The sequence below is a fragment of the Benincasa hispida genome, chromosome 1 (genome assembly GCF_027475165.1).
Source record: "Benincasa hispida cultivar pf3 chromosome 1, pf3_genome.v1.1, whole genome shotgun sequence".
Classification (NCBI taxonomy): Eukaryota; Viridiplantae; Streptophyta; class Magnoliopsida; order Cucurbitales; family Cucurbitaceae; genus Benincasa; species Benincasa hispida.
The window spans coordinates 30,544,409-30,616,497 of NC_143478.1; the positions used below are offsets into that span (position 1 = coordinate 30,544,409).

The 72,089-nt window shown below is 34.9% G+C and overlaps 2 protein-coding genes and 1 pseudogene across 9 annotated transcripts; 1 reads left to right on the plus strand and 2 right to left on the minus strand.

The window, feature by feature from the left end:
• Nucleotides 1-16,009: 16,009 nt before the first annotated feature.
• On the plus strand, nucleotides 16,010-17,164 carry LOC120090261 (CEN-like protein 1). Of its 2 annotated transcripts, none has more exons than XM_039047830.2 (4): nucleotides 16,010-16,285; nucleotides 16,366-16,427; nucleotides 16,535-16,575; nucleotides 16,806-17,164. In XM_039047830.2, exons 1-4 carry the CDS (start codon nucleotides 16,082-16,084, stop codon nucleotides 17,024-17,026), a joined length of 528 nt encoding a protein of 175 aa, XP_038903758.1. In that variant the 5' UTR covers nucleotides 16,010-16,081; the 3' UTR covers nucleotides 17,027-17,164. The 2 variants fall into 2 exon arrangements, with proteins under 2 accessions (XP_038903758.1, XP_090162410.1); XM_090306284.1 differs by having other exon boundaries at nucleotides 16,012-16,285; nucleotides 16,811-17,164.
• Nucleotides 17,165-24,564: 7,400 nt separating this feature from the next.
• HDG7 (homeodomain GLABROUS 7) lies at nucleotides 24,565-30,494 on the minus strand. Of its 6 annotated transcripts, none has more exons than XM_039030090.2 (9): nucleotides 30,378-30,494; nucleotides 29,102-29,319; nucleotides 28,857-28,974; nucleotides 28,067-28,750; nucleotides 27,740-27,841; nucleotides 27,460-27,663; nucleotides 25,880-26,054; nucleotides 25,436-25,803; nucleotides 24,565-25,343 (listed from the first exon to the last, which is right to left on the minus strand). In XM_039030090.2, the coding sequence occupies exons 2-9, from the start codon at nucleotides 29,311-29,313 to the stop codon at nucleotides 24,951-24,953; spliced, it is 2,256 nt and encodes a 751-aa protein (XP_038886018.1). In that variant the 5' UTR covers nucleotides 29,314-29,319; nucleotides 30,378-30,494; the 3' UTR covers nucleotides 24,565-24,950. The 6 variants fall into 6 exon arrangements, with proteins under 6 accessions (XP_038886018.1, XP_038885935.1, XP_038885894.1 ...); XM_039030007.2 differs by lacking the exon at nucleotides 30,378-30,494 and adding an exon at nucleotides 29,459-30,353; XM_039029966.2 differs by lacking the exon at nucleotides 30,378-30,494 and adding an exon at nucleotides 29,486-30,310.
• Nucleotides 30,495-42,791: 12,297 nt separating this feature from the next.
• On the minus strand, nucleotides 42,792-46,224 carry LOC120068297 (pentatricopeptide repeat-containing protein At5g04780, mitochondrial pseudogene; annotated as a pseudogene). The gene is made up of 2 exons (XR_016527704.1): nucleotides 46,194-46,224; nucleotides 42,792-46,106 (listed from the first exon to the last, which is right to left on the minus strand). The product of XR_016527704.1 is annotated as a pentatricopeptide repeat-containing protein At5g04780, mitochondrial pseudogene (transcript).
• Between the last annotated feature and the right edge of the window lie 25,865 nt (nucleotides 46,225-72,089).

The following is a 72,089-nucleotide window of genomic DNA, read 5'->3' on the forward strand; positions in this document are numbered from 1 at the left end:
CCGAGACGTGTATGACCAAATGCGTATATGCCCCAGCTGTGTGGCCATGCACGGGCATCACAAGTGCGTGGCCCATTGTGTGCCCCTGTCCTAAGCATTGGTAGGACGCTGGGCAAAGCCAGTGCTCATCCCCACAACTATTCCAGAAGGCATGCTCATGTCTAGCAGGCACAACTATGCGAGACAATGGGTGAAGTAGGCCATGCGCGCTCAAGCAAACACCTGGGCGAAGCCAACACCCATGCCCATAACTATGCGAGACAACTCTAGAAGGCACGCTCATGTCTCAAACGTGTTCAAAAGAGCCTAAATGGTGCGAGATGCTGCCAGAACACTCGTCAATGTGCTAGACAAGTTTGGAAGTCTATAAATGGAGTGGAAAAAGCCTCAACACCTACGGGATAAGTCTAGACATGCCTGGAAAGATCTAGAGGGATCAGTGGTACTTAAGGAGTGAGATGTAACTACAGGCGCAAAATGGTAAATTGGCCTAGCTGTACTTACGAGCATCTGTGAAGGGTTATCGTACTCATGATTGGTCATATCCGATTGACACAGAAATATATCTGTAGTAAGAAGAGTTCAGCTGTCGGTCTTTAGTGGAATGTCTAACAGTTAACGGATGGTAGATCTTGTGGCTAAAAAGTTTAGTCAGCTATTCACGTACCGTTGGAGTTTTGAGCCATAGGTCCATAAGGTCCCCTTAGTAGTTTGGATTAAAGTTGAGAATCAGTTTTTGGGTCAGTTTGAAATATTCAAATTGACAAGAGGGAGTTCAATTATATATGAACTGGTTAATTATATATGATATGATTGATTAAATGTATGAGATACATTATTTTGGAAGAAATTAGATATAAATATGATTTATATCAAGTAGAAGAGAAAACATTATAGTTGATATATGATATCAAACTATAGGTTATGAATATAATATGATTATATTTATTAATTTAATAATTGGGCGGTTATGAGATAAATGGCCGAAGTTTTCTTCGAATTTGTGCGATAGTAGGAAGTTCAATTTAGTTTTAATAACTAAAGAATAAAATAAAAATAGTTTTCATTTTGAAAAAGACACGTTAATTTGCTCACGGCATGAAAGTCTTGTATCGCTTAGTGTTGAGAGCCTAACGATAGTGCTCGCCTACTAAACGATCGCACACTTGCATTTACTAAACGATCGCCCGCGATTTCTTAAGCAATCGCTTACCTTTACTAGACGATCGTTTAGCGCCTGAGCATAACTAGACGATCGCTTACCGCCTGTTCATAAATAATTGCTTAGTAATTACTACATGATCGTGTACCCCAACCTAAACGATCAAGCACCCGACTATATGATAGTCATCCCTTTCTCCCACTCTTGTTCGTAGTACACGATCACCTTTCCTCTTCCTCTTTACCAATTCCATCAAAGTCTACCATTTGGATTCTCACTCCGAGAATACTGAGGCTTCGAGTGGTGGTGTCGTCCCGTTGTCTTGTGTTTGTGAAGACGACCGTGGTGTTGCTGGGTGATTTCTTGTTGGACGAGAAAGAGCGTGAGGAGTTTCGTTCATGCTGAGACCGAGATTTGTAAAGAAAGTCTTCAACTCGTAAGTCTCTCAGTCTCTTGTATTTTATCTTTTAAAGTATGCCAGTAATTTAGCGTTAGCAATGCATATCTGTATATTTGAATGTACATGTGTAAATTCTGTCACAATGAATTAGAAAGATCCGCTTCCGCTCATAGGTACTTTTGTATAAGAGTTCCTTCACCTATGAGAGGCAGCCCAATTATAGTGGTGTAAGAAGCATGTTGAGCAAGAATGTGGCCAATGTAATATGCATACATGGGAACAATTCAAGTCAAAACTCCGAAATCACTTTGTTTCCCAAAATGTGGACATAGAGGCAAGAATGTAACTTAGACGCTTATAGAAAACCGGTAGTATTCCCAAGTACATCAAGAAGTTCACAACCCTTATATTGGAAATTGAGGATCTGTTCGACAAAGACGCATCTTTTACTTTAGAGACAGTCTCAAGGATTAGGTGAGGATCGAGCTAGATAGGTGCAATGTGCGAACCTTTGACGATTCATTGTTGTTATTGAGATGCTAACAGAGAACCTTTGAGTGGAAGCGAATCATCCAAATCCCATTTCGATTGAATGCATACATTTACTGTAACGACCCGACCCCCTAAGACTTAAGTTAGGATAATAAATAAGTCTGAAAAACGATTCTTAAAAGTAAGTTTTAAACATCAAAACTAAAAGTTAAGAGAAACATGAAAATGACTCTAAATTTCATGATGTGGAAGTGTAAAAACTAGTCCCAGTAGCTCAATCATGAATTTCGCTTGTCCATCGCCGGTGCATCTCTACCCTTACCTGGAACAACAACATGAGAAAGAATGAGTATAAAATACTTAGTAAGTAACCCCACTATTGGGGTTAGGCTGGGCATCTATGTCCTCTAGATACCCACCTCTGGTGAAACATATAAACTGCTCTAGTCCTCATGGGACACATATACACATGAAACAAGAAGGAGACTGAGTCCTATCCTACTGTAGTTAAGTATGACAGAGGCCGAGCATGAGGAGCATTTGCGGAATTTGGAGACGTTGAGAGCCAATAAGTTATATGCTAAGTTTTCTAAATGTGAATTTTGGTTTAAGCAGGTGTCCTTCCTAGCGCATGTAGTATCAAAGGAAGGTGTCTCTATGAATCCTGCAAAGGTTGAGGCAGTTACGAGTTGGGCTCGTCCAACCACAGTCAGTAAGGCGCGCAGTTTCTTAGGGTTAGTAGGCTACTATAGACAATTTGTAAAGGACTTCTCTCGCATAGCCGGCCCATTAACTCACTTGACTCAGAAGGGAGCAACATTTGTTTGGAATGAGGCTTGTGAAAACAGTTTCCAGGACCTGAAGAAGAGGCTGGTTTCAGCCCCAGTTCTTACAGTACCGGATGGATCAGGTGGTTTTGTCATTTACAATGATGCGTCCAAGAAGGCGTTGGGATGCGTATTGATGCAGCAGGGCAGAATAGTGCTTACGTTTCACGTCAGCTAAAGAAGCATGAATGAAATTATCCCACGCACGACTTGAAGTTAGCAACAGTGGTTTTTGCTCTCAAGATTTGGAGACATTACTTATATGAAGAGAAGATACAAATTTTCACCGACCACAAGAGTTTGAAGTACTTTTTCACTCAGAAAGAGTTAAACATGAGGAAAAGAAGGTGGTTTGAGCTGGTGAAGGATTATGATTGTGAAATTTTGTACCACCCAAAAAAAGCAAATGTAGTGGTAGATGCTCTAATCAGAAAGGTGGCTCATTCAGTAGCCCTCATTATCTGACAGACTCACTTGTGCAAGGAACTGGAGAGGGCAGAGATTGTAGTGTCCGTGGGAAAGGTCACGGCGCAGTTAGCAAATTTGCTAGTGCGATCGAGTCTAAGGCAGAAGATTATTGATGCGCAGCGAGATGACCCTTATCTGGAAGAGAGAGTTCATAGGGTGGAGTTAGGCCAAGATGGCAAATTCTAAGTTTCAGCGGAAGCTGACCTTCTTTATTAGGGGCATTTGTGCATGCCAACAGTTAGTGATGATAAAGATGTGTTATTGTCAAAGGCTCATAGTTCCTTATTTTTTATTTACCCCGGTAGCACCAAGATATATCGGGACTTGAAACGTTACTACTGGTGGAATGATATGAAAAGAGAGGTTGCAAAGTTCGTCAGTAAGTGCTTGGTGTGCCAGCAGGTGAAAGCCTCGAGGCAGAAGCCAACAGGCTTGTTACAGCCATTGAGTGTACCAGAATGGAAGTGGGAGCATGTGTCTATGGAATTCATTGTGGGGTTGCCTCAGACAGTCAAAGGTTTTACTGTGATATGGGTCGTGGTAGATAGACTTACGAAGTTAGAACATTTCATACCTGGGAAGCCCACCTTTTCAGTGAATAAGTGGGCACAGATATACATGAAGGAGGTGGTAAGATTGCATGGAGTGCTTGTGTCCATCGTGTCGGACAGAGACCCTCGTTTCATGTCTAACTTCTGAAAAAGTCTCCAGGCAGCTTTGAGGACCTGGTTAGACTTCAGTACAACTTTTCACCCTCAGACTGATGGGCAGATAGAGAGATTGAATCAGATATTGGAAGACATGTTGCGTGCCTGTGCCATGAGTTTTCAGGAAGCTGGGATGCTCACTTGCACTTAATGAAGTTTACTTATAATAATAGCTACCAGTCCACTATTGGGATGTCACCCTTTGAGGCCCTATATGGGAAGAGTTGCAGGTCCCCTGTGTGTTGGGATGAGGTAGGAGAGAGGCAATTGTTAGGACCTGAATTGGTGTAGACCATGAATGAGAAAATACAGAAGATTAGGGCTCGTATGCAAACAGCTCAGAGCAGACAGAAGAGCTATGCTAATGTAAGATGTAAGGACCTGGAATTTGAGACTGGTGTGAAAGTGTTCTTAAAAGTGGCACCCATGAAAGATATACTGAGGTTTGGCAGGAAAGGAAAGTTAAGTCCGAGATTCATTGGACCTTTCGAGGTCCTGGAACGAATTGGCTCTGTAGCTTACCGTTTGGCATTGCCCCTAACACTGTCTTCAGCTCATAATTTCTTCCATGTTTCGACGCTAAGGAAGTATGTAACAGACCCGTCCTATGTAGGTGTAAAAAAATTGTGCCGCTAGGAAATTGCTTTTGTGAAAGTCCTGTGGCAGAATCATCAGTTCAAGGAAGCCACCTGGGAGCAAGAAGATGAGATGAAGGCCCAGTACCCAGAGCTTTTTCAAGAATGAACTTTCAAGGATGAAAGTTCTTTGAGGAGAGAAGAATGTAACACCCCACACATTTTTTTAGTAATAATGTAATCAGTAACTTTATTATTTGGAATTTCAGTAATTGTTATTAGTTGGAAGGCATTTTTGAAATTTTGGACTTCAAGTATAAGTGCGGGAATTTAATTGTTGACGTGAAATTATTCAATTTGAAAATTAATGGCAGAAATTAAATTTCTTTTGAAACGGAAGGGAATTTAATAGTATAAAGTGGAATAAGGAAAGGAATTAAATATAATTATACTTATTTTCTTTTTTTAGTTATTATTATTATTTTTTATAAAACAAAATCTTTTTCTTCTTCTTCCTCTTACGCAACACCCCTCCCCTCCCGATTTCTTTTCTCTTCTTTTTCTTCACGCACGAAGACCCTTCCAACCCAGCCGGATGCTACTATCAATGGCGTCGAAGCTCAGTACGCCAGCGACCATGCTGTCAAACAAACGCGGAGCCGGTCGTGCCGTCTGCTTCTGCATGCTGCCGCCCTCTTCGAGCCTGAACCGGAGGAGGCGCCGTTCTTCAGTTCGTGCCGCCCAGCCTCGTCCACGTTTGCAGTCGCGCACCGCCCAACCCTTGATTCGCACGTCACTCGTTCGTCCAGCCCTGTAAACCCTCGTGTCGTCGTAAATCTGTCCCATGGACTGCTCGTGTTTCTGTCACGGGGCTGCAATTCAACTTCCTTCGCCAGTTTCTGCCGCCGACTTTTGGTTTTTTACCAGATCTTGGATTTAGGTAAGGTCGATTTTGTGGGATGGATTTCTTGAAGGATTTTGATACCCATTGATTATTGGATTAAATAATCATTTAATTTATGTTTTGAAGGTTCTAAGTTGTCGTTTGTTGGAATTAGAATCTGTTAGGAGGAGATTTTGGAGTCGAAATCTTGGGAGTGGTTGTTGATCAAGTTTCTTTGGGTAAGCTTTTGGGTATTTTGGATTTAGGTATGAGGTTTCGTAGTTATTGTTGAACTGAAATTTAATGGTTGTATTCGTATGTTAGGGCCGTTACTTTAAACTGCTGTCATCGTTTGGTTATCTGATTTTATCTGTGGATTTTCGATTAAGGTAAGTAATCTTACTACTGAAACTACCCACGGGCCAGGCATTAGATGTATGGTAGCATGATAAATGTATGTTATGGCAAAATATTAGCATGATAGATTGATAGTAGATATGATCAAAGTATGTTCTGGTACGAGATCTGAATTATTTAATTATGCACATAGACACTTGAATGCTAGTATGAGATGGTAAGTGCTTCCATATGGTTGTATTTGATCTGATGATGTTGAGGTATACATGTATGTTGTAAAACCATGATGTTGAGGTATATATGTATGTTGTAGAACCATGATGTTGAGGTATACATGTATGTTGTAGAACCTTGATGTTGAGGTATATGTGTATATGGTTGAATCATGATGTTGAGGATTATATGTATGCCATAGATTCGTACAGTGATGATTATGATGTTGAGACTGTTCAAATGTCCTTACTGATTAGTTAGATGCCCATTAGATTTTGTGTTTCCTTCAGGATTCACCAGTTTGTGTTTCCTTTGGGATTCACCAGTTTGTGTTTCTTTCAGGATTTACCAATTTGTGTTTCCTTCAGGATTTATCAATTTGTGTTTCCTTCGGGATTCACCAGTTTGTGTTTCCTTCCTTCGGGATTCACCAGTTTGTGTCTCTTTCGGGATTCATTAGAGGTAGTGGACATACTTAACTACAGTAGGATAGGACTCAGTCTTGTTTCATGTGTATATGTGTCCCATTGAGGACTAGAGTAGTTTATATGTTTCACCAGAGGTGGGTATCTAGAGGACATAAATGCCCAGCCTGACCCCAGTAGTGGGGTTACTTACTAAGTATTTTATACTCATTCTTTCTTATGTTGTTGTTTCAGGTAAGGGTAGAGATGCACCAGCGATGGACAAGTAGAATTCGTGATTGAGCTACTGGGACTAGTTTTTACGCTTCCGCATCATGAAATTTAGAGTCATTTTCGTATTTCTCATAACTTTTAGTTTTGATGTTTAAAACTTACTTTTAAGAATCGTTTTTCAGACTTATTTATTATCCTTTATGATTTATGGGTACCCTACTATTGTTTTAATTTTTGAATTTAATGAAAGTCTTTTGAACTTACCTTATTTAATTAACATTTATTTCGTCATAATAGAGTGTCATTTTGAGTTCCATGCATGCATGTATTTAGTAATGGCCTAACTTAAGTCCTAGGGGGTTGGGTTGTTACATTTACAGTCATACAAGAATAGATTATGCATTAAAACATAAATTATAGCATGCTTTTGAAATAAAAACAAAGTTTAGAGATTATACCTTTGAAGAACCATTCTTCAAGTTAATCCCTTGATCGTACTCATTCACAAACGCGTTGAACAAGTCACAAACACCCTTGAACAACAATAAACAACAACTTGATCCTCGAACCAAAAGAGACACTACCACTTAGTGACCCTGGTATTCTCGGTGTGAGAATTCAGGAGTGGTGGACTCTGGCTAATTTTGGTTAAATGGGAGTTTGAAGTTGGAGGAGGAAGAAGATCGAGTAGGGAAAGAGGCTGTCGTGTAGACGATCGAGTCTATTGCATAGACTATATTACTCGACCGTTTAGTCTCTCAAGGAATCGTGTAATTACTCGATTGCAAATCGTGTCTCTTTTTGGAATTATGAAACCAATTTCATTTATCCCAATTTTTGCCACAAAACTAAATAATTATCCACTAAGGGTGGTTATAGAGAAAAAATGGTTAATCATCAAATAATTAATAAAGATAAATAAATATGATAACTAACTTATCATATTATATTTATAACCTATAGTTTTAATATTGTATCATATACAATATATAAACTATAGTTCTTTTTCTCTATTTTATGGCATTTAATGTAAATTATATATATATTAAATTTAATAACTATAAATCTTATTCATAGAAAATATATTTGAATCATATTCAAATATTTGTTCCTCCAATTAAACCATAATGTATCAAATACATTATATCAATGATATCATATATAATCAAATTCCCTCTTGTTAATTTGAACATTTCAAATTAACCTAAAAACTGATTCTCAACATAATTCATTGATCTACTAAGGGGACCTCATGGACCTGTAGCTTGAAGCTCCAACGGTACGTGAATAACTGATTAAACTCTTTAATCACATTATCCACCATCCGTTAAATATCGGGCACTCCACTAAAGACCGATAACTACACTCTTCACACTATAGATATATTTCTTATCCATTGGATATAACCAATCAACAATATGATGACCCTTCAAAAATTGTTCGTAAGTACAGCTGGACCAAATTATCGTTTTGCCCATGTAGTTACATCTAACTCCTTAAGTACCACCGATCCTTCTAATGAACAATAGATCATAGTCCCACTATGACTGAACCTTTCTCGGGCCAAGAGAGGGTGTGGCGCCACATTGTTCAAGATCTGAAATCAGCCCTTAAGGAAGCTATTTATCTACTTACCCCTGTTTCAGGGAATTAGTGAATTCCATCTTGTGTAGCTGAGTTCCTAACTCCCCAATCAGACGAATCCCCAAAATAGTAGGTTTGTTGAGTCGGCGATCTGGCTACTCTCACCCATGCAAATCAAAGGACCACCCGCATAGGCAGGAGTTCACAACTCACTCAGGATTAAGGTCATGTTGCCTATGGCCATCCTAGTGAAATGAAAGTCTCAATTATGAACGACGTTATATAACGAGACTAAACATTTCGTGGTCCGATCTTATACAAACTCTTTTGTATAGAATATCCCCGCTCGCATGTTTAATACATGAATGATGATCAGGATCATATCATTTGTAGCACTTTACAACATTTGTAACACTTATAAAGCAGGCCATATTCATAATGTCACCAGGATAAGGTACCCAACCTTATCCATATACTACAAACCATTTAGGTTATCACTTAAACACGATCCACCTGTATGTCTCCACATACATGTTTAAGTTACAATGATAACTTTGGATGTTAGTTTATTGGTTTGTGGTTAATGCAACTAAAATATCATATATTTCATAGACAGAAGTGAATAAAATATCAAATATTATAAATCACTGATATGTTTGTTCATACAAGTGTTTACAAAATATAGGACCCTATGACATTTAGGGCATCAATCCCAACATACTCATCCAAGGAGAAGAGGACCAAAAAGGATGAAGGAAAAGTGTCGAAGTTTGAGGAAGGTCATGATCCTAAGGTCTAAGGAAGCTCAAAAAATGATGGGAAGAAAGAAAAATCCCTAGTTACAGGTGAAGGTAAGCCCTTCAAGTTCAAACCTCCTAAACCATGTTTCTTCAGTGGATGGCTACATTGGACTAGGAATTATCCAAATAGGACGAAACCAAATACCCTAATGGTTGAGTCCTGCAAAATGGAGCAAGAAAAAGGAAAGGCAGAAGCAAAAATGGGCTCCTTGCAGCGAATTAGCGCCATCTCCAAAGATGTCTCTTAGGAGAAATACGAAGAGAAGGAGGCCGAAGAGCTCGAAGTTAGAATAGGTTGTTGGCAAAGGTTAAATACCTTCCAATTCAGTAAGGGAAGCATAAAGGAAATGAGATGTTCGAAAAAACCACTTGTAACGAGGATATTGCAAAATCGAGTGGGGAGAGTGTCACGTCCCACAAAAATGGTCCATCAAATCACGTTGAATTGGCCCAAGACTTCTTTAGCAAATCCAGGGAGGAGTCAAGAAAGAGGTGCCTCAAAGCCATTAAAAGTGGCACACGCACTAACCCAGATGACTAGATGAGTTGCCAAGGTCGCAAGCCAACGCCCAAGCCTTAGGCATACAACTAAGGCCTTGGCGAGGCATCAAGGGCTCACGGCCAAGTGCATGTGCATGCCTTGGAGATGCACGATCATGCGTGTGACCAAGCAAACACTCGGACATGGTCCAAGCACGTGCCCCTGTCTGAGATGCACATTGCCAAGTGTGCACGCATGCCCCAACTGCATGACCATGCACACGCACGCGTCGCAGGTGCGCGACTCTTTCCCAAGCATCGGTAAGACGCTGGACGAAGTCAACGTCCACACCTACGATATGCCCGAAGTGGCTAAACTACTCTAGTAGGCATGCTCACGTCCTAAACGTGTCCGGAGAGCCTAGATTGTGCGAGATGCTGCCAAAACACTTGTCAGCATACTATACGAGCCTGAAAATCTGTAGATAGAGTGGGAAGGCCCAGTCCCTATGAGACAAGCCTAGACACGCCTGAAAGGATCCAAAAGGTGTTGAACTATCCCAGTACCCTCATTTGCGCCCTGGATAAGGCCAGACATTCCGAGACAGCCATAGGTTGGGCCAGAGAGTGCTAGACAGCATTAGACAGATCCGGAAGCCTCTAAAAAGGCCTAGACAGTGCTAGTTTGTCCAGATGACTCTAGATGGCTCCAAACCATGCTAGAATGCCCCAACTCTAGCCTAAGTGTATATACTCTATATTGTTCTATAAAGGTCTAGAATAGGATAGAAGGGTTTAGAATGTTCTACTATGCATTTGCAAATGTATGAAGGGCCTAGTATGACCCAAGAATATTCTAAGATACATTGAGAAGGCTCTAGAGAGAGCCATTACCGACCTCCTTAGAGCGTGTTTAGATGCCCAATATCGGTAGGGCTTGTCTATAAATAGCCCAAAGGGGCTCATTGTAAACCACTTAAGGTTGGAGACTTAATAAAGCTCTCAACATTAACTCAAACTCACTCAGTTGCCTACCACTCTTAAAACCTCCCAATAAGTTCTCTAATGCCTTTGATAGGCCAAAGCTCTTCTTAGGCTTACTTGATGCATATGTTTGGTTAATCCAAAATTTTATTTATATTCCTAGGCTTAAGATAGTAAGATTGCCCAAATGTCATATGTTTGGTTAATCCAAAATTTAAGCACATGACATTAAGCTACCAATAGGTTGACTTAATGGTAGCTAAAATTTTATTTATATTCAATATGAATCTAAATTGCTTAAATTTCAATAACCCATAGTATTCATTAGTATCGGTTTATAATCTAATATAGAATCAATTATTTAAATAAATCATATGCTAGTATTTTGTTAAAAAAAAAAACTATTTAAATAAATCATTCAAAATTCTATGGTGCTTCCCACTTTATTTATTTTTTTTATTATTTTTAACAACATATAGATAAAGAAATCTAACCTCTGATGTGGAGCTCAATAATATAAGTTTTATGCCAGTTAACTATTTTCATGTTGACACTTTCTACCTGCTTCTATGAAAATTAGAAAGAGACATGATAGCATTATCGTCCTAAATCCTAATAAGTGAAACATTTTATCAATCTTGCAGATTTTTTTATTGATGATATATAACAAAATGAATTGAATTTAATTATTTGTATGCAATGATGAAAATATCTCGATATATTGATGATATATCCATAAAATCACATATTCAATAGAGATATTGGGGGGAAAGATATTTTTCTCCAAATTGGACGATATATCTTCGATATTAACAATATATCTTAGATATATCTTTTTGGGCTAATATTTTTCGTAGTTCAACAAAATTGTGGATATTTTATGGATATATTACAGATATTTTGTAGATATATCATGAAATTATCATGGATATTTTGTCTACAAGTCGTCTGATTATCTATACATGTCACTTTTTTCTTTTTCCAATTTTCAATCCAAAACTTTCATCTTCAAAGAAACTAAATTTGGAAAAACCAAAAAACGACTTTCTATATATGGGGACAACTTTCTTGTGAAAGTGATGAAAACTCAGACTTAGAACCTCCTTATTTGAATTAAACATAATTTGATTCAAGGTATCCACCTATTGGTAGCAGTGGATTAATGTCGAGACTCATGAATCACATACTTCCAATTATATTATAAACTTTTAGCATACAATGACTTGGGAGCAATATTGTTATTATCAAATAAATATGATAATGTTGAGCTAGTACCTCTTAGATCATCTTTTTTTATTGAATCTTGTATTTGACCATGATATCTATGATTCTTCTTAGAATATCTATCGATATATCCGTAAATTTAACTTATATATATATTTACATCAATAACGTTTTTTTTTTTTTTTTTGTCCTTATTTATATGTCATAAGCATCACTTTCCCCCCCTCCATTTTTGGTTTTTCCTTATATAATTGACTTTGCAATGAAATATACCATTTATGGCAAAACATGGCGCACTAAAATGATAGAAAAATTTCCACTACGTTAAAGTAAAGTTCAATCGGTTATAGATAAGACATTTTCTCTAAAATTAAATTATTGAGGGGAAAAGCATATAATATAATCAGAGGGAAGCACCTTAAAAGTTGAATTCCCATATGCCAAAGATATGGTATTATAAAGCGAGAGAGAATAAAAAGTTTATATTATTCTTCACTCTTTATTTATCCCAATATCAATAACACGTGTTGGGTTTTGACAACATGATGAATTGATATTAACTTTCGTTTCATTTGTTTAACTTTTTGTAGATCATAAGAATAAATCTCGTCTCCAACATCGCACGACTCTTTTCCCATATAGCTTAATGCTCATCTTTATGTTAGTTAAAAAAAGACAATAAAATTTCTTTTAAAAAAGATGATTATATATATATATATTTATTTATTTATTTATTTATTTTTGTTTATATTATGGAGAATATTGCTAGAGAGTAGCGTCTTGTTTATGTGTAACCACTAAAATTCAATATCATGGAAAAGATAATCCATGAAAGTGTTTTAAGGAGGTGCTCCAAAATTGCATTTAGTTTCGTGATTTTTAATCAAAATAAATAAATATATAGTTTGTTTTGGTAGGCAATTTAGAGTATTTTTTATATTTTTCAAATATATTGAGTCCAATTAAAATGGTTTGGCTTGTCTGGTTGTGTACAATTTTTGGAATAAAAACATTCTTATCTTTCAATGTATTCGATATTTTTAATTTAAAATTTCAAATGTACAATTATATTACAAAGAATAAAAATATTACAAAGGATGAAAGCACTAACAAATATAGTATTCCATGTTATATTTAATGATTTTTTTAAAAAATAAACTATGTATTATATAATATATTATAAATTATATGATTATTTTCAAATATAGAAAAATGAACCAAAATATTTACAAATATAGGAAAATGTCACTATCTGTTAATGATAGACACTGATAGATTACTATCATCTATCATTGATAGATACTGATAAACTATCTATTATTGATAAAAACCATAAACACTGGTAGATATCTATCAATGATAGTCACTGATAGACTGTGACATTTTGCTATATTTGTAAATAGTTTCAACAATTTGACATTAAAAAAAATCCTAAAATATGACTTTAGAATATTAACAATACACAAATTTTAACATAAAGCAAAGTTAAAAATAAATTAATAATAATTTATATTTAACCAAATATTTAGTAAGTATTTATAATTAGTCTTATGATGTATAAATATATTATTAAACACATCAAACACCTAAATTTTTGGCCCACCTCTTTTTGCATAGCCCTTATGCGAGGATCATTTGAAATATCATTATGCTCTTATTCCAACCTTCGTCTATCCTTTCATTTGAATGTAGAATAGATTTGCAGAGAATTTGTTCTCTTCAATGGTAATTAGCTCTCAACATCGAATTCTTTGTATTAATATTTCTCAATAATCTTTTGACACTTGTGGCTTGAAAAAAAAATGAAAGGTCAAACTCGTCTTTGGAAGGATATTATTATCTATGTGACAACTTACTCTACCAAATCTAACCTCTTTTCCGATCATCTCCTCTCATGCATTACTCTAAATTAGCATGTCTTCATATAAGTTTCCTTTCTATATAGGTTCTTTATATACATTTAATAAAGTATATATATCTATATAAAAGTTAAAATCAAATCAATCCATAAGTTTTAATGTTCTCAAAGAAAAATTTTAGGGAATAATATCTTTTTGGTCCTTAAATTTTACCTTAGTTTCTATTTGATCTCTAGGTTTTAAAATGTTACAGATTTAGTTATTAAGTTCTTAATTTTGTTTAAATTTAGTTCCAAAATTTCAGAATTTACTGATATTTGAGTTTTGTTTCAATCTGGTCCTTGGGTTTTAATATTTTACATTTTTAACCTCAATTTTTCATTTAATACTTACTTTCAATCATTGATGACAATTTCTATTAATTAATTAAAAATAATTATGAAGTGAAATTTTAAAAGTGATAAAAATAGTGAAACTTAATTAGTTATAATTCTTTTAACGATTTTTAACGTAAGTTAACTCTAAAGACGAAAAGTAAATATTTGGTGAAAAAACGAGATTAAAAGTATAAATCTTGAAACATAATGACCAAATTGAAGTAAAACTCACATAGGATAAAATTGTAGCATTTTAAGACATAGGGACTAAATTAAATTAAAATCAAACTCAAAACTTGAACTAAATGTGTAACATTTTAAAACTTGAGACTAAATAAAAACTAGATCCAAAATCTAGTTATCAAAAAACTATTTTTTTTCCCAAAATTTTAATTATATGACAGAATCATTTTTTTCCAAAAAAATTATACAATTAATTACCCCGGATTCACTACTATATGATTGTAGATAATTCAAATGATTGCCTTATAATTTTTTTTTTTTTTTTGGAACAAAGCACCTATGAAGCACAAATACTTCATGTGAGGCAAAGAATCAGTATCAGACACGTATTGATACTTCAATATACTTTCCAGTACGTATTTGACACGCGATTTGACGTATCTATATTTTCAAATACTTTCTAGATATGTATCTGATACGCGATTTGACGTATCTATTTCTATGCGTACTTTTTTTTTTTTAAGAAAAAAGACAAATAACTCATCTAATCTTTCCCAATCTAAAATTAGGCAACCTATTTAAAAAACTCACTACTCGAGTCCAAAACTAAAAGAAAAATAAATAAATAATGGACCAAACCCTATACTATAATCCATCTTCACATTTGAGTCCCCACAAAATCCACCAAAATATAAATCATTTGGATATCTTCAACAATTCAATGAAGAAGTTTTTCGTTTATTTTCATATTTTTCCCTCTAATCTTCTTCTTCTTCTTTATAATATGAGTCACTTTTCTATTGCATTTTATTAACTATTGTACTTCAACATCTTAGATGTTGCTTTTTTTGTATTGTATTCTATTTTGTGCTATTGTTATTAACTTGTATGCTAAATTTATCTATATCCTATATTTTTTTAAAGAAAAAAAATGTATCTTCAACGTATCAGTATCCTCATTTTTTTAGAAATATATATATTAAAAAAATGACGTATCCTTAGACGTATCCGTATCTTAATTTTTTAGAAATTGACAAATCGCCGTATTCGATCGTATCCATATTGTGTAGTCATATTTGTGTGTGCGCTTCATAGCAAAGCACTAAAGGTAAAAAATGATTGTCCTTTAATTTAGTTTATCGAAATACTATTAAGAAATGAACTTCAATAGTCACTAATGTATATATCACATTTTCAATTTATAATTAATCTAACTTTAATTATTGTAATTGATAGCCATTGGGTTAACCTCAATTATGATTATTTTAGGCACTGTTTTCATTATCTTAGTTTTAAAATTTACGTTTGTTTCTTATGATTTTCACCAATTTTAAAGAAACATTTAAATTCTTAATCAAAATCTAAAAACAAAAATAAGTTTTTCAAAACTAACTTTATATATACCGTTAGTTTTCAAAACTTAGATTGGTTTTTTGAAAACATGAGTAGAAAGAAAATAGAAAAAAAATTATAAAAGTGACTGGTTAATTCATTGTAAGTTGATCATTTTGCTAGGAAATAATTATTAAACATGTAATGATTATTTTTCTTTGATAATATATAGAGTAGAAGGAATCGAACATCTAATTTCGAAGTTGTTAGTATAAGCATTATACAAATTTAAATGCTCATTTTGATATTTTTTAATAAATAGGATAACAAAAAAGAGAAATAGTTATTTAACTAACTTAGAATAGAATCTATCTAAAGTGTGAGATGAACTTGAAAATGACTGGTCATAACCATACATCCCACACCCCTATAAATACCATCCATGTACATCATCTTCTGTCCACCAAAGCACTCCAACAATAATAATATTATTGTGTACATACATATATTATTTGACTCTATTTTTTAAGAAAAAAATGTCAAGGGGTACAATAGAGCCATTAATTGTGGGTAGAGTTGTGGGAGATGTGGTTGATATTTTCACTCCACATGTGAAAATGAATGTTATTTACAGTTCTTCCAAACAAGTCGCCAATGGCCACGAGCTTCTCCCTTCTTTTATTTCTTCTAAACCTCGCGTTGAGGTCGGCGGTGATGACATGAGATCAGCTTTCACTTTGGTATGTATATATTAATTTCTTATTCATTATATTTATACATATATATTTTTTTTTCATATTTTTCTAATTATAATTTCTAGATTATGATCGACCCAGATGCTCCAAGTCCAAGTGATCCTTATCTTAAAGAATATCTTCACTGGTTTGTAATTTATAAATTAAAATTTGGGTATATTATTTCATATTTTTGTATATATGGTTGAAATTGAAATATGAACATGTTTGTTTTTATTTTAATTTTGTCTTTAGGATGGTTACAGACATTCCTGGTACTACTGATGCTTCTTTCGGTACGCTATTTTAATTTTTTTTTTTCTCTTTGGACTTTGCACAATTTCATTCGTTAATAATATTCAAGAATCTTTTCTTATACATGATGACATCCACAACTTGATCTATAAAAATATAGGATATAATTTTGGACCACTCCCTCAACTATACCCTCTTGCTTGCATCTTCCTAGCTCTCAACATCTCACATTTTTACGTTCCGTTTTATAACGATTTTGTTTTGGAATTAGGGAAGGAGATGATGAGTTACGAGAGTCCGAAGCCGCAGATTGGAATTCATCGTTACGTGTTCGTGTTGTTCAAGCAGCGAGGGCGACAGACGGTGAGATTATCGTCATTGTCAAGAGCCCATTTCAACACAAGAAACTTCTCTGAGGCCAATGGATTGGGCCTTCCCGTCGCTGCTGTTTACTTCAATGCCCAGAGAGAAACTGCCGCAAGAAGAAAATGAATTAAGAGCAAGAGGAGAAGGGTTTCTTTTTTTTTTTTTTTTTTTTGTCTTTTTTTTTTCCTCCATTTATCTCTCCATCATCTTTTCTGGTCCTTAAGGTTTTTTTATTACAAATAAAGCCTCCTTCACTTCTTGGCACCTTTTCTTTTTACCACCCTAACCCCTTCTTTATAAAAGCTATATTTTCTTCATCTCTATTAAAATATATTCATAAGAGAGATTATCAATTCTACCCAACTTAACCCTAACTCAACTTAGAGTGTGTTTGAATACATTTTCAAACATTTAATTTTAAAAATAAGTCATTTTGAAAAAAAAAAAAAATGGAATCTTTGACAACCATTCAAAATAGTTTTTGAAGTGTATTTTCAATCATTTTTGTCAAAAGCGTTTAAATAAAAATGAATTTTTTGAACAACTCTTTTTTCTCAAGTCAATCCAAACGGGTCCTTAGCTTTTGACAAAATGGGTATAACTCGACTGACATATAGATCTATTAATAACAAAAAGCTTTGTGGTGTGAATCTCTCCTCTCCTATTGTGCTAAAAACTCAATGCAACATTTAATTATCTCTTGTGAATTGTTAAACTAAATAGATTTAAATACTATTTTGGCCTATGTATTCATGGATTTAGTTCGTTATGGTCTCTATAGATTTAAATACTATTTTGATCCATATATTCTTGGATTTAGTTCGTTATGGTCTTTATACTTTCGAAAGGTTCATTTTAGTTCTTTTACGTTCAACTTTGGTCCATTTTTTATTCTTCTACTTTAAAAAGTGGTCTCCTTAATTAGTCCTTTCATTTTCATTTTTATTTCATGTTTAAGAGACCAAAACTGTCACTTTTTAAATGTTCAAGGAACAAAATGAATAAAAGTAAAAAAAATATAGGAGAAGTAGTACTTTAACTAACCATTACATGATGGGTTAAAAAGTTGCTTGGAGATTGAGTCATTGGCTTTTGAAATAGTATTTAGTGTCCAATCTATCGAGCTACGTTCGAATTGACAAAATCATATATGATTTAAAGTTGTTTAGTTGTATTACATGTGTTCGGGTAATTAATAAATAAAAAATTAAGGGATAAACTTAGTTGCGTTCCACTCATCTTTTGTGTAGCTCAATCGGCACCCAATGAGATTGTGTCATGTGGCACAATTTTTTTTAAAAAAAAATGATTTTTTTTTCATGTGAATAAAATAAATGAGGAGTATGTGAATAGATGTACACCTAATCATTCTCTAAAAGTTAAAAACGGTTTTGAGTTTAGCTTTATTAATGAATGTATTTTTCTTCAACTTTTCTTGGGAATGGAAGCTTGCACTGCTCGTTGTGGTGTTATTGTCAACTAATTTTTGCTGTTCATAGCTCGTATTTTAGTTATTTGATGGAACGGTCTGATTGTTTACTAATAATCTAAGGGCATATTCTTTGTCTTTGAATAATTGAAACATAATCAACTTTAAATTAGATTGTTTCATACGAAACCAAAAAAATCTTGTATGAGCATACAAGAGATAATCTCTTCTCCACAAAAAGTGATTGTTCTCAGCCTATCTTCAATTTTGTCGAGCAATAAACATGCATGGATTATTGTATTCTTTATCTTTAATTATTTAAACTTATCTCTAAAGTATCTATCGCGAATCCATCCAAACTTTCTATCTCTAAATTGATATGAGATATTATACATCACATATTTAAGAGGTGTTTAGACCTCCAACTTGCTTTTTTGAAGAAGTTGGCTATTATATCTCACTTCTTGTTTCATTATAATAGTTGAAGTTCTCAAGTATTATAACTTACACTTAGCTACCGTAAGACTATTTAAAAACCTCATTCTCTATCGTATTCACTATTTTGATATGCATCTTAGACACAAATTATTATAACTATTAAATATAATAGCTAACTTAACGTTCTAAATAATCTCTTAAATTTTAAAATCATAAATGTAATAAATTCGAGATGCATCTAGCTCTTTTTTTAAGTTGGTTTAGTTGAAAGGGAGGGGAATGCATATAAATTGTCAAGCTTTGAAAAGAAAAAGGAGGGGAGAGGGGATTATTGAATGCTTGAAAAGGAAAGGGATAGGTATACATATTAGATGGAAAAGGTGAGGTAAGGCTATTACAACGCTATACACATAATTGAAGTAGGGTTGTGGGTGTGTGTAAGAAGGTGATTGGTTGGAATCACATAGTAGGGTAACTTTAAGGATCTGATTGGTGACAGACACAAAGAATACACATAATTATAGCATCTATAGCTAAGTGGTCCTAGGAAATGGATACGTGGCAAGCAACAAGATGGGTTGTGACGCTGTGTTTCTGTCACCACCCAATCAGTGAATAGTGACGGATATAAAAAGTTTTGGTGCCGATTTCTCTCAAGTCCCACGAGTTTTTTTTCTGATAACTTTCTTGGCCCTTTATATTTTATGATTTGCTCTTTATTATCTTATGAATTATGATCTTTTGCTTATGTCAAAAAGTACTTTTAGCTTTTTCAGTGAACTTATGTTCTGGATGAGATCTTCAGTCCGACACCTTTTTAAAACCCGAATCTGATACTATCATAATAACGTGACGAAGAAATTTAAGATGAGACTCAATGACCTAATGATATTGGGTTGGGTATAAACTCACCAACCCGATTGTTTTTTCAAAATCCTAACCTGATTTTAAATATGCAAATCAATTGAATAAAATCCAAAATTTGGATGACATTATCCGTGACATCGTGACAGTGTTGAACGTCTCGGTCTGATGGTACCTTTTTTGACGCCCTAACCCGATAATAAACAAAAAGCCCAAAATTCAAATTTATTCATCAAAAAGAAAAAAAAAGCATAATCCAAATCAAATAAAGAATGTACATTGTCTCTATCTTCGTTAGTCTCTACTTAATGAATATAGGTTTGTACATCCATGTAACCCCATCTTCCAACTTTGATGCAAACGAACATTAAATATATGGACTAGTTTGTCATGAATCGTGATTTCGGACAGGAACTCTTCAAAACAGAACATTCTAATTCTATTAACATTAAATCGTTCAAATATGACCAACAGAACGATGGGAAATCAAAAGCAAGTAGTGACTAACGGAGATAGAGATAATGTACATACTTTTTTTTTTATTTGGATTATCTTTTTTTTTTTCATTTTGATTAATAAATTTGAGTTTTGGACTTTTTGTTTATTATTGGGTTAGGGCATTGGAAAAGGCATCATCAGGCTGAGATGTACACAACTGTCATGATGTCATGGGTAATGTCATCCGAATTTTGGATTTTATTCAACGGGGTTGCATATTAAAATCAGGTTAGGACTTCGGAAAAGCAATCAGGCTGGTGAGTTCATCCTCAACCTGTATCTTTAGGCCGTCAGGTCGCTCCTTAAGGTTTTTCATCGCATTATTATGATAGCATCAGATTCGAGCTTTGAAAAAGTCGTTGGGCTAGAGATCTCATTCCGAGTGCGAGTTCATTGAAAAGATTGAAAGTACCTTTGACGTAAGCAAAAGGTTATAATTCATAAGATAGTAAGGATTGAGTCATAAAACATAAAGGTGCGAGGGAGAAGGTCATCCGTATAAAAACTCTAAGTCCTACCTCAATTATTATTATTATTATCAATTTTTTTAATTATTATCATTATCATTATTATTATTATGGGTTCAATATTTTGGGCGGCGGAAAAAGAGGTTTAAGTCTTCTTGCATGTGACATGTATTCCTCAAAATAATCATATGTTTTTGTGTGATGTTTACGCCATGAAAGCATATCACTTGGAGTGTGTTTTGGAAGTACCTTTTAAAAATAAAGAATAAAAAAAATATACTTTTCATTTATGCTTTTTGAATGATTACTGATTTTTCAGTTGCCAAAATTATTGAAATTAAGAGAATAAAGTAGCGGCTAGAGAAGAGAGTAATAAGAGAGAAAGATATATGGTCTATGAAGAGAGTTAAGATTTTGTGTTCTTGGGATTAATGAGAGAGTATATGTATAGAGGGAAGTTAATGATAGAAAGTACATGTATGAAGTGAGATTAATTATCTACTAGAAAAAAGAACACTTATTGAGCCAATACTATTATTTCTTTTATGGAATGGTACTCCCTTCTTCCAAAATTATTTTCAAGTAAATTTATTTATTTTGGAGTGTTAGGTAAGAAGTTAACAAGTAATTAAATTGATGGAAAATCATACCTCAAATCTCCAAGCTGATAGTTCAAGTTCATGTTAGGTGAACTATACACACGTTAGTTTCATGTCTATTTTAATAGATGTGTTAGATCATTTAAAAAGCATTTAATGTGTGGTCCTTTTAAGATGCTTTTGAGATTAGTTTTAAAAATTCAGATTTAAGATGTTGAGCATGTATATATATCACAACTATATGCATGTACATGTGAATTTCAATATAATTCAACTGATTAAGACTTTGATAATCTTAACGGAGTGTTTGTTTTAATGGTTGAGATTGGATGAGTTAGGCATCTTAAGCTCAACCCTTGGTTGGGACAAGGATTTAGGAAGTCTGACTTCCTACGTGATTTTCTCATGGGCTTGAATAGTAAATGTTATTCAAACCCATGAGTTACTTTAAAAAAAAAAAAAAAATTGTCCAGCAAATTCATTGGCCAACTTTCGGCCACCGCCTCTGGTGATCGTCGTTGGCCAACTCTGACAACTACCTTTGACAATCGTCGTCGGCTACCAACTCCGGTGACCGCCTTCGGTCGCCACTTCCGACGATCCCTCCGACGAACTTTTTTTTTTTTAAATCATTCCAAATAGAGTTGGCAACGGGGTCGAGATGGGACGGGGGAGGGTCCTCCGTCCCCGGCCCTATGGAGGGAATTTACCCCCATTCTCACCCCCGTCCGCACCTTCAAAAGGCGGGAACAAGGGCAGGGATTCCTTGTCGGGGAAACGGCTTCAACGGACGTGTACACGAACGAATGGATTGAACAACGGACGACTTGAAGACCAGAAGGCTACACATGGTCATGGTAGGCAGCGTGAGCGTGGGAGTGAGAGTTGGTTGTGATTGAGCGTAGGAGTGGGACTTGCGAGTTGGCCGTGACCATGGCGTGGCCGCGTGGCCATGGCGTGAGCGACAGGTTGGAGAGGCACGGTGAGGCAGTGAACGACAGGTTGAGCGAGATAGTGAGGGTAAGGTTGTTCAACTCTATTTGTCACAGTGAGGCATTGAGGGTGAGGCACCACGGTGAGGCAGTGAGGGAGAGAGAGGAATGAAGAAGAAGATTGAAATTTCATGTTAGGGTTTTTAGGTTTAAAAATTAAAGATTGGGATTGAGCTTGGGCTTAGAGTTTAGGTTATGAGCTTTTGGGTAGAATTATTAATTGGGAGTTGTATTTTTAGCTTTTGGGTTTAGGTAGAAATGAAAATTTATATATATAATAAATCGGGGTCGGGGTCGGCATGAGGATATCGTCCCTGTCCCCGGATGAAGGCCCAAAATTTTTCCACAGTTTGACCCCATTCCGGTCAAACCGGGGATTCCCCGACCCTGCGGGTTTTTTTTGTCAACCCTAATTCCAAAGAAGTTCTTAGTTTAATTACAATAATATTTTTTTAAATATATTTTCTTTTTCTTCCAATTATTTTTTATTTTTGGAGTTTTTTTAATTATTATTATTATTATTAGATTATTTTTTTATATTTCTCTCACTTCCCTTCTTTGTTTAAAATTAATGTTTACTTCATTTTAGGAGGTTTTATTTATTTTTATTTTTATTTTTACTAGTTAAAAATTGATCACCTATTTATTGAGATCTCAAGTTTATATCAAATATACTGGTAATATAGTTAAAAATGTAAATATACATCACATATGTCATGGTTTATTTTTTGGTGTGTGTACAAATATACTAAAAAATAGAAATATAGATCAAATATATTATTCGGTATATAAGGCAATATATTATAGAAATTGTATTGTTCATGCACTTATCAAATATACACTGACTTATTTATGAAAATTTAATATATAGTGCCATATATATTAAATATACCTCATTTTCTCTTTTAAAAAATACCTTGTTTTCTTCTTTCAAGTTTCTCATCGGTTTTTTCTTTCATTTATGAGGGCAACAATTTTTCAGATTTTTTTGGAGATATTTTCATTACTTTAAGTTCTCAAAAGAAAACTGTTTTGAAAAGTTATAACTAAAAGAAACTTCCCTTACATGTTGAAAGATAAAAAAGTAAATTTTGCCATATTTTGTGTAAAAAATATCTCATTAGACTGCAATTGTGCAATTGTATGATTAGGTATATTTATTTAGGCTATATGTATAGAAAGCCATAATTTAATTTAATATTTTCACATTTTTTTCATTGGTCAATTTAACTAGCTTGAAGATTTAAGATTATTTTTTAAACATAAAGAATTAAAATGTTAGTAACAACTTAGTGCCAAATAAAAATTTAAACTCAAACTTTATGATATTTTTGTTTCCTCAAATGTAATTGATAAAAAAATATATATAATTTTTCAATAATTGAATTTGATTCTTAAAAACTAGTTTATGTCAATTTGATGTTCGCATGTAACGAAAAGACCCGATCATTTTCAAATTAATTACCGTGACAAAAGTTTATGAAGTTTTATATCAAAACCTAGTAAAATCAAAATACCGAATTACTATAAAACAATAAATTAGAGACTTTTTTCACACTCTCGGATGATCAAGTATTACCGGGTACTCCAAAGATTTAGAAAGAAAGTCTTCTTATTTCACAGCTCGACTTTTTTCGCTGCTTTCGAAATTTAGTCACACCTCTATTTCGAAACTAAAAAAAAAAACCAAATATTCCTTTGAACTTTTTAGTTCATTTAAAACTTAACTATATTAAAATAATTAAGATAACAAGTTTAAACTAATCTAAAATCTAAATATTGATTAAATACAAGAAAAATATTTCACAAACTCTAAATCTCCACTTCATTTTAAGCTTCCTAAGTTTGGACTCCAAATTCAGGCTTCTTAAACCAAAACTTCCAAAATCTAACTTTCTTAAACCCATGCTACCTAAACCTCTTAACCTAACCTTCAGATTTAATATTTCCAATCTTTAACATTCCAAACTTGCACACCAAGCGCCTCTTAAGAGTCATTAGTTTAACTCTTCACCATCATCCACCATGTCAAAATATAGAATTCAAATAATTGTACCACCCTTCCTTTCTGAAGGTTAATATTATATGCACTATGGCTGATGATTTTTTTTTTTTTCCCACTTAATTGACCATATTCCCCACGATAAATATATAAGAAGATGACATAATATTCATGTATTTGCAGAGGAATACGGTATGTATTTTGTTGAAACGGAGATGAAATGAGAAAATACGCAGACAAGGCCCAATTTAACAAGTTGGGCCGTGGATGGAGTCCGATCTCTGGACGAGTTTGAGAAAGTTAGATCCAGTGGACCTTTATTGGGCCTTTGTTTTATATTTTAGGGGCAGGGTGGAAATAATGGCGGCTCATAGATTTATAAAGCAAAACCAAATCATTACCATTTTTTGAGTTGGAAAAACAAAGTACACAACTACATCACAAAAAGTTTCATAACACAAAAAGAAAACAACTCAAGACAAACACACAAATCAGTTCTCCTCACTGGTCATCGAGTCAATACCCGAACCGAACCACCCACATGACAATCACAACGTTACAAACTTGTATGAACCTGATACGAAATCTAGTATTTGCGGTTCGTTCTTGACTAGTAACCTATGTATTGACGTCCTCTACTCGAGCTCTTTTCACGTTAGTTCTATGAATTTTCACATAAGCTTTGCACATGAGCTTACCCTGTACCTTTCTGACAAAAGAGAATTAAAAAAAGACAACAAAAGCTTACTGAGCAAGTATCGTTATGATACTTGAAGAGCAGTTTTGATCTTTTGGATGGTGCAAGAAATGAGATTGTTAACTGTCTCAACTGACTCGACGGTGAGTTTGGCCGTTGGAAGGTTGTTCACCAAAATCTGGAATGCAACTGTGAGGAGACATCCACCACCATGGCCACTGTTAACACTTGACTTGATCGATGCATTTCGGTCGTTGTTTGTACAAGCATAGTTGGATAGACCATTAGGGAGAATTGCAAATCCTGATGGTAAAAGTGATACATAAGCAGAATCTCCTCCGCGCATCACCAAATTAACTGACGAAGTGTCGACTGGAGCGTAAACGACCAGTGATCCTGATATATCTGTCCAAGTCTCTTGCAATATGAACATTGTGCTCTCATCAGCGTTCATGGGCTGCAAAAGAGAATTTTAGAAAAATGATAATCTTGAGGATAAGAATTCAACAATATTGATCATCTTTATGCACACAATTCAAGATTGCTCACATTAGCACGCAGGAGAGAAACACGGTTATCCGGTCCCTGGCCTTTTGAGATGCGGAGCATCTCTAGCATTGGCCGGCTGTTGGATAAAATATCCCACTCACTCCGTAAGCACTCATCTTGCAAGAATGCAAACAACCTCTGCTGGGTTACTGGCATCCAAACCGAAGTTGCAGCACTCAACACGATACCGGGTGGCTCGCCGGGTTCGTTGATGCTCTTTCTAGCCATCACTTTTACATCTTCACTAATATTGCCTACAACAAGCTTGTCCCACTTATGCAAAGTCGAACTACAAACCCCAGAACAGAAGTTATCCACCATACGTTGCGATAGCTTCAGCAGACTTCTCCTACCGCATGGCGATATTCCTGTTTTAAATCACACTTGTAAGAATCTGAAAGCAAACACACCACACAAGGATCGAGTAACGAGAGAAAATGAGACCTGCAGGATCTTCAGTGGGGATCGTAGAAGACATGAGAATTGCCAAACAGTCACATTGTCTTTGAAGGGTAGCAAGCCACCGTTGTGAACCAAAGCCGCTGCCCGAACTAATTAACTGGCGGTAAAGCTGGTGTATAACAGTCTCATCATATTCTGTATGTTCCACCCATGTAACCTACAATAAACAAACCATCAATCAACATGGTGTCACCAAAGAAAAAGAACCCCCACCAGATATCTGTTTACTTAGAGAGCAAAATTATGGTTCATTTTACCTCCAAATATCTCATTTAACAACAAATTACAATATATACATAAATGTTAAATGCTCTTTTTTGAGTTCAACATGTGGGTAGGAAAAATTCGAATCTTTGACCTCTTGGTTGAGAGTAGATGCAACCTAAACCAGTTAAGTTATATTCAGGTTGGTTGTTAAATACTTTTTTTAAACCATGTCTAGCCCACATTCTTGCTTATAGTATTCCCATCAGAGATATAAAACTTAAGAACAGTCCACTTTGTGCACTCACCAAACGCAGATCCTCAAAGTTGCTAGGAGACAAAGGAGAGACCGGTTTCTTGTGAGAGACTTTACTAATGAGCAGCAAATAATCATGAAGATTCTTATAGAATAAGTTCAGAAATCAATGTATTCCAAAACCTTGACCAGCAGATTTTATTTAATACTTTAATACATGAGAAGGCTGTCTTGTATTTTTAAAATGAAGATAAAACGTCATCATGTTTCATGAGGATAGGTTAGAAACCAGTAGACCAGATCCAGGTCATACACTCCCGTGGATCGAAAACGAAACAGCAGCAATTGCGAGAGCAGAATGCAGGCATCAAACGATAAAATATGCACAACATATAATGAGGATTTTATAACAAACAGCAGATGGAAAAATTCCAACACTTGTAACTTTAAAAAAATGCGACTGTACAGTAACAGCAGATCCTATTTTTTTTAGTTTTCTGAGTTTTGTTTGTTTTCACAATTTAAAGAAACTTTTGGAATCTCACTCCCATTTAAAAAATGAAAAAAAAAAAAGTTGGATTTTAAAATTGGCTGAGTAGATCAAAAAACAAATAAGCCTAGTATCTAAAAAGTAAAAAACTAAAAACAGCCATTGCTATCAAATGAACCTTTGAAATGGCCTAAATTAAAAGAGGCTTACAAAGTGATTAAAAAACATGCATGTTCCTTGTTTTGCTCAACCCTGATTAGTTAAGGACTAATTAAAGTATAGACAAGAAGTAGCTTGTTTCTTTGAAATCCAAAAACTAGTAAATAATAAGATTGAGAAGCATCTCCTACATTAAAATATTCATAAAAGGGTGCAGATTCCTAGGTTAAATACTTTGCTATTTCTCAAAAAGCATAAAAGGGTGCAGATTCCTAGGTTAAATACTTTGCTATTTCTCAAAAAGCATCCCACAGGAAGCCCATTTTGGTGGATGATATTGATAAATAAATCATGTTTGGCTGTGGTTGCAGGAAATCCAAGTTCCCAAGTGCATAAAATTTTAACCTATAACAGATTTGAAAAGAAAGAAATCTGAAGATTAGCAATTATTACCTTAGAGAAACCATTAGGCATATCTTGCACAACACAGCCCGAAGGGAGCCTCCTGCAACTGAAAAACGAGTTTGAATTTGAACCTTCTCCAATGGAAACATCAACTACAGCCCATAGACCATCAGCATGCTGCTTGCAGAAGCGGAGGAACTTAAATGTACGAGCTGGAACAAGTGGGGAAAGTACTCGGAGTTCAGCATGCATCTGAAATATCAATGTTGTAAGCTTATCTATACGTATCCATGTTAATGTCGGGAGAAGGGAGGGCATAGAGAGATACCAATTGTAATGCACCATTTCTGGTTCCACCCATGCCACTTGATATCACATCGACTGTCGTAGCTCTAGCAATCAAGCAAGGAAACATTTCTGCCCATCGATTCTATTTCAAAGCCAAACAAACAACCTGTTAGTGTTATCAAAGCATTTCAACTACCAGTACATTTTAGCATCAAGAGGATTTAATTAAAGAGGCGAAAAACCAAGAAAATTACCAAAAGAAAGAAAAAACGACATAGATTTATTACATACATCTAAATAGACAATAATCCATAAAAATTGTTGAAGCTACACCAACGGAATAGCAAAATGGGTCGAGAATACATACTGCGTCCATCAATGTCTCAACAAGTGCCAAGCTGTTGATGATGACCATTGTTGTATCTCTGGTCGCCTCGGTTGTCCAATTACTATGTTTCATACCAGCCGAAGAAGGAAATGTCCTTGAATATTCATGAAGATTCAATGTCTCTTTGCCACTGTCATCCCGAGTTCTGATCCAAAGGGGATCATCCATTTGAGCCATCTTAACCAATTCATTCATAGCTGCCAAAGCAAGATCCACATATATTGTTCTCTCAAGTGGTATATCATTACTTAGCATGCCTATTTCAGGCTTACTAATAGGCATCACAGGGCCAGCACTGAAAAGTTCATTTCCCAAGTTAAGGCCCATAGAATCAGAAATAGTATTCAAATTTCCAATTCCATTTCTTCCTACAGAAAGTTCCAAGCAAGAGTCAGAACTTGGGGAAGAGCCATGATTGAAGGGCAAGACCGGCCAGCCCAAGAATTTATTGGTGACAGCATATAACCGGTGCAGTTCATCTCTTAATCTGGCATTCTCAATCCTAAGCTGGTGTTCTTCAAATGATAAATGAACAGGAATTGAAGGGCCACCACAAGTATTACACGTTGGATTAGAAATAGCATCCTTCATCACACTATTCTCGGCCCGGAGCTTATCGTTTTCTTGCTTAAGAATTGCATTCTCATGTCGTTCTATTTGCGCCTGATACATTTTCAAACATCGTTATATTACCTTTTTCGCCACGGAATTTAACAAACATAAATCAACAGGCTATGCAAATGCACATGAATAGTTGTTATCTATTTACCTTCATTTGTGTTCGACGATTTTGAAACCAAAACTTCACTTGCTTTGTCTCCAAACCAAGCCTCCTACTGAGCTCACTTCTTTGTTTATCATCAGGATGAGGACACTCCTTGAAGAAACTAAACCAAACAACAAATAGAAAGGAAAAGAAATCAAAATCATCAATTCTATATGGTCCATAAGAATAATACTATGCAAGTGCTACCAAAAAGCCAAAACAATCAATGAGCAAATTAAAAATTATACATCTCAAGCTCTTGGATCTGATGGGGAGTATGCCTATGGTACTTCTTCCTTTTTGGTGGTTGTTCATCATTAGCATCTTGATCATCCCCAGATACAGCACCATCAATGTTGTCGCTGCCTGATCTGCTATCATATTCATCTTCCCTTATCCTCACAATTCCGGTCGGATCAAAGCCATCTCCAAGTAGACAAACTTCTCCAAAACCATCCATTTTCCTCTGCAACACAAAGCCATCAACAGTTCATTTGCAGACAAGAAAGGATTCTAAAACTAATGCATAACACAAAGTTTGTAGAATACTGTGATATACATTTAATTGAAACAAAATGGTTCATAGAAACAATGAAATGATATACATGGAAGTGGAACAAAATGGTTCATACTAAGGAACTGGAGAATTCAGAGGAGCTGGGCATTGAACTGGGAATTGGGTAAGCTAGAAAGCTCTGGTCAGTAATTGCACCACTAGGCATGATGAGGTTGTATAAGCCACGGCTCAAACCACCAAAATTCAACAGATTACACAATTTTTTTGTTTTGATTAGGTAAGCAAATTCTGTGGCGCCTCTGAATTTGAGGGAATCCACGTTTGCTTAAAAGGGTTAAAGGCTTAAAAAATGGGAGTTCTAAGAGATATAAGTAACCGTCTAGTTGATTTCTGGGTTTGACTATAACAAAGCAATGACATATTGAGCAAAAAAACCTGACAGAAAAGTCTACATTTCTCAATAGAAAACAGAAAGTTCAAAGCTTTTTCCTCGTCAACGCCCATGCATGAATCATGACTTTTTTCACCTTCCCTGTCTTTATCTTTTGAACACTTTCTCCGTCCAGAAAATCAGTTGCAGAACAGTACAAAAACCAAAAGGAATGAGACAAGAAAACTCCTTTTTTTCATCGTTTCCTTCCAGTTCATATCTCACTCTTATCTCTATCTCTATCTACCAAGAAAAAACGTAAATAAGAAATCAGCCAAAGAAGGCTAATACAGTATGAAACATAACCCTAATATTCAAAATACTTGACCCCATATTTGTCAGACTGAGAAAAACAGAAAGAACCTAACAAGAAGACAAAGGAAGACAAAAGGCCAAAGGAAGAGGTTAAAGTTTCAAGCTTTTGTTTTCGTCTCTGTTCTCATATTCACACTGTACACCACGATTTTTTACATAGTAAAGATCAAAGACAGAGAAAACAAAAAGCACCCATTGTCCTTCTTCTATCAAATAAGTAGAAGTAGAAGGAAAAAAGAAGGTACAATGTAAAAAGTGGCACCTTTTTTATTATTTAAACGTGAGTGAGACAGTGAAAGGCAGAGGAAAAGTGCAAAAGAGGGTTTTTCTTACAAAAGAGCCAAGAAATTAATGAAACTTAGTTTCAGATTCTCGCGATGGGATCTGTGGAGGAGGAAAAAACACATATAATATTCATAAAAAGAAAAAGAAAACCCTCCTCTAGTCTTCACTATAGATGCGATTAAGACCGACAAATTTAAAATTTAAGCACTATAGCATTAAGTTGTGTAGCTGACTTACAGAGACTCTATACTATAGAGACACTCTAAAAGAAGAGTCAAATGGAGCTCCTTAATACATATTTATAAATTTTTTTTATTATAAACAGTCGAGATAAAAGAAAAAGGAAAATATACTTTCACAGGTCAAGGGACTGTTATGATTCTTATTGCCAAAGAGAAAAAGAAGCCCCAAAATTCTATTGATTCCCTTTTTCTCATATTTTTCTTTCCATCAAACTAATTTTTCCTTGTATATGTATTAAACTATGATATATAATACATGAAAGAAGCGTAATTACTCTTTTAATTTTTTTGTTTTGAGATTTTTTTTTTCTGTCATCAATGAATATCTAAATCAATATTTTTTTACTTTGAAATTAGAGGTTTAATTTTCTAAAATTAAATAATTAAAAATTTGTTAAAAAATAATCAAATATGACTTATGATAATACATATTTTATAACGAACAATGATTAGGTTGTATTTAATCTGATACTTTTCTCTTTTAGAAAGAAACAATAACTTATTTTTTTAAAATAAATAATATTTGTTATATGATTTATTTTTTATTTTTTATTTTTTTTGGTTAAACAGCACCTAAAACTTTCTCTTTAATAGCCTATTTTATAATGAAAAAAAAATACACGTTATTGTAAAAAAAAAAAAAAAATGAAAATACCTTTTCAGACAGACGGTTGTGGCACCCGCAAGCCTCTGATTGGTGGCCTCTGTCGTATTATGGAGGAGGGATCGAGTGCGTTCAAAACTACCATAAAGCTAGTGGGTTTTTTTTTTTTTCTTTTTATTTTTAAGAAAAAAGAGATTATTTTCTCAAGTGAGAAATTGAATCTTTGTAGGCATGGGTCGAAATTGAGATGCATGATCTTCGGTATACTTACCATGATTGCTACAATAGAAATATGAACAGAATTTTAGTATAATTATTTTATCTCAATTTTTAATTTGGAATGTTTTTTTTTTCATCTTAGGATGAAGTCATTTACAATTTTTCTAATTCAAAAGTGTCATTAAAATATTGAAATAGTTGTAGCTATAGTTTTTAATGGGGTGTTGTAACGCTGATTAGACCTACCAAGTTGCCAAACTTTTCACAAGTTACCCTTTAGCTCTTGTTAAGGAAATCTAGCTGTACACACAGTAAATTTTAAACCAAATTTACAAATGGGAGTTACCCATTTATCTTTTTCCTTAAATTAATATGTAATCCAAAAAATGTGCTTTTTTTTAATGTAAAAAAATATTTAAAATATTTACACTAACGGTAGAAATTTCGGACCAACCACGGACCGCCACATCATTTGCTAAATTAATGACGGAATTTTGAAATCGTCAAATTTGTGACCAATTAAAAGTTGACATGTGTCTCAAATTAAAATTGGGGACAAATTCTGTGTTTTCGTCACAAACGTTGATTGAGTAAAATTAATTTCGATCAATTTGACGTAATAATTTGGGCATTGGCCCAATTACACCCAAATATGGGCTTAATATGGGCCTAAAACGTCAATAGGTCTAAGCCCAGTTAATTGGGCTTACCAAGCTCAAGTCCAATTAATTAAGTCCAAAGGCCAGACCCAAGTCCAATTAAATTAGGCCCAAAGGTCAGGCTCATGGGGCAATCAAGGCCAGGCCCAAGCCATCAAGGAGCTCTATCTCCTCATTTACAAAGGTCCCAAACACTCCAAGACTTCTACTTCAAGAATGTTCGGTTGTTTCTCCGAAAGCCTTGTGTGAACAATAGCAAAATGTTTCAAAAGTACAAACTATTTTTTAAACTTGTCGTTATAAAGTGTAAATATTCTTAGAATTTTTCTATTTATAAGAATTTTTCATCTAAAAATATCTTTGAAAAGAAAATGAATATTAAATATGGGATATTTGGAAAAAAAAAAAAGAAAAAAGAATAAATGTATATCAATATGCAGCAGTGAATAAAGATAAACATGTATTGAAAAAAGAAAGAAAGAAAGAAAGAGAGAAAGAAGGAGAGAGAGAAAGAAAGAAAGAATAAAGATAAACATAATTCAAAGTCTAGATAAATAATTAATTTTAAAAAAGTTCCATTAAAAAAAACATAATACACAAAGTACAACTTATATAAAAAAAAAATAATAAAATGTTATTCGTCGTCAGATTTGGAGGATATTTGTTATGTCGTAGAAACTATTGCCTTGAATGCAAATTTGACACGATCATCAGATCTGGACAACTGGTTTTTGATGAAGAAAGAACATTTTGAAAAATAAATTCCATATCTGAAAATAATGATCTAATTAAAACCCTAACATTTTTTAAGACAATTAAATTTCAACGGTTTAAAGGTTTATTAAAAATTGAGCTCGAGCCCATCTGTCCAACTGAACGGCAGCACACGTGCATATGGAAAAAGGCCCTCTACTACCTCGCTACCCACTTTTGCAAGTCACTAGAGGTGCTCTCCTATTTATACCCTCTAGTCATTCCTTAACTCATGTGGGACAAAAGAAGGTGGAGTTCACCATGTGACTCTCTTATGGACCTTTGGCATTGGTAAGTATGGGTCATTCCCAACAGTCCCCTACGAATGACCTACAAGTACCGAGAAAATAAAAAGATAGTAATGATTCTGAGTAATGGAATTATAGTAACTTAGCATCAATATCTTGTGATTTGAATTGATGCATAGTGAAATAAGGCAACAACTAAATTCACCAAAGTGAGTTCTTCCTTGAACTTTTGTAAATTCTGGTTGAGACCCCCACAACACGTTTCAATCTTTTTTATTTCTCTCTTGATTCTACGATAAAATTATGCATCATATGCTATTTGGGCTGCTCACATAAAACCTTGGGTTGTCGTGGAAGCTTTAGAAAGGGACCCTCAAACTCTTTCATAGAAGACAACCCACACCTTCACTTTCACATTATATGCTTCATCAAGTCTGTCGTAAATAGACCACTCAAAACTGAGCTATGAAGACTTCAGAGATTATCTATCAAGTCTATCGCAATAAACTACCCAACATAAAAGGGTCATGGATCACTCCCAAATTATCCATCAAGTCTATCACGATAGACCACCCAAAATAAAGAGTTATGGATCATTCATAAATTATTCATTAAGTCTATTGCAATAGACTACCAAATATAAAGAGTTGTGAATCACACTAAAGGTTTGAGTTCCGTACTAGTTGAAGACTCTAGGATTACTCTCCTTGTTAGGCCTTTAGTGAGAGGTTCTACTAAATTCCCCTCAAACCTTTCATACTTTAAGGAGATAGTTCATACCTTCAACAACAGTTTCACAGCTTCATGTCTAAGGTGGATATGCCTTCTTTTGTCATTATACACACTATTCTTGGCAATATCTTGGCACATTGTGAATCACAGTGCAGAGATACTAGTACAGAAGCCTCCCACAGTGGCACGTCTCCTAGTAGACTTCTTGGCCACTCTACTTCTTGTCCAACTAGCTCCAGTGCTATAAATTCTGACTTCATGGTGGATCTTGCTATACAGGCATGTTTGGCTGATTTCCATGAAATAACACCTCCTCCTAGTATACACACATATCCACTAGTCGAACTTATTTCATCGTTATCTGTTACCTAGTTTGCATCACAATTGTTGAGGTTGATGCCTTAAATCTCGTGATATTGTAGTTTGTAATTGTATTTGTACAAACAAAAATAAAATAAGAGGTGTTTTATTCAATATTTAGTTGCAATAACCCAATACCAATAAATTAAGATCTAAGGTTATGTTGTAACTTAAACATGTATGTGGAGACACATAGGTAGATCATGTTTAAGTGATAACCTGAACGGTATGTAGTAGATGAATAAGGTTGGGTACCTTATCTTGGTGACACTACGAATACGATGCACTTTGTAGTTGTTACAATAGTTGTAAAGTGCTACAAATGATCGGATCCTGGTCATTTATGTGGAGACATATGAGTAGAGGTATTTTATATAAATAGTTTGTATAAGACCAGACCATAACAATATCCTTTGAACACTGCAAGAAAGTTGTTGAAATGTAGACAAAAATCCATTGCAGTCTTTAAAGGTAAGTCTTTTAATCTCTTCTTCCTCTCTATATTATTGTGTAAGATGACTTAATTAGAATGTTGTTTCTCTGTTTTTGTCCTCTGAATTAATGGTGTTCTGTAAAATAAAAAAAAATTGGGACATGATCTTTCCGCGATGGGTATTCACATACTTCTTCAACAATATCCTTCAAACACTGTAGGAAAGTTGTTGAAATGCAGACAAAAATCCATTGCACCTCTGAGGTACCTTAGCAAACGACAAAGTGTTGTCCAATGATCCTTATCAAGATTATGAGTGTATCTACTCAGTCTACTCATAGCATAAGTAATATCGAGTCTAGTATAGTTCATTAAAAATATAACAATACCTATAATTTTTGCATATTCATATTGAGAGACACTTTCACCTTTATTCTTCTTAAGACTCATACTAGGATCATAGAGTGTTCTTACAAGTGTAACATTAAAACTGTCAAATCTCTTTAGCAATTTTTCAATGTAGTGTGAATGACATAGATTTGTTCTTTCTCTACAGCCGACTTCATTTCTTTTCTTTCCAAGCTGTCCGACCGAAAGACACCGAGGTATTGACGGTGATTCTCAAATATCGCAGAACAGAATTTGATACCCTATTTCCTTGTTCATCATATCATGAAAGAGATGCGTGCCACACTCATGAGGGATAACCTCGGTCTGAGGGTGCTGTACTCATGTGAAAAGAGAAACCATTTTCAACTTTTCTTATCTTAACACCAAGTATCACGTCAGCCTCACCCAAATATTTCATTTCAAATTGTGAGGATAGAAATAATTTAGTGTCGTTAATTATATCTATGTTTATACCAAAGATCAATATATCATTAACATGAAAACATATTATCACACAATGAGCTCTAGATGACTTTGAGTAAACAATATGTCAGAGTAGTTTACTTAAAAACCTTTGTTTACTAAAGTGTTGTAATTTTTTCATACCACTGTTTAGGAGCTTGTTTTAATAAAAAAAAAAACATATTTAGTAAGTTCACAGACCTTATTTTCTTGACCAACAACAATAAAACCTTCATGTTATGTCATATATATTTCCTCTTCCATGTCCCTGTTGAGGAATATTATCTTTATATCTATCTAATGTATTAGAAGGCCACAAATCGCAACATAGGCTACCAAAGCTCTAATAGTGGCTATTTTAGTGATACGTGAGTGAGTATCAAAATAGTCTATGCCTTGCTTTTGTGTATATTCCACATCCACTAGTCTAGCCTTAAAGATCTATTATACCATCTGGTCTCATTTTCTTCTTAAAGATCCATTTACACCTAATGGGTTTATTTCCTTTAGGTAGTTCCACTAATCCCCATGTTTGATTCATGACTAAGGAATCTAATTCACTCTTGATTGCCTCTTTCCAAAACCTAGAGCCTATTGAGCTTACAGCTTTTTGATAAATTTTTGGATCCTCATCTATTAAGTACATGCAAGCAAATGGATTGTCTATTTTATCTGAATTTTCAACTAGAAAAGGTAGTTAGAAAATCAAGTCCTAAATCCTTACTAACCCTTTGTCTTTTAGTTCTTCTAGGCTCTAACTCAAGTATGTTATTAAGGTTAGAAAGATAGAGTTGAGACATTTGATCAATGCTTGAAGTACTAGCATTTTAATTATTGAGTGAATTTTCTACTGATTTAACAACAATTTTAATCATGAAAAAAATATGATAAAAAAATACAACATTTATATACTTACACACTAAGTTATCACATATACACATAAACCTACATGCAACATTATTATTAGCATAACCGATAAAAACGTAGTCAAAAGTTTTAGATCCTACTGTGGGTTTATTAAGTTCTGAATATGCTACCTTGGCTAAGCACCTACATACTCTTAAGTAATCTAGGTTAGGTGGATAGCCCTTCCACAACTCATAGTGAGTCTTATCTAGCCTTTTGTGAGGAACCCTATTTAATATAAAACAGATAGAAAACATAGCTTCTCCCCAGATATTATTGGATAATCTAGAACTTAATAACATAACATTCATAATTTCTTCTAAAGTTTTGTTCTTATGTTCTGCTATGCCATTTTGTTGAGGTGAATATGGAGCAGTTACTTCATGAATTATACTGTTTAATTCACAGAATTCCTTAAGGAAAGTGTCATTATATTCACCTCCTCTATCGGATCTAATTCTTTTTATTCTTCTATCTAATTGATTTTCTACTTCAGCCTTGAATTTCACAAACATGCTACTAGTTTCATCCTTTGATTTTAGAAGGTAAATTTTTATATATCTAAAGCAATCATTAACAAAAGTTATATAATATTTTTTTACCACCTCCACACATAGTGTTTCTAAAATCAGCTAAATCTGTGTGAATTAGTTCAAATGATTCAAGCTATGTGTCGTTATTGATTTAAAAAGTTTTTTTTCACAAATTTTGCTTCCACACAAATTGAGCATCTATTATTTTCATGTGAATTATAAACATTAATAAGATGCAAATTTTTAAGCCTTTTAATTGTTGCAACATTAACATGCCACACATCAAATGATTCAACCATATAAGCAAAACGAGAGGCATTTTCATTCATGAAAATAACAGGTTTGAGCAAAAATGTCTGTAGGATTGTATCAGCAACAACGGAAGCAACAATGATCATTATGAAGGAAATCGAACTCGAGATTTTCATGAGCAGCAGAAAATAGATCATTCCAAATTACAATCATGTATGAACATTACAAATTACAGTCGTAAACAAAACAGACAGCTATGCAATTGTTACAGAAATTACAATATGAAACAACAACTGAACAAGACGAAAAGCTACGAACGTTTGTAGACTCGTCTCCACACTCCTTGCTCACGAACTCTCGAACACAACAACCTCGAACGCTCGAACAACAGGACCACAACACTGCATGAACACTTCGCGCTCAAACTCAGCAATCACCTTGGTCACGAACTCCCCAACAACACAAACGGCTTCCACAGAATCTCGACGATGTTGAGTTGAGTATGACACCACCAAGAAGATTACCTTGGTATTCTCAGTGTGAGAATCCAGAGGGTGGGCTCTGTGTGGACTTGGATTGAGGCAGAAGAAGGGGGAGACAACAATCGTGTACACGATTGGGCAAGTGGGAGATGGCTAAGACCTATCGTATAGGTCGATGCCCAATCGTTTAGCAAAAGCTAAGCGATCGTTTAGCAGCGCGTCTGTCGCCTACAAACATTACACGATCGTTTACCTTTTGTCAAGCTGTCGTTTAGTAAATCTGTATTTGTTTGACAAGCTCTGTGAGTTTCTTTTTCCGAGAGAGAAATCTTAAAACAATTTTTTATAAAAACTTACTAAAATTAGGAAAACCATTTTCTTTTTATCTCACGATTACCATGAACCATCAATAACCTTCCACTCAATTGGTTATTAGAGAACAAGATTTAATTATCTAATAATTAATATTATTATAAATATAAATGACAACCAATTTATCATACTATATTTATAACCTATAGTTTTAATATTTCATCTCATGAAACATATAAACCATAATTCTTTTTCTATTCCATGGTACTTAATGTAAATTTCATTTACATAATCCTCCATTAGATGTATCTCATACATCATACCGATCATATCATATATAATCAAAATACCTCTTGTTAATTTGAACATTTCAAATCAACACCAAGAACTGATCCTCAACTGAATCCATTGAGCTACCAAGGGGACCTTATGGACCTGTAGCTCGAAGCTCCAACGGTACGTGAATAACTGACTAAACTCTTTAGTCACGAGATTCACCATCCGTTAACTGCCAGGCACCCTACTAAAGACCGACAGTTGAACTCTCCTTGCCACAGATATATTATATGTCCATCTTAACCAATCAGAAATACGACAACCCTTCATAGATCGCTCGTAAGTACAATTGGGTCAATAACCGTTATGCCCCTATAGTTACATCTAACTCCTTAAGTACCACTGATCTCTCTAGTGAACATAAAGTTCTCTCTTCCAAAGAAAAGCTGTGACCACTATGTTCAAGCCTCAGAATCAGCCCTTAAGGGAGCAATCTCTCTACTTATCCCTGCTTCGAGAAAGAAGTGAATTTCATTTTGTAGATTGAGTTCCCAGCTTCCAGATCAGAAAAGTCCCCAAAAAGGTAGGCATGTTGAGTTGGCAATCTGGCCACTCTCACCCGTACTAATCAAAAGACTGCCCTCAAAGGCAGGAGTTCCCAAAACACTTAGGATTGAGGTCGTGTCTCCTATGGTCGTTTAGGTGAGATGTAAGTCTCTATTATCAACAGCGTTATATATAGTCATCTCGTGGTTCAGGTCTTATATAAACTCTTCGTATAGGACACCCCCGCTTGCACGTCTCCATATGAATGGTCAGGATCTACCATCTGTAGTAGTTTACAACACTTGAAAACCTCTACAAAGCGAGCCGTATTCGTAGTGTCACCAGGATCATGTATCTCACCTTAATCCTTATACTACAGACCTATTTAGATTATCACTTAAGGCATGATTCACTTGTATATCACATATACATGCTTAAGTTCACATAAGATAACCAAGGAGCTTTGTTTATTGGATATGAGTAAATGCCAGAATTAAATAACAATTATTTTATTCATCAAACAATGTGTATCTTTACAAAATGACGAGACTCCGGGAGAATTAGGACATCAATCCCAACACATTAAGCATTTTAATTCTTTAATTTTGGCAAAATATAAAGCATGCTCTTGCAGAAACAAGTGAGTTTCATGACATACCTTTATTGAATTTCTTCAAAGCTTGATCTTCAGCTGCAATCTTCTCCAAATCTCATTGCAGACCACCTCAAGATCTTCCTCACTATTCTCTTGGTACTCTAGATTGAGTTGCGGGACTCAAAACAAGGTTGAATCAAGGGATTATTGAGAAGTACTCACAACAGCAATCTGGTTAAAGAACACCTTATTCACCACGAATTTTCAGCTAAAATTCTCTTGATTGCCTCTCACCATGAATTTTCTCCATTCTTCTTTATTTATTGTAGGTGAACATGCAAAGAAGAATGTTGCATGACTTGCAGCTCATGCTTGGAGGTGAACATGTAAAGAAGAATGTTGTATGACTTACAGCTCATGATTGGAGTTAATGAAGAAGAGGAAATGAGTTTTGTGTAAGCATGAAGAAGATGGATAATGGAATATCTCAATATTCCATTCGTGCATGGTTTTTTCAATTTTCCAATTTATCTCAAAATCAAAACTTGATTTTTAAAATTCATTTTGATTTTAAAACTGAAAATTTTAATTTTATAAAATTAATTTTTAAATAAAACTAATTAATTTAATATCAAATATTAAATTAATTTTTACACATATCCATCATCTTTATATATTTAAATCATATAATTCTCTTATTTTGTTTAATTTTCAAATTAAAGCATATGTGAGAAAGGGCCTTCTACTATCCCTTTACCCACTTTTACTAGTTATTAGGAGGTGCTCTCCTATTTATATCCTCTAGTCAGTCCTTAATTCAATAATGTGGGACAAGAGAAGGTGGAATTCACCACGTGGCTCTCTTATGGGCCTTGGCCTTTGGTAAGTGTGGGTCATTCCCAACAAAGAACAAGAACATAAATTGTATTCAACCTACCGTGCAAGTTTCATCATAATATAGAAAGCTTAGTCATTTTGATTTTAGTTCCAAATTCAAAACAATTCCTTTAAACCCAAAGTTCAAAAGTATACTCTTATTCTATAATTTGTATAGATTTTCACTCTGATTCTCTCTCTTTTTGCTAACTAAATGAAGTCTAAATAGTCCTTGAAAAATGAAGCCTAAATAGGTGATTTCACCAGAAGAAGCATGTGTGATTTCACCACCTCATCAGAAGTTTAAGAGCAAAATATAAAACTAAAACCTAGAGCATTCATTAAAACCATTCCAACCGAATTGAAAGACAAAACTGAATCAAAAAATTCAGTTTTTACTAAAGAGTTGGTTCGATTGGATTTGAAAAGCGAATTCAAAACTGAACCCACTCGATTATATATATATATATATATATAGTTATATTATATAAATAATAAAGTTGAATTGAATCGAATTATCTATATTAGTTGAAACCGAACTGAACCAAGCAATTATTTATATATTATAGTTTTTAAAAAATGTATTATATATTATATTATATATAAAATTGAAAACTGAATCAAACCGAACCATATGTTTTCTATTCGGTTTTGTTAAGAAACAAATGGTTCGATTTGATTTGGTATATATCCAAAATCAGTTTTTTTTATGACTACCAAATTGAATTGAGCCAAATCCTGAACAACCATAGGGTTAAACGAAGCCAATTTGATCATTTTCATCAATATGGTCAATTAATATAGTAGGAAAAATTTAAAAACAAAAAATATTTTGATAATTTTATCAACGAGTTTCAATCAACTTGCTAAGTTTAGTTCAAACATTTTAGGTTAAATTACAAGTTAAGTTTTTAAACTTTAGTTTTTGTCCATTTCATCCATAAAGTGTGTAATAAACTCCTGAAATTTTGATACTTTCAATTACATGTCCAAAAGATCATTCACATTTGAAAATTTAAAAAATTAATTGATCTATCGTATGTATATTTGAATATCACGTCGTTTGAAATTCTAAAGTTTCAATTTTGTATCTAGTAAATTTGTGAATTTTTAAAAAAATATAAAAAATGTTAAACACCTACTAGACACAAAGTTGAAAATTCAAAGATATATTGGACACGCAAATGAAAATTTAAAGACCTATTGGATACTTTTTAAAGTTTAGGTACCTATTAGATGAAAAAAAAGTTCAGGAACTATGAGATATGCATACACTTTTGAACGTTCAATATCAAATAAAACAAACCTCAATGTTCATGAAATAAACTTGTAATTTAATCAACATTTATTTTGAACAACTAATTTAGGATGTATTGCAAACCATTCAAAATAACTTTTGGAAAAAATAAGTTTATGACATAAGTTGGTTTGAGAAATACTTAAAATCAACTTTTTAAAAAATGATTTTTAAGTGTTTAATGGTTAATCTCTCCTTAATTTGTATAACATATAAAGTTACTAAAGTGCTCTCACTAGTCCTCTACTTCACTTCCACCATGGTTACCTACCACCACCCTCCATCAGCCACCTCTGATGACCACCGACGACAACCAACTCCAGTGGTCACCACCACCACCACTCCAGAGATCACTTTTGGCGACCAATTTCGACTGCCACCTCCAGTGGTTAACTCCCGCAATCACCTCTGATGACCTACTCTGACAACCAGCTCTGACGACCACCACCAACAACCACCACCAACGACCAACTCTGACGGCCAACACTAACGACTACCTCCAGCAACCACCAACGATGGCCAACTTTGATGACCAACTCCAATGACCACCTCCTACAATCAACCCCGTCGGCCAGCTTAAAGTTTTAATAGTTGTTCTTTATAGTAATTTGACTTTAATAGAAATACTTTTGGTATATAGCAAACAAAACAAACTTGTAAATAAAAATACTTTTGAAAAAGTGTAACCAAACACATGAGGGTTTTTATTTTAAGCATTTTTTATCAAAAGTTTTAAATAAAAATGACTTTTTGAAAAACACTGTTTTTCTTAGTCAATTCAAACAAACCCTTAATTTTCAAAGAGTCTATCGTCTCGAAGTGATTTTGAAAATAATAAGTGATTTTCAACGGCCATAAAGCAAAACTGTTGGTTTGGCAACAAGACAATGGATCATAAAAACAAGTATATGTAAATGATATATGCATGATTCAGAGGGGCACTCACCTGATGTCAAACGAAGTTTCTGAATTGCTTCCACAATTCTGGCTTTGCTTAGCGTTTGAACAAACCCAAACTTGTTGCTCAAGGTCATTAACATCATGATCACATTACAGGTGTTTATACTTTATCTACTCTAGTTCCTTCTAAACCCACCTGCAACTATGACTTCAAACAGCCCAACTCAAAGGAAATGATTCTCACTAAACAGAAGATTATTTTTATGTAATCTACAAGCATTCTAAATAAGTTGATCAATCAAATAAAGTTCGAGTAGGTAGCAAATTTCTCTCATTAAAATTTATATTTGATCTAAAAGAATGAAAAACAAATAAGTTGTTTCCTAATAATGACATGCTCCGGAAATGCCTGAAACTGTTTCCTATAAATCGTACCACAAAAATGTATGAAGTGTAAATGTGTTATATAAATAATAGAAAAAAGTTACCAATAATCACCACAAGAGCAAGAACCATCTCTGAATTGGTGGAATCTATTTATGTCTCTAACAATAATCTCACGTGCAACGACTTTGCTTATGAATTTGAATGCAGTATGACAGTCAATACATACTCTCAGATTCTTCTTAACCCGAATGGGAGCCCCTGGTGGAGTTGCAATTAACCCGAAAGCCACAGCGAGTTTCTCACTGTGTTGCCATAGAAGTTGTTCTTTTTCAATTTGTTCCACATCATGTAGATCAGTCTCAATCACAGGAACATAGCCCACTCTACTCAGACGTTCCCACAAATCGTCAAGTTTTACATATATTTCTTTACTTCTAGGGTGGCTTCTATCTCCAACAATAAAGGTGTGCACCTTATCTTTCACCTCAATCCAACTCATCCCTGGCTCCTTCTTCACTAAGCTGTCTTTCATCAATCTTCTTACCTTTGCAACGTTATCCCACATTCCTGTGGACGCATAAATGTTTGCTAGGAGCACATGGGTTCCTGATTTTTCAGGTTCAAGAGTTAACAGCATCTCAGCAGCTTGTCTACCAAGCTCAATATTTTTATGAATCCTTGCAGCACCTAGCAGTGCCCCCCAAACAGCAGCTCTGGCTTGAAATGGCATCTCTTTTACAAGCACCATTGCCTCATCCAATCTCCCAACTCGACCCAAGATATCAACCATGCAAGCATAATGCTCTTGCGTCCGTATAATTCCAAACCATTCTTCCATTAATCCAAAAAATCTACGAGCCTCAGTTACCAAACCAGCATGATTGCATGCAGAAAGGACGCTGACCAAGGTTATGTGATTTGGAGGAATACCATCTTTGAGCATCTGATAGAACAGTTGGAGGGCTTTTCTCCCATGGCCATGTTGAGCAAGTCCACCGATCATCGCGGACCAAGATACAATTCCCCTCCAAGGTATCTCATTGAAAATGCAGCTAGCATCATCTATACTTCCACATTTGGCATACATATTAACAAGTGAATTTCCAGCAAAAACGTCTGATAGCAACCCACATTTCAGGGCATGGACATGGATTTGTTTTCCTTGCTCATATGCTGACAAATTTGCACACGCATTGAAAAGAGAACTGAAGATGAATGCATCGGGCTTTATATCTCTATCTTGCATTTGCAAGTACATCTTTAGAGCCTCCTCGCCCAGGCCATATTGGGAATATGCTGTAATCATTGATGTATACGCCACTAAATCTTCAGCAGGACACACTTCAAAAACTTTTGCTGCATCTTCTAATAGACAACATTTTCCATATGAATCGAGGAGACTATTTGCAACATAACCATCGTATTGATAACCAGATTTGATTGAGATTGCGTGAACTTGTTCACAGAACCCAATGGCCTGAGAACCAGCTGTAGATTTGAGGATTGTTGACAATGTGGTCTGGTTGAATTCTAAACCTTCTTTATACATCATTGTGAAGAGCGATATAGCTTCTATGTCATACCCACAATTGGAGTAACTAGAAATAATTGAATTCCATGCAATCAAGTCCTTTTTAGGCATTAAATCAAACACCATCCTTGCATCTTGCAGTAAACCACACTTGGAATACATATCTATCAATCCAACACCCACGAATGAATCTGATTCCATATCCATCTTCATCAAGGCAGAGTGCAACTGCCTACCTAATTTTATAAGCCCTATCCCAGCACAAGCTTTAAGAGCACTTGATAGAGTAAACATGTTAGGAGCCACTCTAAAGTTTCCCATTTTTCCAAACAATTTAAGAGCTAAATCATTATACTCATGAAGAACACAGCCAGCTATTACAGCATTCCATGAAACAATATCGGGTTTCGGGATTTCATAAAATACAGCTATTGCAGCTTCAGGACACCCAGCTTTTGCATACATGTCAAGAAGTGCATTTGCAGAAAATGGATCAGAATCATATCCTAGCTTTATCAGATACCCATGAATTTTCATTCCATAATCTTCATCCTCCAAACCAGCACAAGCGTTTAATACAGTGGAGAGACTAAATTCATTAGGACCAAGTCCAATAGAAATCATTTCTTGAAACAAATTAATTGCTTCTTCGAAGCAATCAATCTGCACGTAACAAGAAAACAAAGCATTCCACGACACAACATTTCGTTCGGGAATTGCCTCAAATAGCTTCTTCGAATCACCAAACTCCCCACATTTAGCATACATGACAACCAAAGTGTTGGCAACAAACACATCAGACTCAAAACCTGTCACTAAGGCAACCCCATGAATCTGCTTCCCCAGTTCCAAGTCCTTTGTCAGAGAACATGCTTTTAAAACACTAGGGAAAGTGAACTCATTGCCCTTCACTCCCAATAAATACATTTCATAAAAGGTCAAAAGGGCTTCTTCACTACGCCCATTCTGAGCATACCCAGATATCAAAGCAGACCAAGAAACTAAATCTGGCTCAGTACTGGCCATAACAAGTTTCCGGGCAACTTGAAAACACCAACACTTTGAGTACAAGTTTATCAATTGGTTCCTTAGCCTTATATCTCTACACAATCCCAACCTGATCATACGAGCATGGATTTCCATGCCCGAATTTACATCCTTGGAAGCAGTAAACTGTAATAAAAGCTTTGAGTAGGATATGGATGAAGTGTTGCTACTGCTATTAAGAATAAACCCAGAAACATCATTGGTTCGTAGGTTGCTTATATACTTAATCGACGTGTTAACGATAAATTTGGTAGAAGTGAGAAAAGGGGTAGCGGGAGTAAAAGGTTTCAGAGGTGTGGAAAGAAAGGTTCGCAAAGAATTAAGGTGAGAAAAATTCATAACGCACATAATAGAATACAATCTACTTGCTCATTCAAGAAACTACTATCGACTTTCCATTATCAGGGGGAATTCTATAAACCCCCGTACCCAAAAAAGAAAAAGGAAGAAAGGGAAAAACACCCGCCATTTGATCATTTGCAAATATTAGTTTGAAATCAATTTCCTTGCATCAGCTTACGCAGGAAGACGAATTGAAGGGCAAAGCAGATAAGATTGAGCGTACTCTGAAACTTGAGTTGAAGATGAACTTCTTATATCAGTCTTGAACTCGACAGTATGCATCCTCTCTGTCTCTCTTCTCTTCTTTTCCTGCTTGAAACAACTGAATTTGGGAGCATTTCCAATTAGTTCTTATTTAAAATCATTTCTCACATTAGGATGCAACACAAAGACAATTTAAAATCCTAACCTTTCGGGTAGATATCGTTTTGTAGCAAGAGGATACTGTATTCAAACTCTAATAATATTTCCTTTTCAATTAATATTAACAATTCAAGTAAGCTCCATTTGCTAATATTCTATTATTAGATTTTAGTTTTTAAAGATTAAGTTTATTTTTTCTTAATTTCTCAAAATAATTTACGTTTTTTTCTTAAGTAAAAGAGTAAATGACCTTGATTGTTTGTTTTTGTTTTTTAAAATTAAGCATATTTCATCCACATTTTTTACAATGATTTGCTTTTATATTAAGATTGAACTCTTAGCCGAATTCCTAAAATAATAACTTTTTGAAAACTACTTTTTTTAGTTCTCAAAATTTGATTTGTTTTTTTAAACCAATGATAAAAAGTAGATAACCAACTAAGAAATTTAGAGGTAGAAGTAGTGTCTATAGACTTAATTTTAAAAAACAAACACCAAAACCAAAATTGTTACCAAACAGAGTCTTAGAGGTGGAATAAGTATTTATAGGCTAAATTTTCAAAAACTAAAACAAAAAAACAAAATGATTACCAAATGAGACTTTGAGATTTTGGGTTAATTGATGGTTTAAAACTTTGTGACTCAAATTTTGGTTTCTTAAAAGAAAAAAAAAAATTGTTCATTTAAATGATACTTAAAAAATATATATGTGCTTCCATCAAAATGGACATATCTGAACTGGCATGAAGGATGTCCGTAGCTCAAGGTAGGTTTGAAACAAATTGACAATAGTAAGAACACAAAACCAACTACCAAATTGTTAAAAGTGCAAACAAATTCTCACATTGGTTATGGAATGGAATGACTATTTGTATATAAATGAGGATAATTATCTCTACGGCTTTTCTGGGTGGTTCCAAAAGCAATGTGCAAGAGTTAACTACAAGCATGCAGAAGTAATCTGGATTTAAAGCACTTTAACTACATTAATTTTGAAGATCAAGTATGCATGTTCATAATAAAAAGGATAGGGTTTGAATGCACAACTTTGGTAGAACTTCAAAATTACAGCAATCCCTTACTTGAATCTAACCACGAACTCGTGTGGACCACCGTTAGAGTCTTTCCCACTATTTTTTGGCCTTAGAACAGTTTGTATGAACCAAATTATGGTGAGATTAAAAGGAAATTTAGAGAACAAGATTGTTTTGAAGTCAAGGGTTCAAAAACAATTCTTTTCACAATCCTTTGCTTGAATCTAATCACAAACTCTTCGTGGACCACTGTTAGAGTCTTTCCCGTTATTTTTTGACCTTAAAACGATTTGTGTGAACTAAATTATGGTGAGATTAAAGGGAAATTTAGAGAACAGACTCCAAAAGAAAAAGTTCTTCAGTGAAATTTCTTCAATTTATAGAAGATAACATGCAAAATTAAATTGATATGCACTTGACACTAAATTAATCATGCAAAGTGGCTATGAGGCGTTTAGGGTTAGTGGAAAAAATTAAATTTTCCACTAAATTAATTTTCATTCAAAAATTTGAATTTTCCAAATTCCATTTTTAAATGAAAAATTAATTTTATTAAAACCAAATTTAATGAAATTAATTCTACTAATTAATTTTAAATAATTAATTAATAAATTTAATATCAAATATTAAATTAATAATAAACACCAACCTCGAACATGAATCTCTATTCATGTGTACAATATTTAAATCGAATTTAAATATTTACAACTCCAATTTCGTTTATTCAACAATTAAACTATATAATTACATTAATTATATCGCATATAATTAACTATAATTTTCTAAGCCGAATTTAAATGTTTCAAACTCTCTCATCACACTACTCTAAGGTTTAGTCTGATATTAGCTAGTAGGGGACTTAATAGACCTACAGATCATGAGCTCCAACAATCAGAGATTAACCCGCTAAACCCTTTAACCTAATTAACTAATATTTGTTAACTACTAAGACATTCCACTAAAATTCAGTAGTTGTACTCTCCTCACTGTGGATATATTTATGTCCACTTGATTTAACCATGATTAGTAAGTCGATTCTTCACAGATTGTTCATAATTACAGCTGGGTCAATGTAATGACTCGGCTCCCTATGACTTATACTAGATCGTTATTATAGATATGCATGGATACAATTCAAATTGACATGACTTAGTAAAACCAAATAAATAGCATAAAATAATTAATTTTATTAAAACTAAATAAAAAAAATTCATTTAACTCGGTACCCTTAAAACCATAAAACAAAACTAGAAAAATTTTTAAAAAGTCTAAAAGCACAAATACCAAAACTTCGAGTTCAAACATCATGACGAGAAATTTTAAAAGATAAAATCCTGTAGAAAAAAAAAAACATGAGCGGAAGCATACGACTAGTCCTAGTGGCTTGATCACGAATTCCACTTGTCATTCGTCGGCAGTTTCTTACCCTTACCTGAAAAATAAACATGATAAAAAATGAGTATAAAATACTCAGTAAGTAACCTCATTACCGGAGTCAGGCTAAGCATCTATGTCTTCTAGATTCCATTCTCTAGTAGGACGTGCATAAATCTCTACTTTCCATGGGATGGCTAACTAGTGGATAGTTGAACACGCCCTACCATAAGTGAGATGTACCCACAAACCTCTGGTGAATCCCGAAAGAAACACAAGCCTCTGGTGAATCTCGAATCTCGAAGGAGGTCACCACCTCTGGTGAATCCCGAAAGAAACATAAACTTTTGGTAAATCTTAAAGGAAACACAAACCTCTGGTGAAATTTCAAAGGAAACACAAACCTCTTGTGAACTTCCGAAGAAGATCACTACCTCTAGTGGGTATCAAGTTATGGGTAAGGGTAACTATCACTATCATAAACATAACATGCATTGTATAACATAATCCCACAAACATGCAAATACATATCATCATACTCAAGTTCATCTAGCAAATTATAACAACAAAATAATTTAGTTCATGCTTGCACTCATAACATGCTTTAAAACATAATCAAGATCATCTTATTTATCCATATGCATCTTGATGCAAACAGTCTTGGAATCCTCAAAATCAATCTTAAATTTATTGTCTGTCACAAAGGCAGTTCTAGTAGTAAGGCCATTACTTACCTCATGAATAGACAGTTTGTCCGAACGCTTGTATTGTATAATATATGATATTTTACTTCACATCTTGTTTTTTTTTTTCTCAATTGCATGTTTTATTTGCTTTACCACAAACTAATAAACTTAAAATCCTTGGTTATCTGTATGTAACTCAAGCATGTATGTGGTGACATACAAGTGGATCATGTCTTGAGTGATAACCAAAATGGTCTGTAGTATATTGATAACAGGTAGAAATGCACGTTACCATAGTGCTAAATCCTTAAACAATGTCGAATTGCGTTGATGAAATATGTTAAATTGCGTCCATTAAGCATAAATTCTATAATATTGCGGTCGCATGCGTCCAATGCATTAGAGCAGTTGATCTTTATATTTTTGTGCAGAATAATGCATTAACACAATGTAAAGAATGTGATCATAGAAATACATTGGTCGAGCGCAACTTCACCGCAAGACTTTGCATTGATCGTGCTCGCAAACATTCACCCAAGAAGAATCACCGCAACATGGTAGACGCATCCGAACGAAAGGACAATTAAGATCGATGGGACAAAAAGCTAACGACAGTCGGATCCAAATTAAGTTGACAGCCGATAACGGTCACAAAGTATATCCAGTTTTATCAGTGACAATTATCCGGCGCATCAGTCAGGAATTAAAGCTGTCCCATCTGTACAACCAAGAGAGAGAAGCCGACTTTCACCTTTGATGCCCTATAAATACTAAATGCATTCTTCAGAGAAGGGGTTAAGCAATCGATTATTTCTTCATTTTACAAGTTCGCGTCTCTGTCCATAGTCTTCTTTCATTTTAAGGCGGACGCGAGGAAGAATGTGTGCCGATAGATCGTTCTGACAAGTTGGGGAAAGCACTAGAAGCTCCAAGACAAATAAAGGGCCGACACCCACGGAAGCGAGAATATTTGTAGATCAGAATGGAGATTCAGTGTAAAAAGCCTCGGTCAGCAAGGAATTGCTACCAGGCTCTCTACCTTTAATTTCCATTATCATTTTGTACTCAATTCAGTTATAAGAATGGAACGTCTTCCTCTATATCTATTCACTCTCTGCAATTCACGCATGAGTAGCTAAACAGTTGAATAGATTGAGAAGCATTTAGCTAGCACAACTAGGGAATTTTCATCCTTTGTGATTATCTTGTTTATGTATGCTTCATTCGTCTATTAGAGATACTCGGGAGGGTAGTCTAAGGACAGAATCTAGACTTGGGAAGATCAGGTCAGAATCTAGGTTTGGAAGAACCATATTAGAACACATAAACGAGAGATAAGCGCTTAGGAATGAGCACTATTTGTTATTAACGCATCGCATGCATCTTAGCAATAAGGTATGATTGTATGTGGTCACCTTGCTTTCATGCATTTTGCATCAACGCATAGGACAAGATTAGAGACTTAGTGATAGGCTCTATGGATATTTTGCATTCAACACATGTGTCCTAGACTTAGGAGCATCGCATTTACATTGGGAAATGACTTGCTGTGCATGGTTGTATCATGATCGCAAAGTCTGACGCATTCCCAAGTAACGTTAGTAAAGATCTTTTCAACCCGTTCATCGCATACTCATTGCATCTATCAATGCAACTCTCTTTCTCAAATCCGCCGCCTTTATTTACTTTTTTTTATCAACGCAACAACACACCCACACTTTATTTATTTATTTGGTTACCACAAAATTTTCATAAACATTATCAACGCAACTATTTTCACAAGTTCCTGTGTTCGACCCTGGACTTACCAGGAAACTCAGAGGAATTTACACTTGAATTCTGCTAGGGAAACTTGAGTGCACAATGCAATCCATCAATGCATATCATCCATATTTCCATTAATAAAAATCGAGCATCATATATGGATATAGAAGGAAAACCTTATCCTGGTAACGTTACGGATGCGGTTCGCTTTGTGGAATGGTCACAAGTGTTGTGACTTATCACAGATGGTCTGATCCTGATCATTTGTGTTGGGGACATGCGAGCGGAGGTGTCCTATACAAAGAGTTTGTATAAGACCTGACCACGAAGTAGTAACATCTCATTATATAACACCATTCATGACAGAGACTTTACTTCACTAGAATGACCATAGGTAATATAATCTCAATCCTGAGTGAGTTGGAACTCCTGCCATTGAGGGCGATCCTTTGATTTATATGGGTGCGAGTGGCCAGGTCACCGAATCAAACCTACCATTTTAGGGATTCGTCTGATTTAAAAGCTGGGAACTTAGCTACACAAGATGGAATTCACTCCTTCCCCGAGGCAGGGGTAAGTAGATAGATACCTCCCTTAAGAGCTGATTCAGGGCTTGAACAATGTGGTCCCACACACCTTCTCTTGCCCGAGAGGTGTTCATACATAGTTAGACTATATTGTATTGTTCATTAGAGGAATCAGTGGTACTTAAGGAATGAGATGTAACTACAGGGGCAAATGGTAATTTGGCCCAGTTGTACTTACGAGCATCTGTAAAGGGTCATCATACTCATAATTGGTTATATCCGATGGACACGAAAATATATCTGTGGTAAGAAGAGTTTAGCTGTTGGTCTTTAGTGGAATTCCTGATAGTTAACGGATGGTGGATCTCGTGGCTAAAAAGTTTAGTAAGCTATTCACGAACCATTGGAGCTTCGAGCCACATATCCATTAGGTCCCCTGGGTAGCTTGGATAAAGTCGAAAATCGGTATTTGGGTTAATTTGAAATGTTCAAATTGACAAGAGGAAGTTCGATTATATATGATATAATTGGACTAGTTAATTATATATGATATAATTGGTTAAATGTATGAAATACATTATTTTTAGAGGAAATAAGATATAAATATGATTTATATCAAGTGGAGGAGAAATTACTATAGTAGATATGTGATATCAAACTATAAGGTAAAAATATAATATGATTATATTTATTAATAATTTAATTAGTTAATTATATGATAATTAACCTAAAATCTCTCTCGGACGTGCATTAGTGGGGAATAGCGTAGATTATTATAACCGATGAATAAAAATGAAATTTGTTTCATTTTGAATCGTTCGAAAAGGTTCGGAAAAAGATCGAAGGTTTGCGTTGGTGTGTAAACGTATTCAATCGCTTAAAATCGAGAGCCTATACGATAGTCGTTCAACGCTTAAACGATCGCATACCTCGCGCGTAAACGATCGCCTACCTAGCACCTAAACGATCGCACACTAAGTCCTAAACGATTGGTTAGCTTTCCTAAACGATCGTATGTGTGCCGTGTTTGCTAAGCGATCGCTCACCTTTTCCTAAACGATTGTTCAGTAATACCTACACGATCGTGCAGTTTCTTCTAAGCGATAAACATCTTGCTATGCGATAGCTTCATATTCTCTCCCACTTACTTATCGCCTACACGATCAGTTCTTCCTCCTACCTCTACCAAACTCACCAAAGACCACGCTTTGGGTTCTCACTCCGAGAATACCTGGGGCTTCTTTCTGGTGGTGTCGACCCCACTGCATTCGTGTGTTTTCGGTTGTTCGTGCTGCTGTAGTCGACGCATCTGTTGGGCATTGGTTGATTAGGTAGAGGTCTTCCGCTGCGTTGAGTACCAAAGTTTGAAGACCGTCTTCAACTGGTATGAAAGCTCTCTCCCTTATTATTTCTTGTTCAAAGCATGCCGTTAATTACTGTTTGTTTGCATAACTGCGTTTGGATGTATATGGTGTATTTGGTCACGGTGAAATTGGAGTGATCTGAACGCGCTCATGGAACTCTTCGTTAAGAGATCCTTCGGGGGGAGAAGGGGGGAGGTTTGTCCCGCGAGAGGGAGAGAGAGATTTGAGTTATAGTTTATATATATATATGATGGTGCTCAATTCTTTGGGATTGTTGTAATTTTGTTTGAGGTGATCGTGATTGTTCATGACCTATCGAAGATAAGGATTATCGTGAAGATTTGGCTTCAAGGGTATGAAATATTCTCTAATCCTAATTCTTTTCTTCTTGCATGCTATAAAATATTTTTATTGAATTGCATAATTTTTATTCTGTAAAGTTTGCATGCTGTGATAAAATTGAAATTGGGACGATCTCTACTTCCAGTGCAGACCTTCGGTTTCTTTCAATTGGTATCAGAGCGGAGGTTCTTGTTCCCAATTTTAATTTTTCAGTATTGAATTTACAGAACTGGTGGGTTTTGCATTCTGTACTTTGTTCATATTGATGAATTTGTGTGGAATGTGAACGGTTTGCAATTTTTGGATGTTTCAGGATTGGTTTGTTAGTCTTTACAACTTTATTTTTACGATTTGGTTTGTAAAGGCCCTTTTTTATTGGGCATTAATTGCAATCGAGTCTGTAATTTATTTGTTTTGAGTCGTTCATGAGTTTTCTAGTGTTTTCTAGAGAAAACGATGCCAAAATCGGATAAAAACCGAAGGATTTCGCGACTGTAAAGTGGCTACTGTACAGTAGTGTTAATGCTGCGAAGGGTGAACCAAAATTTTTTTTCCTCTCGGAGTGTTGTGTTTCAGCTGGTTCGCGTCTGGTTCCTTGGTTCAAACGGTTCAGGTGCTGGGCGGTCGGATTCGTGCGGTTCAAGACCCGATTCACCTGTTTTGAACCAATTTAACTATTTTTTTTTTGTACTAGTTAGTTTTCCATTAATTAAATTAATATAAAAGCTATATTAAATTAATTAATTATTTAGGAGTCCACTCCCGATTCAATAATTGTTGTTTAAATTATGTATTTGATGTATGATTTAATTTAATTTATATATGTCATGATGTATGCCATATAGTAAAATCTCACCATAGGTTATGCATTATTCATGCATCATTTATATTATAAAAGTTATAATATATAGTTACATGATTTAATTTTATAGCATACTCATGCATCATATAATATAAGTTTTATAATATATGCATGCATGCATTAATAACATATTCATGCATCATTTATATTATAAAGATTATAATATAGAGTTTGGATGTATGGATGTATGTATGTTATTAATTATTTCATTACTTTATTATATAAGTGTTATGTATGTTTAGTAATGAAATGAGAATTACATGATGCATGACACTACTTTAGATAATCTTATAATTGTTATAATTTTATTAAGTATGTCATTCGATGCAATAAATGATTTTATTTACTTTATAATTGTTATAATTAAATGAAATTAGAAATTAAAACCAATAATTTAAAATATGATTCATATAAACCTAAGATCGCAAAATTTCTAATGAGATTAGAAATTAGTTTAATCTTTTAATCAGTTTAAAAGATTAAGTTGGTTTTAATTAAAAGATTAAATTTGTAACAAATGTATCAATAAGGGACCTTTTATCTGAGGCTAGTTCTGTCTAGGCTGGCGTATTTAAGTTGACAAAAACGGAACACCCCTATCTGGGAACTGACTTGGAAAGGTGAATTAGATAGATTTGCTACAAGCATGCAATTATTGATTAAAGTTTATTAGAATGTTTAATAAACATTAATCAAAGTTGTTTAACTATCCAAAAGAAGTGTTACTTTTGGGCAAATTTAAACAATCACTTAGTAAAATAACTACCCGTATTTTTCTAAGTTAAACAACCCTAGGTAAAACACTTAATGGGAAGAAAATGGGGTATATGATACTTCATTTTTCTTTTTCACGTATCTCCCTTAAGGTTTACACCGTGATATCTACACTCGACCTCAAGGAACCTTTGCTTGTGTCCTCCTATGGGTGGTATTTGTATAGGTCAATATTAAGGTGAATAGAGAGAGTGTTTATAGTGAGTGGGAGTGGGATGTGTGTCAACACATCCCACAGTCTCTCTCATTAGTTTGTAGTAAGTTTTCATGCTCATGTTGGGATTGGTGTCTTAATTTTTTCAGAGTCTCGTAGTTTGTAAACTGTACACATTGTTATGAATAAAATAAGAGTTATTTTATTTGGCATTTACTAATATCCAATAAACAAAGCTTCATAGTTATTATATGTAAACTTAAGCATGTATATGAGATATACAAATGGATTATGCCTTAAGTGATAACCTAAAAAGGTCTGTACTATAAGGATTGAGGAGGGTTACCTAATCCTTGTGACACTACGGGTACAACCCGCTTTGTAGAGGTTTATAAGTGTTGTAAACTACTACAGATGGTAGATCCTGACCATTCATGTGGAGACATGCGAGCGGAGGTGTCCTATACAAAGAGTTTGTATAAGATCGGACCACGAGATAAATAGTATCTTTATATAACACTGTTGATACTTGAAACTTACATCTCACCTAAACGACCATAGGTGACATGACCTTAATCCTGGGTGTTTTGGGAACTCTTGCCTTTGAGGGTGGTCCTTTGATTAGTATGGGTGAGAGTGGCCAGATTGCCAACTCAACAAGCCTATCTTTTTGGGGATTTATCTGATTTGGGAGCTGAAAACTCAGTTACACAAGATGGAATTCACTCCTTCCCCGAAGCAAGGGTAAGTAGATAGATTGCTCCCTTAAGGGTTGATTCCGGGTCTTGAACATAGTGGCCACGGCTTCTCTTTGAAAGAGAGGACTCAGTCATAGTAGGACTATGACTTATGTTCATTAGAGGGATCAGTGGTACTTAAGGAGTTAAATATTACTACAGGGGCATAACAGTTATTGGCCCAGCTTTACTTACGAGCGATCTGTGAAGGGTTATCGCACTGTTGATTGGTTGATATGGACATAAAATATATCCGTAGTAAGAAGAGTGCAGCTGTCGATCATTAGTGGAGTACCTGGCAGTTAACGGATGGTGGATCCCATGACTACAGAGTTTAGTCAGTTATTCACGTATCGTTGGAGCTTCAAGCTACAGGTCCATAAGATCTCATTGGTAGCTCAATGGATTCAATTTTAGAATCAGTTCTTGGTGTTGATTTGAAATGTTCAAATTGACAAGAGAAAATTTGATTATATATGATATGATCAGTGTGATATATGAGATACATCAAGTGGAGGATTAATGTAAGTGAGATTTACATCAAGTACCATGAAATAGAAAAAGAACTTGGTTTATATGTTTCATGTGATGAAATATTAAAACTATAGGTTATAAATATAATATGGTAAGTTGGTTATCATATATATTTATAATAATATTAATTATTGGATAATTATCTATTTTTCTCTAATAACTAATTAAGTAGGAGGTTATTGGTGGTTTTATGGTAACCGTGAGATAAAAGAAAAAATGTTTCCTAAATTTAGTAAAGTTGCTATTCTCGAAAAGGGACTCACAGTTTGCTGTCAAGTGAATTGGATTCATTAAACGATAGCTGAAAGAGAGACTAGATGATCGTGCAGTGTCACTATATGATAGTTCACTCAGCTGGTCATAGCTAAAAAATCGTAGGGCTTTTTTTATACAATAGATTACCTTCATCTACACGATTGAGCATTCGTCTATACAATAGACTCTTCTTATCTCCCACTTGCTCAATCATCTACATGATTATTATTTCTCCGGTCTCTTCCTCTAACCAAGTCCACATTGAGCCACACTTCTGGATTCTCACACTGAGAATACCAAGGTAACCATTGTGGTGGTGTCTTCACTCAACTCGACTAAGTTCAAGGTTTGGGAGGCCGTTTGTTGAGTTCATGATCTTGGAGATCGTTAAGTTTGTGTTTGTTGTTGATCGTGCTGTGTTGCGGTCATTGTGTTCAAGCGTACGTGTGTTGCTGGCTTGGAGACTGAACGAGCATTCGTGATTAAGGGAGTTTGAAGAATGAGTCTTCAAAGGTATGTATATGGTATCCCTTGATCTAATATGTAAGCATGCTGTAATTTCGTATTATGCATGACCTATAAGTTTCCGTTTCTTGACTGTAATTGTGTATGTTGAATATCGAATGGAATTTGGAACGATCATTCTGCTACTCATGGAAATCCTCATGTCTGATTTCCTTCAGCTTGGTTTCGAAGCACCTTTGCTTGTGTCCCCCTACAGATGACATTTGCACAACTCCTTACTCAAACTCCAGAAATGAATAGGATTGCTTTAGTTTTTTCCCCAATCGATTTTTTCCTACGGTTGGCTCATTAGGGTGGAACTTTAGAATCTAAAATGAGGGGTTACACTTAAAAAATGTTAAGCAAATTAGCAATTTCTGGACTGAAAAATGGTGACTAATAGTTACAGTAACAAAGAGTTGTTCTGTATATTGGTTGAGATGGTCTCATTTCAGTGAAGGGGTACCTAATCACCCTACAGTGGCTTTTACCTATTTCACTAAAACATCATTGCAAAATAGATGTCACATAAGGTGTATTAAGTTATTTTGCTAAATTTTATTGGTTTTCCTAAATGGGTAATGCAAAAATACTAATATAAATAAATTGTATGTTTCAACAAATTTTACAAAATGACTTCCATAACATTAAACATGCTCGCCACCGATAAGTTAACATGCGATAATTACATCACCTACAAAAAAACAATTAACACAGTTCTAATCATTGATGACCTGAGATTTGTCTTAGTGAGGGAATGTCCTCTAATACTAGCTTCAAATGCCTTTGGAAACATTCAAGAGGCATACGAGCGTCGGGCACGAATAAATGAAAAGGCCCGAGCGTATATCTTAGCAATCCTTTTTGAAATCTTGGCCAAAAAGCATGAGCCCATACTCACTTCCTATGAGATCATGAAGTCCATACGAGGAATGTTTGAACAACCATCTGCTCAACTTAGGCACGACGCTATTAAATTCATCTTCAATGCTCGTATGCAAGAAGGGGCATCTGTTTGAGAACATGCTCTCAACGTGATGGTCCACTTTAATGTGGCAGAGATGAATGGATCTGTCATCAATGAGGCCAGTTAGGTTAGCTTCATCCTAAAAACTTTACTTGAAAGTTTCCTGCAGTTTTGTAACGATGTTTTTATAAATAAGATTGACTACAACCTGACTACCTTGCTCAACGAGCTACAGACTTTCTAGACTTTCATGAAAGTCAAGGAGCAGAAGAGAGAGGCAAATGTACCTCTTCCTCTAAGAAGTTCTTCAGAGGTTCGACCTCGGGAACTAAGTCTGTGCCTTCTTCCTCTGACACCAAAAAGTGAAAGAAGAAGATGAAAGAACTTTTATCAAATAGTACCTCTAAGCAGAAGCAAGATCATTCTAAACTCATTGTGATAGAATTAATGCATTCACAATCAAACAGAATAGATATATATTTAACAACAAATTACAAGCATGCTTGGAAACTTAAACTACAAGAAAACAAAATACATACCAGTTGAAGAACCCTTCTTCACAGAAAACTCGTTCTCGTCTATAAACTATTCCTCTCGCTCTTGCTGAGAACGTCCAAGAAAATCATTCACCAAAACACGATTGTCTACCCACGAACGACCTTCTCACGAACATAGCAGCAGGGACACCACCATTTAGAGCCCTCAGTATTCTCGATGTGAGAATCTAGGAGGTGTGGGCTTTGTTGGATTTGATAGAGGGAAGGAGGAAGAGCCAATCGTATACCACGACCAAGTAAGTGGGAGAAGTTAGGTGTCTATCATATAGATGATGCTTGATCATTTAGGAAGAGGTACACGATCGTTTAGTAAAACGGGTCGTAATCGTATAAAGGATCGTTTAGTTAGACGCTCGGGCGCGCGATCATTTAGAAAGAGCTAGACAATCGTTTAGCAAATCCTATGCAATCTTTTAGTAAATCGTGTGCGTGTATACGATCGTTTAAAAACTTTGAGCTATCGTGTAGTCTCTCGGTTTGCTATGCGATAGGCAGTATACACCATTCGTGAACGAATGTCTGATCTCATTGCAAAATGAAAATGATTTTCATTTTATTCTTCACTTACGAAAACTGAATGCAACCTCCCACTATCACACGGTTACAGAGAAAATGTCAGCACAATTATTCTATAATTGTCCAAAATTAAAAAAATAAATATAATCATAATATATTCATTAACCTATGATTTAATATCACATCAAATGCAACATATGAACCATAGTCTTTTCTCCTCCACTAGATATAAATCATATTTATATCATTTTCCTCCAAATAATGTATCTCATACATAAAGTTAATCATATCATATATAATTAACTAGTTCAATTATATCATATATAATCGAACTCCCCCTTGTCAATTTGAACACTTCAAACTGACCCAAAAACTGATTCTCAACTTGAATCCATTGAGCTACAAGGGGACCTTATGGACCTATGGCTCGAAGCTCCAACAGTAAGTGAATAGCTGACTAAACTCTTTAGCCACGAGATCTACCATCCGTTAACTGCCAGACATTCCATTAAAGACCGACAACTGCACTATTCTCACCATAGATATATTTCTGTGTTCATCAGATATAACCAATCAGTACGATAACCCCTCACAAATGCTCGTGAATACAGTTGAGCCAATTTACCGTTTTGCCCTATAGTTACATCTAACTTCTTAAGTATCACTGATCTCTCTAATGAACAATACAACATAGTCCTACTATGTGTGGACACCTCTAGGGCCATAAGAAGGTGTGTGGCACTACATCGTTCAAGCCCCGAAATCAGCCTTTAATGGAGCAATCTATCTACTTAATCCTACTTCAGGGAAGGAGTGAATTCTATCTTGTGTAGCTGAGTTCCCAGCTCCCAAATCAGAAGAATCCCCAAAGTGGTAGGTTTGAGTCAGCGATCTGGCCACTCGCACCCACGCAAATCAAAAGACCGCCCTCAAAGGCAAGAGTTCCCAACTCACTCAGGATTGAGGTCATGTTACCTATGGTCATCCAAGGAAGTGAACTCTTTGTCATGAACGACGTTATATAACGAGACTATAACACTTTGTGGTCCGGTCTTATACAAACTCCTTTGTATAGGATGCCCCTGCTCGCATGTCTCCACATGAATGATCAAGATCAGACTATCTGTAGCAAGTCACAACACTTGTAACTATTCTACAAAGCGGGCTGCATTCGTAGCATTACCGGGATAAGGTCTCTCTCCTATATCCATATACTACAGACCATTTTGGTTATCACTTAAGACATGATCCACCTGTATGACTCCACATACATGCTTAAGTTACAAACGACAACCAGGGATCTTAGTTTATTAGTTTGTGGCAAAGTAAATAAAACATCCAATGTTCATAGACAAAAATGAAGAAAATATCATATATTATACATCACAAGCATTTGTTCAAAACTGTGTTTACAAACTACAGGACACGAGAGTTTATGGCATCATCCCTAACAGAAGAAAAGTGGAAAGGGGAAAGCTAACCCATCAACTACTGCCCAAAAGGACAAAAAGGCCAAGGTTGCAAAGGGAATCTGTTTCCATTGCAACCAAGAGAGACATTAGAAGAAGAATTGTCCCAAATACTTGACAAAAAAAAAAAAAAGAAGGCCAAGTAAGGTAAATGTGATTTACTTATTTTGAAGACTTGTTTAGTGAAGAATGATGATTCAGCCTGGATAATAAATTCATGCGCCACTAACCTTGTTTGTTCTTCATTTCAGAGAATTAGTTCCTGATGGAAATTGGAAGCTGGAAAGATGATGATACATGTTGGAATTGGGCACTTTGTCTCAGTTAGGGCAGTGGGAAGACTCCGGCTAACTTTACAGAAAAGTTATATTTTGTTGGACAATGTACATGTAGTTCCTGATTTAAAGAAGAACTTAATTTTTGTAAAGTGTTTAATTGAACAAAATTATTTTGTATATTTTTCAGTAAATAAAGTGTTCATTTACAAAAATGATATCAATCTTTGTTCTACTAAGCTGGAAGATAACCTTTATGTGCTAGGATTGTTAGCAACTAAAGTTTTCCTTAATATTGAACTGATTAAAACTGCAATAACTCAAAATAAAAGACAAAGAATTTCTCCTAAGGAAAATGCCCATATTTGGCACCTAAGATTAGGACACATAAATCTCAATAGGATTGATAGACCGGTCAAGAATGAACTTTTAAGCGAGTTAGAAGAAAATTCTTTACTCGCATATGAGTCATGCCTTAAAGGCAAAATGACTAAAAGATCTTTTACTGGAAAATATCACAGGGCCAAAGAACCCTTAAAACTTATACATTCAGAACTCTGTGGTTCAATGAATGTTAAAGTAAGAGGAAGGTTTGAATATTTCATCCCTTTTACTTATGATTATTCTAGGTAGGGGTATGTTTATTTAATGCAACATAAGTTTGAAGCCCTTGAAAAGTTCAAAGAGTACAAGGTTGAGGTTGAAAATACATTAAATAAAATAATTAAAACATTTCGATTTGATCGAGGTAGAGAGTATCTAGATTTAAAATTCCAAGACTATTTGATAGAGCATGGAATTGTATCCCAACTCTCAGCATTTGGTACACCTCAGTGGAATGGTGTATCAGAAAGGAGAAATCGAACCCTGTTAGACATGGTTCAGTCTATGATGAGTTATGCTTCCTTACTTGACTCTTGAGGTAATGCAGTACAGACTGCAGCTTACATTTTGAACTGTGTTACATCCAAGAGTGTTACCTGAATACCTTTGAAATTATGGAATGGTCGTAAAGTTAGTTTACGGCATTTCAAAATATGGGGCTGCCCAGCACACGTGTTTGAGGAAAATCCTAAGAAACTGGAACCTCATTCAAAATTGTCTATTTGTAGGTTACCCTAAAGGAACGGGAGGTGGTTGCTTCTATGAGCCTAAGGATAATGAGGTGTTTGTATCGACAAATGCCTACTTCTTAGAAAAGAACCACATAAGGGAGCATAAGCCCCGCAGTAAGATCGTGTTGAATGGATTTTTCAGTGAAATTACTGAACCTTCAACAAGAGTTGTTGAAGAGCCCAACACCTCAACAAGAGTTGTTGAAGTTAGTTCATCTGATAATTCACATCCAGCTCAAGTGTTGAAGAAGCCTCGACGTAGTGAGAGGGTTGCAAACCTGCCTATTCGTTACATGGGATTAACAAAAATCCTAGTTATCATAGATGATGGAGATGTATAGGATCCATTGTCTTATAATAAGACAATGGAGGATGTTGACAAAAATGTATGGATCAAAACTATGGATCTTGAAATGGAGTCTATGTACTTCAATTTAGTTTGGGTTCTTGTAGATCAACCTGATAGGGTTAAATCTATAGGTTGCAAATGGATCTACAAGAGAAAATGGGGTGCTGATGGGAAGGTGCAAACCTTCAAAGCTAGACTCGTGGCAAAGGGTTATACCCAAGTTTAGGGAGTTAACTATGAGGAGACTTTATCACCTGTTGCCATGTTGAAGTCTATCCAGATACTCCTATCCATTACCTCATATTATGACTATGAGATTTGGCAAATGGATGTCAATACTGCTTTTCGAATGACAATCTTGAGAAGACTATTTATATGAAGCAGCCTGAGGGATTCATAACCCAAGGTCAAGAGCAAAAGGTTTGAAAGCTTAATCGGTCCATTTATGGATTGAAGAAGTTTCTCATTCTTGGAATATAAGATTTGATACTGCGATCAAATCTTATAGATTTGATCAGAATGTTGATGAGTCTTGTGTTTACAAGAAAATCATCAATAGTTTAGTAGCTTTTCTTGTGTTGTATATAGACGATATCCTACTCACTGGGAATGATGTAGGTATGCTGACTGAAATTAAGAATTGATTAGCGACCCAATTCCAAATGAAAGATTTGGGAGAGTCACAGTTTGTCTTGGGCATTTAGATCTTTAGAGATCGAAAGAACAAAACGCTAATCTTGTCTCAGGCATCATACATTGACAAGATGCTTGTCAAGTTTTCGATGTAGAACTCCAAGAGCAGTTTACTCCTTTTCAGGCATGGAGTTATTTTGTCTAAGGAATAATGTCTTAAGACACCTCAAAAGGTTAAGTAAATGAGACGGATCCCCTATGCATCGGCTATTGGTAGTCTGATGTGTGCGATGTTATGTACTAGACCTGACATCTTTTATGCAGTGGGGATAGTCAGTAGATATCAGTCTAATCCAGGATATGATCATTGAAACACTATTAAGAACATCCTCAAGTATCTTCAGATAACGAGGGACTACATGCTTTTGTATGGTTCAAAGGATTTGATCCTTACAGTATATACAGACTCTGATTTCTAAACTCATAGGGATTCTAAGAAATTTACATGGGGATCAGTGTTCACTCTTAATGGAGGGGCAATAGTCTGGAGGAGCACCAAGCAGGGGTGCATAATTGACTCCACTATGGAGGCTGAATATGTAATAGCTTGTGAAGTTGCTAAGGAAGTTGTGTGGCTTAGGAAGTTCCTGATTGATCTAGAAGTGGTTCCATACATGTCTAAGTCCATCACCCTTTATTGTGATAATAGCAGTGTCATGGCTAATTCCCAAGAGTCTAGAAGTCACAAGCACAGAAAGCACATAGAGTGGAAGTATCATCTCATTCGAGAACTTATGCATTGAGGGGACATGATCGTCACACATATAGTTTTATGGCACAATGTTGTTGATCTGTTTACAAAGGCCCTCACGACTAAGGTGTTTGAAGGTCGCCTGGAGAGTATGGGTCTACGCGACATGCCACATTTAGTCTAGGGCAAGTGAGAGATTTTATATTGGGCGCGTATTATGCTATAGTTTATTGTTTTTGTGTGCACTTTTATATTAGTATGAATTTTATTTCGTACACCCCACTAGTTTTAGGACAAGTAGGAGATTGTTGAGGTTGACGCTCTAAATCTCATTGGTCCTGTAGTTTGTAATTGTTGTGTACAAACAATTTTATTTATTTAATAAAATATGAGATATTTTATTCAATATTTAGTAACATTAACCCACAAACTAATAAACTAACATCCAATGTTATCTTCTGTAGCTTAAACATGTATGTAGAGACATACAGGTGGATCATGTTTAAGTGATAACCTAAATGGTCTATAGTAGATAGATAAGGTTGGGTACCTTATCCTAGTGACACTATGAATACACCTGCTTTGTAGATGTTACAATTGTTATAAAGTGCTACAAATGATCTGATGTTGATCATTCATGTAGAGACATGTGAGTTGGGGTATTCTATACAAAAGAGTTTGTATAAGATTTTACCACGAAATGAATAGTCTCATTATATAACACCATTAATAATAGGGAAGTACATTTCACCAGGATGACCATAAGTGACATGACCTAAATCCTAAGTGAGTTGTGAACTCCTGCCTATGAAGGTGATCCTTTGATTTGTATGAGTGAGAGTGGCCAGATCACCAATTCAATAAGCCTACCATTTTGGAGATTCGTCTGATTCGGTAGTTAGGAACACAGCTACACAAGACGAAATTCACTCATTCCCTAATGTCGGGGTAAATAGATAAATTGCTCCCACACCCTCTCTTAGCCTGAGAAGGGTTTGGTCATAGTTGGACTATGACTTATTATTCATTAGAGCGATAAGTGGTACTTGAGGAGTTAGATGTAACTATAGGGGCAAAATGGTAATTTTGGTCCAGTTGTACTTACGAGCAATTTGTGAATGGTCATCGCACTATTAATTGGTTATATCCAATGGACACAGAAATATATCTATAGTGCAAAGAGTGCAGTTGTCGGTCTCTAGTGAAGTGACTGCAGTTAATGGATAATGAATAATTTCATTAAAGAAGTTTAGTTAGTTATTCAGATACCATTGGAGCTTCAGTCTATAGGTTCATAAGGTCCTCTCTACAGCTCAACTAGGGTTATTAAAATTTAATTTTGGATTAATTTGAATTATTCAAATTAATGGAGAGAATTAATTATATATGATATAATTAATTTAAATTAATTATATGTGATAATTAACATAATGTATTTTTATTATATTATAAAGTTTATTTTGAGAGGAATTAAGTATTTGAATATGATTCAAATATTAATTATATGGATGAGATTCATATAATTAAATTTAATATAAATGTGATTTATATTAAATACCATACATTATTGAAAGAAATAAAAACTATAGATTATATTGTATTTGATACAATATTAAAACTATAGTTTAAGTGTTATATTTGATATAACATATAGTTGAATATATACTATATGATAAGGTAGTTATACATATATATATATATATTAAATTATTTTAAATTTAGTTAATTTTATTTGAAAATTAATTGAGGAGGGAGTTGTAACTCTCTCCCCCTCTTTTCTCTCTAATGGAAGACGTATAGGGGTTAGTTTTTTAGTTTATGTTTTTATCTTCTTCCAAAGAAGAGAACAAATCTTTCGGAGTGTGTGGTGTGCTTCCTACAGAATACTTCACTGAAAAATCCTCTAAAAAAAAATTCTTGTCTCTCTCCCAAAAATATTTAGAGTCCACAACTCCTGATATTCTCACGCTACCCTAAGGAGAATACAAAGGAATTTCTTGTGGTGGTGTTCACTTCTTTGGGATTGTTGTAATTTTGTTCGAGGTGATTGTGATTGTTCATGACCTATTGAAGAGATGGATTATCGTGAAGATTTTTAGCTTCAAGGGTAAGCAATACTTTCTAACCCTAATTCTTTTCTTCTTGCATGTTGTAAACTATTTTTATTGAATTGCATAATTTTTATTTTGCAAAGTTTGTATTGTGTGATAAAATTGAAATTGGGACGATCCCCACTTCCGTTGCGGACCTTCGGGTTCTTTCAATTTATACATATTTTCCTTTTCCTTTTTTTTTAACCATCTTCCACTAAAACAATATTAGTTCTCTCTAAAACCCAAAATTGAATTTAAATTCCTTAATAATTTCAAATCCCCAAACTTATTTATCCAACATTCTTTAAAATCAATCAATTTCTTCAATTATCTCCAAATTATCAAATAAATACAACTAATTTCAAATTCCTTATCAACTCCAATAAAATCCAAAATTTTTATATCCATAATTAACTCCAAAATAACCAATTATTTCCACCAAAATAATAAAATTTGGCTCCAATAAATAAATTAACACCCAAATAATTCAAGAAAAATTTAATGAAAATGCCCTGAAAATTCAGGATCTCACAGTCAAAATTACCATATTACCATTGTAATTACAACTTGCTCCTTAAGTCCCACGGATCCTCTAATGAACAATTGATGTATGATCCAACCACCAAACCGAGTCCCTTTCGAGTCAATGAGAGGGTGTGACCCTTTGTTCAAGATCTAGAGTCAGCACTTAAGAGAACAACTTATCTATTATCCCTAAAGTCAGGTAGGAGTAAATTCTATCTTGTAGGACTATGTCCACAACTATCTACCCAGTATTACCCCTAAAATGGAGATTTATTGAGTCGGCGATGTTAAGCCACTCTCACCCATGCAGATTAAAGGATAATCTCGAATAAACAGAAGTTCATAGGTAGCTCAGGATTAAGAACGAGTTACCTAGGTCGTCGAATTGAAATAGTCAGTCTTATCAGTAAACGACGTTATAAAGTAAAAGAGACTATTTCGTGATCCGGTCTTATGCAAGATCATTGCATAGGATGCCTCCATTCGCATGTCTCCACATGAACGATTCAGGATCACAGCATTGGTATCAAATACAAAGTAGGTCGTATCTATAGTGTCCCCAGGTTAAGGTATCCAACCTTATCCCTATACTATAAACCATTTTGGCTATATACTCAAACTTGATCCACTTTTATGTCTCCACATATAATTAAGTATTCATGTTATAGCCAAGGGTTCTTTAGTTTATTGGATTTAGGGTTAAAAAGTGCAATTCACATATTTAATAACATCTTTACTGAATAAACCTCAATAACAACTTTACTGTGAAGTAGAATATGTAATGTTTACAAATCACAAGTTTTAGGACATACAAAACACAGTGTCATGAGAGTTTTATGGTCAAAGTGTTCAATATCACATCATTATAAAGATAGATGGAGATTTTATTGTTCTTATCCATTGATATTAAAGTTAGAACCTAGCTGCGTGGATGAGATCCTTAGTGAGTGAAAACACAAAAGTAGCGAGTCTTGTAGATGAATCTCCAAAATCCCAAATCGAGATTTGGCTAAAAGTGCTTGGAGCAACAAGTAACAAATAACTCTATCAAGTTCATTATTGATTAAGGGTGACATGTGGACGACACAAGTTTATTCCACCAAAAAAAAAAAAAAAAAGATTCATGTTGTGCTTTATCTGGCTTTACAACTAGGTCATCATATAAGGAGGAATGAACTCATCCCAAATATAAGAGAACCTAGAAGAAGATACCAAAGTTGCAAGATTGTGAGTAATTTTGTTCTCCTCTCTAGGAATTTTACAAAAAGGGGAAAGATTTAAATAATTAGTAAGGATAAGAACTTCCTCTATAAAAAGAAAACTTCATACATATCAGAATTCGAAATGGTCCAAAAGCTTAATAAACTCAAGAGAATTTGATTCCACCTTAACTAGCAAATCATGACCCTTCCACACCTCCTTAAGATGCTTTAGGCTTGGCCTCTAAATCTTTCACCAGTCATTTGGAAGAGAAGAAATTACAACTACCCCCAATTGGATGATCATTCCAATCATGGATGACTCAACCAGTTCCTTCACAAACGGAGCTTTACGACCAAGCAACATCAACCATTCATCTTCCAACGGCCAAATCTTGAAGGCTTCCAACCACTCACAAGCACGGGCACTTCATCCTTCCTTCTTGGCTCTGAAGCTTCCAACCTTGAATAAGGGAATTTTTCTAGTACGTTCCATTTTGGTTTCTAAAATTTCAAAATGTTTATATTAGTTTCTAAACTTTAGAAAAACACTATTTGGTCTATACCTTTAAATTCTTTTAACAAATTGGTAACATAGTTTTGAGTATGCCTAGTGACTAATAAACATGAGCATATATCCAACATATACAAGTTGATTAAAATGTGACGATTTTTTAAAAATGTATCCTTAACCATCAAATAAATAAAAACATTGCAACAACTTTCTTTTTTAAAAAAATGCAATAACTTTTTTAACAAAAATTATAAGAAGAACAAAAGTCATCTGGTGGAGACGGGAGATGTTGGGTTTTATGTCCTAAAACTCGTGGTTTGTAAACAATAAACTTATTATGTTAATCAATATATGTGTTATTGAAGTTTAATTCAATAAGGTTGTTATTAAATGTATGAATTGCTCATTTCATTTTAGAAATAATCGAAATCCAATAAACTAAGATCCATGGCTATTACATGACTGTTTGAACTTTATGTGGGAGACATAAGAGTGAATCAAGTTCGAGTAAATAGCCAAAATGGTCTATGGTATACGAATAAGGTTGGGTACCTTATTTTGGGGACACTATCGGATGCGACCCACTTTGTAGATGTTATAAATATTGTAAAGTGCTATAAACGAAGTGATCCTAATTCATTCATGTAGAGATATACGAGTGGAGGCATCATATGTAAAGAGTTTGTATAAGATCGGACAAAGAAATAAGTCACTCTTACTTTATAACGTTGTTTACTATTTAAGACTGACTAATTCAATGCGATAATCTAGGTAACTTAACCTTAATTCTGAGCTAACTATGAACTCCTATTTATTAGGGATTATCCTTAGATTTTCATAGGTGAGGGTTGACTAAATAGCACCGGCTCAATAAGCCTCCCATTTTAGGGGTAAGGCCAGATAGATAGTTGGAGACATAGGGTGCAAGATGGAATTCACTCCTACTCACTATTAGGGATAATGATGCGTTATTTTATGTAGTGGAAATATGGATGATATGCGTTGGTGGATTTGCATTGTGCACTCAAGTTTCCCCAGCGGAATTCAAGTGTAAATTCCTCTGAGTTTCCTAATAAGTCCACGGTCGAACACAGGGACTTGTGAAAATAGATTGTGTTGGTAATTTTGGTGAAAACTTTGCGGTAATCGGGTAAATAAATAAAGTGTTTGGTTTGTTGTTTGCGTTGATAAAAAAAATAAATAAATGCGGCGGATTTGAGAAACGAAAGTTGCATTGATAGATGCAATGAGTATGCGATGAATGGGTTGAGAAGATCTTTAGTTAGCATTACTCGGGAATGCGTCAGACTATGCAATCATGTTACTACCATGCACAGCAAGTCATTTTCCAATGTAAATGCAATGCTCCTAAATCTAGGACGCATGTGTTGAATGCAAAAGTGTCCATAGAGCTTATCCCTAAGTCTCTACTCTTGTCCTATGCGTTGATGCAAGATGCATGAAAGCAAGGTGATCGCATACAATCATATCCTATCTCTAGAATGCATGCGATGCGTTGATAACAAATAGTGCTCAATCCTAAGTGCCTATCTCTTATTTATGCATTCTAATCTGGTTCTTCCAAACCTAGATTCTAACTTGACCTTCTCAAGTCTAGATCCTGTCCTTAGACTACCCTCCCGAGTATCTCTAAAGGACGAATGAAGCATACATAAACAAGATAATCGCAAAGAATAAAGATTCCCTAGTTGTGCTAGCTAAATGCTTCTCAACCCATTCAACTAATTTAGCTACTCATGCGTGAATAACAGAGAGTGAACAGATATAGAGAAATAAATTCCATTCCTATAAATGAGTTAAGTACATAATGTCAATGGAAGTTAAAGGTAGAGAGTCTGGTAGTAATTCCTTACTGACCGAGGCTTTTTACACTGAAATCTCTATTCTAATCTAAAGATGTTCCCGCTTCCACAGGTGCCGGCTCTCTCTCTGTCTTTGGAGCTTCCGGCGCTCTCCCAAGCTTACTGGAATGATCTATCAACATAACTTTCTCCCTCGCATCTGCCTTAAAATGAAAGAAAACTATGGACAGAGGCGTGAACTCGTGGAACAAAAGATTGTAAAAGTGGTGAACCCCTTTTCTAAAGAATGCACTTGGTATTTATAGAGCATCCATGGTGAAAGACGGCTTCTCTCTCCCGGTTGTACAGATGGGACAACTTTAATTCCTGATTGACACTCCGAATGATTGTTACCGATAAAGCTGAATATACTTTGTGACCGTTATCGGCTGTCAACTTAATTTAGATTCGACTGTCATCAGCTTTCTGTCTCATCGCTCTTAATTGGCCTTTCACCCAGATGCGCCTACCATGTTACGCTGACCAAGTTGCCTCAATCCTTCTCGGGTGAATTTTTGCGAGCACAATCAATGCAAAGTCTTGCGGTGAAGTTGTGCTTGACCAATGAATTCTTATGATCGCAATCTTTGCATTGTGTTAACGCATATTCTGCACAAAAATATAAAAATCAATAGTTCTGATGCGCTGAATGCATGCAACTGTAATATTACTAAATTGATGCTTAATGGACGCAAAGTAACATATTCCATCAACGCAATCCAGCATTGTTTAAGAACTTAACACTATGATAACGTGCATTTCTGTCCGTTATCACACCTCCAAATTTAAACAATGTTTTTCCTCAAGTATAAGCTAAAGATTCCTTTAGCAAGTCAACCGCAAAGTTCTTTTCCTAGATTTCTCAAGAATACTTTGTTCAAATCCTATATACCAGAATTTCCTTGAGTCTTATTCAAGTCTCTTCTTAAAATATTTCTAAGACCTAGGGACTGCAAGCTTAACTTTCAAAAGGACCTTACTAAATTCTGGAATATCGCATGTTTTATTTCAAAAAGAAAATTTTCTACCGGGGTGACAAATGATTTTATCCTTGCACAAAAATTTTCTTCATTGTTATTTTTTTCTGGCCTTGCGCTGATCCAAGTGCCTTGCCTTCGTTTTGGCTTACCGCCACGTGTGTCATGCGGATATCCAATTACAAGCAATGCACTCTTTCTCAGACTAGACTCATACCGATTTGGCTGTGGAGTTGCGGGAAAAGACAGATTAGGATAAGAGACTAAGTTACCTTATCCTCCTACAGGAGATCAAATAAAGAAACGCACAAAACTGTCATCCTTTAAGGGGACACTCCCAGGGTGCCTCGAGGCGATGCACAGTAACTTTATTCAACCTAACGAGGGAGACTGAGGGATATGTTGCCGCACTTCCCGCTCCCACTTACTATGAACATTCTCTCCATCTACCTTGATATTGACCTATCCAAACACCATCCGTTGGGGGGACACGCCAAAGGTGTCGCGAGGCCAAGGATAGATCTCACGATGTGGACTATTTAGGAGAAAAGTGAATGGTTTAAGTGAAGCATCTCATGCCCCAAATACCTCTCACTGAATGAACTACCTAGGGATTCATTAACATAGACAATCCGGCTACTGATTTTAGTCTAAGTCATCTTTTTAAACTCTACTCATAAACAACGTTTGTCTATGAAATATGAACAAATTCAAGTAGTCACGTTTAAACACTTTAATGGACTGTCTTTAACTTGCATGCATGCATCAAATCTATCTAATTCACCTTTCCAGGTAAGTTCCCAGGTAGGGGTGTTACGTTTCTGTCAACTTAAATACCCCAGCCTAGACAGAATCCGCCTTAGACAAAAGGTCCCTTATAGATAGATTTTTACACTTTAACCTTTTATTAGCCAATTTAATCATATTAAACTGATGAAAAGATTAAAGCTTTAGGGTTGCTAATCATATTAGAACTGTGATCTTAGATCTATGTGATCCAAGTTTTAAACACTTTAAAACCATAAATTAAACCTAGTGAGCATGCATGTCTTTCTTATTTCTTTTAATTCTAATTTCTCTCTAACTTTTAAAAAGAAACAACTAAAAACATTGCGCACAACGAGACGTTTATAACATTTATAAATTAACCTATGTATCATGCTTCATGCAATGTTCGGCCATTACTATATATAACGCGTAACAACCTAGCAAACATACTATCATTCACC

Bases quoted from the DNA above. Each gene is read 5' to 3' on its own strand.
- LOC120090261 (XM_039047830.2), top strand. From the start codon at position 16,082: ATGTCAAGGGGTACAATAGAGCCATTAATTGTGGGTAGAGTTGTGGGA. The intron at 16,428-16,534 runs GTTTGTAATTTA...TTTTGTCTTTAG, and splicing joins CTTAAAGAATATCTTCACTG to GATGGTTACAGACATTCCTG. The intron at 16,576-16,805 runs GTACGCTATTTT...TTTTGGAATTAG, and splicing joins TACTACTGATGCTTCTTTCG to GGAAGGAGATGATGAGTTAC.
- HDG7 (XM_039029966.2), bottom strand. From the start codon at position 29,575: ATGCCTAGTGGTGCAATTACTGACCAGAGCTTTCTAGCTTACCCAATT. The intron at 29,320-29,485 runs GTATGAACCATT...TTTGTGTTGCAG, and splicing joins CTGAATTCTCCAGTTCCTTA to AGGAAAATGGATGGTTTTGG. The intron at 25,344-25,435 runs GTGAGCAATCTT...TCTCTTTTGCAG, and splicing joins TTTCTCTCCTGCGTGCTAAT to CCCATGAACGCTGATGAGAG.